The 72,089-nt window shown below is 37.5% G+C and overlaps 3 protein-coding genes and 1 long non-coding RNA gene across 8 annotated transcripts; 3 read left to right on the top strand and 1 right to left on the bottom strand.

Annotated features, from left to right (window-relative positions):
• The first annotated feature begins 8,637 nt into the window (after positions 1–8,637).
• On the top strand, positions 8,638–10,467 carry LOC130471769 (uncharacterized). The gene is made up of 2 exons (XM_056842063.1): positions 8,638–8,766; positions 10,051–10,467. Exons 1-2 carry the CDS (start codon positions 8,638–8,640, stop codon positions 10,465–10,467), a joined length of 546 nt encoding a protein of 181 aa, XP_056698041.1.
• Positions 10,468–25,254: 14,787 nt separating this feature from the next.
• On the top strand, positions 25,255–28,609 carry LOC110797600 (uncharacterized). Of its 3 annotated transcripts, XR_002535878.2 has the most exons (7): positions 25,255–25,593; positions 26,251–26,299; positions 26,731–26,976; positions 27,329–27,501; positions 27,594–27,707; positions 27,968–28,180; positions 28,359–28,609. It is a non-coding gene; the product is annotated as an uncharacterized lncRNA (long non-coding RNA). The 3 variants fall into 3 exon arrangements; XR_002535877.2 differs by lacking the exon at positions 26,251–26,299 and having other exon boundaries at positions 25,267–25,593; XR_002535880.2 differs by lacking the exons at positions 26,251–26,299; positions 27,329–27,501 and having other exon boundaries at positions 25,270–25,593.
• An 11,090-nt stretch (positions 28,610–39,699) lies between these two features.
• On the bottom strand, positions 39,700–46,180 carry LOC110797599 (pentatricopeptide repeat-containing protein At3g53700, chloroplastic-like). Of its 3 annotated transcripts, XR_008932564.1 has the most exons (6): positions 46,047–46,177; positions 43,353–44,290; positions 42,688–42,758; positions 41,130–41,327; positions 40,524–40,906; positions 39,700–40,109 (listed from the first exon to the last, which is right to left on the bottom strand). XR_008932564.1 is itself a non-coding variant. In XM_056843185.1 (5 exons), exon 1 carries the CDS (start codon positions 46,076–46,078, stop codon positions 44,618–44,620), a length of 1,461 nt encoding a protein of 486 aa, XP_056699163.1. In that variant the 5' UTR covers positions 46,079–46,180; the 3' UTR covers positions 39,700–40,109; positions 40,524–40,906; positions 41,130–41,596; positions 42,688–42,758; positions 43,353–44,617. The 3 variants fall into 3 exon arrangements, 2 of the variants coding, with proteins under 2 accessions (XP_056699163.1, XP_021858403.1); XM_056843185.1 differs by having other exon boundaries at positions 41,130–41,596; positions 43,353–46,180; XM_022002711.2 differs by having other exon boundaries at positions 43,353–46,180.
• A 5,486-nt stretch (positions 46,181–51,666) lies between these two features.
• On the top strand, positions 51,667–63,760 carry LOC130471768 (uncharacterized). The gene is made up of 4 exons (XM_056842062.1): positions 51,667–52,136; positions 52,587–53,133; positions 53,233–53,838; positions 63,233–63,760. Exons 1-4 carry the CDS (start codon positions 51,667–51,669, stop codon positions 63,758–63,760), a joined length of 2,151 nt encoding a protein of 716 aa, XP_056698040.1.
• The last annotated feature ends 8,329 nt before the right edge of the window (positions 63,761–72,089 follow it).

Here is a 72,089-nt window from a genome sequence, read left to right as displayed (position 1 = left end):
AAGTATCTATGAAAATGATTATGACATTGCCATGTCCACATAGTTCAAGAAACAGAACTACTAGTCATCTTGCATTCTAGTCGTCTAACGTTTTCTACTCGTCCAATTTTATAGAAAACTCCGACTAGGGACCATTTTCAACCTTTGACATTCAAGTTCACTTGATAGACATTTCTTAGTCACAGGACTGGTCCTGACAGTCTATCTTGAATATATCGTCAAATTGAAGGGACTCATCATTTAATAAACCACAAATTAAATGGAAAAATGAATTCTTTTCATTTGTTGTGAATGATTAACCAATAATGTTTTACAAAGATTTAAACTCTAAAACTTTAAAACATTAAACAGGGATATCAAAGCCATTCTCCAATATGCTTGATTCCCATAGCTGCAGTGTGCGAGTTGTGCTTCGCCTGCGGCAGAGGTTTAGTTAATGGATCTGATATGTTGTCATCAGTTCCAATCTTGTTTATCTCGAGTTCTTTTCTTTCAACGAACTCTCGTAGAAGGTGAAATCTACGAAGTACATGCTTGACTCTCTGGTGGTGTCTAGGCTCCTTTGCCTGTGCAATAGCTCCGTTATTATCACAATACAGGGCTATTGGTCCTTTAATGGAGGGGACTACACCAAGTTAACCTATGAACTTCTTTAGCCATATAGCTTCCTTTGCTGCTTCATGTGCAGCAATGTACTCCGCTTCAGTTGTAGAATCCGCAATGGTGCTTTGCTTAGCACTTTTCCAGCTTACTGCACCTCTATTGAGGCAGAAGACAAACCCAGACTGTGATCTGAAATCATCTTTGTCGGTTTGGAAACTTGCGTCCGTATAGCCTTTAACAATTAATTCATCATCTCCACCATAGACCAGGAAGTCATCTTTGTGCCTTTTCAGGTACTTCAGAATATTCTTGGCAGCAGTCCAATGCGCCTCTCCTGGGTCTGACTAGTATCTTCTCGTAGCACTGAGTGCGTACGCAACATCCGGGCGTGTACATATCATAGCATACATTATTGAACCAATCAATGATGCATATGGAATCCCATTCATTCGTCTACATTCATCAAGTGTTTTTTTTGGGCACTGAGTCTTGCTTAGAGTTATTCCATGAGACATGGGTAGGTAGCCTCGCTTGGAGTCCGCCATCTTGAACCTATCAAGCACCTTATTGATATAAGTGCTTTGACTAAGTCCAATCATCCTTTTAGATCTATCTCTGTAAATCTTGATGCCCAATATGTACTGTGCTTCTCCTAGATCTTTCATCCAAAAACATTTCCCAAGCCAAATCTTGACAGAGTTCAACATAGGAATGTCATTTCCGATAAGTAATATGTCGTCGACATATAATACTAGGAAAGCAATTTTGCTCCCACTAACCTTCTTGTATACACAAGATTCGTCTGCGTTCTTGATGAAATCAAAGTCACTGACTGCTTCATCAAAACGTATATTCCAGCTCCTGGATGCCTGCTTCAATCCGTAGATTGACTTCTTTAGCTTGCATACCTTTTTAGCATTCTTTGGATCCTCAAAACCTTCAGGCTGTGTCATAAACACAGTTTCTGTTAAAACACCGTTTAAGAAAGCAGTTTTGACATCCATCTGCCATATTTCGTAATCGTAATATGCAGCGATTGCTAACATTATCCGAATAGACTTTAGCATTGCAACTGGTGAAAAGGTTTCATCGTAATCCACACCGTGGACTTGCCTGTAACCTTTTGCTACCAATCTAGCTTTGAAAACTTCAAGTTTCCCATCCTTGTCCTTTTTCAGTTTGAAAACCCATTTGCTTCCAATGGCTTGGTAGCCATCTGGCAAATCGACCAAATCCCATACTTGGTTTTCAGACATGGAGTCTAATTCAGATTGCATGGCTTCTTGCCATTGCTTGGAGCTAGGGCTCGTCATAGCTTGTTTGTAAGTCGCAGGTTCATCACTTTCAAGTACTAGAACGTCATAGCTCTCGTTCGTCAAAATACCTAAGTACCTTTCCGGTTGAGATCTATATCTTTGCGATCTACGCGGGGTAACATTTCTAGATTGACCATGATTCTCACCAGATTCTTCTAAAGATCTCTGAGTTTCATCCTGAATGTCATCTTGAGCATTCTCTAGAGTTTGTTGTTCGACTCGAATTTCTTCGAGGTCTACTTTTCTCCCACTTGTCATTTTGGAAATGTGATCTTTCTCCAAAAAGACACCATCTCGAGCAACAAACACCTTGTTCTCAGATGTATTGTAGAAGTAATACCCCTTTGTTTCCTTTGGATAGCCCACAAGGATACATTTGTCAGATTTTGGATGAAGTTTGTCTGAAATTAATCGTTTAACGTATACTTCACATCCCCAAATCTTAAGAAAAGACACATTTGGAGGCTTTCCAAACCATAATTCATATGGAGTCTTTTCGACAGCTTTAGACGGAGCTCTATTTATAGTGAGTGCAGCTGTATTTAGTGCATGTCCCCAAAATTCTAATGGAAGTTTGGCCTGACCCATCATTGACCTGACCATGTCTAGCAAGGTTCTGTTCCTCCGTTCCGACACACCGTTCCATTGTGGTGTTCCAGGAGGAGTCAATTCTGATAGAATTCCACATTCTTTCAGATGGTCATCAAATTCATAGCTCAGATATTCACCGCCTCTATCAGACCGCAGTGCCTTAATCTTCTTGCCTAATTGATTCTCTACTTCACTCTGAAATTCCTTGAATTTGTCAAAGGATTCAGACTTATGCTTCATTAGGTAGACATAACCATATCTACTGAAGTCATCAGTGAAAGTGATAAAGTAGCTGAAACCACCTCTAGCATTTGTACTCATTGGTCCACATACATCTGTATGGATTAAACCCAATAGTTCATTTGCTCTTTCTCCAACTTTAGAGAAAGGTTGCTTTGTCATTTTGCCAAGTAAACATGATTCGCATTTACCATAATCCTCTAAGTCAAATGGTTATAGAATTCTTTCCTTTTGAAGTCTTTCTAAGCGTTTCAAGTTTATATGGCCTAATCGACAATGCCACAGATAGGTGAGATCTGAATCATCCTTTTTGGCCTTTTTGGTATTTATGTTATATACTTGTTTGTCGTGATCTAATAAATAAAGTCCATTGACTAATCTAGCAGATCCATAAAACATCTCTTTAAAATAAAACGAACAACTATTGTCTTTTATTAAAAAGGAAAATCCCTTAGCATCTAAGCAAGAAACTGAAATGATGTTTTTAGTAAGACTTGGAACATGGAAATACTCTTCCAGTTCCAAAACTAGCCCGGAGGGCAACGACAAATAATAAGTTCCTACAGCTAATGCAGCAATCCGTGCTCCATTTCCCACTCGTAGGTCGACTTCTCCCTTGCTTAACTTTCTACTTCTTCTTAGTCCCTGTGGATTGGAACATAAGTGTGAGCCACAACCTGTATCTAATACCCAAGAAGTTGAATTAGCAAGTATACAGTCTATAACGAAAATACCTGAAGATGGAACGACTGTTCCGTTCTTCTGATCTTCCTTTAGCTTTGGACATTCTCTTTTGTAATGGCCTATTCCATCACAATAAAGACAGCTTGATGTGGACTTGTCCTGCTTTGATTTAGCATCGCCCTTGGACTTTCCACTTTTCTTGAACGGTCTCCTTCTAGCCTTGAGTAAATCTTTGGCTTCACAGTCCAGTATTATTTCAGCCTTTCTGACAAGGTGAACAAATTCTGCAACTGTTTCTTCTCTTGGTTCACTTAGGTATAGTTGCTTGAAGCGACCAAACCCACTGTGTAGTGAATTGAGCAAGATAGAGACTGCCATCCTTTCGCTTATTGGTGTTCCTAGTAGACTTAGGCGATCAAAGTATGAACGCATAAGATCCACATGGAACCTCAGTGGGACGCGTACCCTATGTTTAGTGCGAAGGAGCTGAACATGTGTTTCTTGGACTTCCATCCTATAACACCTGTTGGGAGAACTAACCTTTAGACCAGACATTGATTCAATCAACTCATGGACGTTCAGGTCCCTGTCCTCCGTGCTTCCACGACAGATATCCCTCAGATTCTTGATGAGCGTAAAAGGTTCATAGGCTACAAACCTTCTAGCCCAATCATCAGGGATATTGTTCAGCATGAGACTCATAACCTTTTTGAGATCCGCATCCCAGGCGTAAAATCTCTCAGGGGTCATGTCTCTGGCATAGTAGCTTGGCATGGGATGTGATAGTACATACTCAAGTCCATTGAGTTTGACTATTTCAACTAGCTTAGCTTCCCATTCAAGAAAATTTGCCAGGTTCAGCTTGACCATAAGCTCAGAACCCATGATGATGTTTTGATTGTTGTTTGCCATATTTAAAACTACAATTGAAAAGAATAAACAAATAAATAACCATTCACAGTTTCTCTTAATAAACTTAAATTCTAGCATACATGCATAATTCAATGTTCATTAAGCATTTTATTCAAGTTACGTGTTCCGGCAGGTGTGAATAAAATGATTCCAAGATCCTAAAATCATTGAAAAACTAAGCACAGTTTGTCGACTTAATCCTAAAACATCTTAGGTAAGCAAAAGCCTTTTGCTAATAGTCTAGAAACTATTCTTGGTTGATAGGTACGTCTAAGAACTTATTAGGTAAACCTATCGATTTTGCCACGACATAAAAGGACTCCTTACTTATATCGTTGAGTTTCACCAAAACTAACATGTACTCACAATTATTTGTGTACCTTGCCCCTTTAGGACCAATAAGTAACACCTCGCTGAGCGAAAACTATTACTAGATTGATGTAAAGGATATCCAAGCAAGTGTATATTTTGGCATGGCACCTTTTAACTCAATTTTTTAAGTTTGGAACTTAAGGCTCTTACTATGTTGGTTAGATTTTAAGTGAACTAAAATCCTTAATCATGCAACATAATCAAGCTTTTGATCTCATGCATTTTAAGACATATTTAAAAGCAATAAATAACTTAAAACATGCATAAGATAAATGTGATCTAGTATGGCCCGACTTCATCTTGAAGCTTTAACTTCAAAGTCCGTCTTGAAAATCTCCGTGGGAGGCACCATTTTCTTCAAATAGGATAAGCTATAATTAAAACTAATTAAAAATATTTGATGGTACGCAGACCATATTTGAATTGAAAAACAACTTTGGTACTTTAGACCAATTACATTCAAATTAATGGGACGCAGACCATATTTTCTATCCTATTTGGGCCATACTAGTCACTTCATAACCTGCAAAACAGTACATATACAATATATACCATTCACCCATTCATTATCATGAATGGCCCACATAGCTGGTTAGTAAAACACATTATGCATCACGTAAACATTTGCAGCAATTAATCAAGGGCACCAATAATCTACAAATTATTCAGTCCTTATTAATTCTAATCAAGTTGTTTTAACCTTAAGGATTTGCAAACCTAATCAAGAGTTTATGACTAAAAAGGGCTCCAACTTAAACCAATAAATTCATATGCTTTACTAATTTTAAACATAAAAATGTATTTCTAGTCTAACCGGAAACATACAAATTTAATTAAAATTTAAAGCTCATATAAATTTATAATTAAATCCATAAATTTAATTTAATTTCAGTCGTATTTAAATTAATTCATGATTTTAATTTTAGTAAAATAATTAGAATAAATAAAATTTATTATAATTACATTATTCAAAATTAAAGTCCAAGAAATTAATTTAAATTATTAATTTTAAAATTAATTAAAATTACGTAAACTGAAAATTTAAAATTAAAATTTCAAAACGATCTAATCGCAACGCAACAACCCCACGCAACGCATGCCCATGGGCCACACGCACACAGCCATCACAGGCCATGTGCGCGCAGCCCATGCGCTGTGTCGCAATGCTGCTGCTCACCATCGCAAGGCATCACGCGAGCTGGTGCTCGCTGCGCGCGCCAGCGCTCGACGCAACAAGCATGCTGCCGCAGCCCATCGCTGGGCGCAGCGCTCGTCGCACGTCGCAACAAGCAAGCTGCTTGCCATCGCTGGGCGCAGCGCTCGTCGCACGTCGCAACAAGCACGCTGCACGCCATTGCTGGGCGCAGCGCTCGTCGCACGTCGCAACAAGCACGCTGCACGCCATCGCTGGGCGCAGCGCTTGTCGCACGCTTAATAGTGCTCGCTGCGCTCGAGCGATCGATGATGGGCGTAGCACTCGTGGCACGCGAGCTTGCGCTCGCTGCACGCGAGGCTCCGCACACTTGCGCGAGGCAGTGCGCGCTGTGGCGCAGCTCGCTTGCTGCCCACACGCGACTGCTCGTGCCTTGGTCTCGCCCTCGCCCATTCGCCCATTGCACACAGCCCACGACACAAGGCAGGGCTGCTGCCTTGTGCTCGTGCACCATGGCCTTGCTCATTGCATTCGTACCGCATGGGCGACGAGCTCCCTTGCTCGTCGTCACATGCCCGCACTATACAACACCCCTTAAGGGTAACACGTAGCGTCCATTGCTTTGTGCGTGCAAGTTATATGAGCGAATCGCATAAAAATTTAAAATTTTTATTCAAAATTAATGACAAATTAATAAATAATATTAATTTTATAATTTTAGGGCGAAAAATCGAAAATTTATTATTTAATTGATTTCCGATTAACATGGATTCAAGTCTAGGTCATAAAAATTTAAAATTTAACATAAATTTACAATTTTTATGGTGGTTTTTAATCATAGGTATCTAATTAAATTATAACTAATTATGAAAATCAAATTAATTCTAAATTATTCCAATTTTCAACAAATGAATCATAATTACAAATTAGATTGCATAATTAACAAGGCTAGGCATTCAAACTTGTTAAACATATACAGTAGGTCAATCAAAAATTCAAGATTTATCAACAAGAATCGCAAATATTTAATTTAACATCTTAAATTTACGAAATTTTGCATTCGAAAAACTAAAACCTCCGAAAAGTCATAGTTAGGCTTCGAATTTGAGAATTCTGGGTTCGGCCAAAAAAAATATTTTTGTCAAAATTTTAGAATGCCTTTTACATGCGGAATTGACACAAAAATCACTCGATTTGGATGAGTAACGAAGAAACTGCCGAAAAACTGCGTACGTATAATTAAATAAACGCAATTTGCAATTAATTAACAATTACGAAAATTAATCACCCCTTTTAATTCTTGCAAATTTGTAATATTTAACCATGTTCATGCAATTTAGATTATGAAAATAATAAGAGGCTCGTGATACCCTTGTTAGGTTATGATACATATGACAATTCATAAATCATGCGGAAAAACCATAAAGCCAGGAAAGCATATTATTTACACATAATCATTTAGCATAGTTTAGATGCATACACTTTGTTGCGTGCCTTCCCTAGCTGCGCCCGAACCGAACAAGAACAAGTCTTTAGGACTCCAAGTGTCGTCCCTCCGTAGATAGTCCACAGCACGTCCGGATCCGCCTTAAGCTTGACCAACTAGGATCGCCCTTAAGGTACTTAGAATTTTCGGTTAGTATAGGCAATTGTGTGACTGAATTTTTGCTCTCAAAAATCACTTTGAATACTTGAATACTCTCTTTAAAATAATGACCCTAGGCCTTTATTTATAGAGGTATGGAAAGGGAATCGTAATCCTATTAGGATACGAATTAATTAAACTAGAATCCTAATAGAATTAATTCATCCTTTTAGTTTTAGGAATTTAATCATTAGTTGAAACCTGATTGCTTTAGGATTCGTATAGCACACAAACACACACGCACGCACAGCAGCCCACGAGGGGCGCCATGCGCCCGCGCGCAGCCCGCGAGCTCGCAGCCCACTGCCACAAGCCCACACGCTGCCGCAGCCTTGGCGCGCGCTGGGCCTGCCTTGCGGTGGGCCTGGCGCAGCCTTGGCTGGTGCGTTTGTGGCGCGCTGGCTTGCTGGGCGATGGCCCGGCTTCGTGCTGGGCCTTCGTCTGGCAGGCCTCGTCCGATGCTAATTCGTACGATACGCTTCCGATTAATTTCCCGATTCCGGAATTCATTTCCGATACGAACAATATTTAATATTTCCGATTCCGGAATTAATTTCCGTTTCGAACAAATATTTAATATTTCCGTTTCCGGAATTATTTTCCGATTCCGATAATATTTCCGATTCTGACAATATTTCCGTTTCCGGCAATATTTCCGATTCCGGCAATATTTCCATTTCCAATAATATTTTCCGATACGTACCATGTTTCCGTTTCCGGCAACATCTACGACTTATATAGTATTTATATTTCCGATACGATCCATATTTCCGTTTCCGGCAATATCATCGTTTCCGGAGCATTCATTTCTTGCCTGTGACGATCTCAACTCCCACTGAAACCAAGATCCGTCGATTCCGAATATCCATAGATGGAGTATTTAATGCCATTAAATACTTGATCCGTTTACGTACTATTTGTGTGACCCTACGGGTTCAGTCAAGAGTAAGCTGTGGATTAATATCATTAATTCCACTTGAACTGAAGCGGCCTCTAGCTAGGCATTCAGCTCACTTGATCTCACTGAATTTTTAACTTGTTAATTAATACTGAACCGCATTTATTAGACTTAACATAGAATGCATACTTGGACCAAGGGCATTATTTCCTTCAACGACCCCATGTCAGCAGCATTAGTGCAACTACTCCAAGAATATAAGGAGATATTTGCCTACACGGTAGAAGAGATGCCCGGTATAGACCCGGCGGTGGCCGTGCATAAGTTGAATGTGGACAGTACTGTGAAGCCAGTACGACAAAAGAAAAGGAATCATGGAGAAGCAAGAAATTTGGCCGCCGCTGCCGAGGTTAAGAAACTAATGGATGCAGGCTTCATACGCCCATGCCAGTACCCAGACTGGGTAGCCAACGTAGTCTTGGTACCCAAGCCCAATGGGTCGTGGAGAATGTGTGTTGATTACACTGATCTCAATAAAGCATGCCCTAAAGACAGCTTCCCACTGCCGAAGATAGACCGACTCGTCGACTCCACCGCTGGACATGCCATGATGAGCTTCATGGACGCCTACTCCGGATTCCACCAAATTCCATTATGGCCCGAAGATCAGGAGAAGACGTCTTTCGTCACGGAACAAGGATTGTACTGTTACAAAGTAATGCCGTTCGGTTTAAAAAATGCCCCTGCTACCTTTCAACGGTTGGTAAACAGAGTTTTTGTAAAGCAGCTGGGGAGGAATATAGAAGCCTATATTGACGACATGATTGTAAAAAGCAAGCAGAAGAAGGATCACCTTGACGACTTGAGAGAAACCTTTGAAACCATCAGGACATACCAGATGAGACTCAATCCCAAGAAGTTCATATTTGGGGTATCTTCTAGCAAGTTCCTTGGCTTCCTGATTGACGAAAGGGGCATTGAAGCAAATCCGGACAAAGTGCAAGCGGTCATTGATATGACGTCGCCAAAGACGGTTAAAGGCGTGCAACGCCTCACTGGGTGTCTCGCCGCCTTGGGACGATTCTTATCTAGAGCGGGAGACAAGTGTCACTACTTTTTCAGTACCATCAAAAAGGGCACCCAGTTTGAGTGGACGACGCAAGCTGAGGCTGCCTTCCTCCGCCTAAAAGAACATCTGCACACCTTGCCACGGCTGGTCAGCCCTCTCTTGGGGGAAGTTTTGTATCTGTACCTTGCCATCTCAGAATACGCGCTAAGCGCCGTCTTGCTTACAGAGAGGGAGGGAACGCAACTACCTGTGTACTTTGTCAGTCACATGTTGCAGAATGCTGAACTCAAATATCCAACGGTCGAAAAATTTGGTTTTGCTCTGTTCTTGGCTAGTAAGAAACTTCGTCCATATTTCCTGGCCCATCGATTGGTAGTATACACGGATCAACCGCTTAAGCGACCTTTCACCAACCTTGAAGCGTCAGGAAGAATGCTCAATTGGGCAATTGAGCTTCACGCGTTTGATATCTCGTATGAACCAAGGAAGGCAATAAAGGGACATGCATTTGCTGACTTCATCGCGGAACTGACCAAGCCACCCTATTTGAAGAATGAAAAAACTCAGTGGATAGTGCATGTGGACGGCTCTGCCACTCAGAACGGGTCAGGAGCCGGCATTATCTGTGAGTCACCAGAAGGAGATATCTATGAATATGCAATGCGATTTAACTTTCAGGCGTCAAACAACGAAGCTGAATACGAAGCCCTGATATGTGGAATTCAGATGAGCAGAGCCGGAGGGGCAGCAGACGTCCTGGTTTTGTCTGACTCGCAATTAATTGTCAGTCAGGTCAAAGGAGAGTATGAGGTTAAGGACGAGGCCATGATAAGATATTTGGAAAAAGTCCGCCAAGAAGCCCAACAGCTGTCTAACTTTGAAGTAAAACACATCCCCGGTCTGAAAATAACAAGGCAGACGCTTTATCTAAACTGGCAAGCTCAGCATCCTGCGACACGCCACGTCATGTATTCTGGGAGGTAAAACAGTCCAAAAGCATTGACGCCTCGAGAATAGACATCTTGGATCGAACAGCCACCTGGATGGATGACATTGTCAACTTCAAAATGAATGGAGTACTCCCTGATGACCCCAAGCAGGCAGAAAGATTACAAAAGAAATGTACATGGTTTGAGATATGGAATGGAACACTATACAAAAAAGCCTTCTCACGGCCACTTCTCCGCTGCGTAACCCCCGAGAAGGGGCAAGAGGTACTGGAAGATCTTCATCAGGGATTATGCAGCTCCCACATAGGAGGGAGGGCCCTGGCCGAAAAAACTTTAAGAACTGGATACTATTGGCCCACTCTCAAAGAAGACGCCCTCAATATGGTCAAGCGTTGTGATAAATGCCAACGATTTGCTCACCTAATTCGACGACCAGCACAGAAACTGACGCCAATCACCAGCCCTATACCTTTTGCCAAATGGGGGATGGTCTTATTAGGCCCCTATACGACGGCACCAGGAGGACTGCGTTATGTAATAGTAGCCGTCGATTACTTCACTAAATGGGTAGAAGCTGAGGCTTTAAAGAACACTAAAGCACAGGATGTGAGAGCATTCATCTGGAAAAACATAATCACAAGATTTGGCGTGCCTCAGTCTATCGTCTTCGACAATGGGCCACAATTCAAGACGCCCAAATTAGAAGATTGGTTGGCCGACCATGGTATCACAGCATGTTTTGCATCAGTAGGACGCCCCCAAGCTAACGGACAAGTAGAGGCATTCAACAAGATTATCTCTGAAGGGATGAAGAAGAAGCTTGATGAGGGAAAGGGTTTATGGGCCGACGAGTTACCCAATGTTTTATGGTCTATACGGACCACGGCAAAAAATTCCACAGGAGAAACACCATTCTTGTTAGCCTATGGGGCTGAAGCCGTCCTACCCATTGAAATGTGCGAACCCACCCTGCGCGTCATGTTGTTTAATGAAGATGCCAATTGGGAAATGATGAAGGCGGCTTTGGATTTCTTACCAGAAACCAGAGGGAATGCGGCTCTACGACAGCAGCTATACAAACTTCGAATGACAAGGGAATACAACAAAAGGGTTTCTAGAAGAATACTTAAAGTTGGAGATTTTTTGCTTAGGAAAATGGAAGCCGTCGGACGCGCCAATGAACAAGGGAAACTCACCCCTACTTGGGAAGGTCCGTATGAGATTTAGGAGGAGGTTCGAGACGGAACATACCGGATCCAAGACATGCAGGGACGTCCGATTTTTCGTACTTGGAATGCGGATAACCTCAAGAAGTACTTTTTCTAGATTGACACTTGTCTAGATTATATGCATTGTAAAGACGTCTAGAGCCTAGACGCACCGTGTAGCATGTTTTGAACATTAAATGAAAAATTCACTGCAAGCCGGTCTTGCTGGGAAATCCTTGTCAAAAGAATGTCATCAAAACTCTCGGAGAAATGCAAACTAATGCTCTCCCAAAAGACTAGTCGTTTAAAGGCCTAAGAAGTGGCCCAGACTAGCACCCTCACTAGGCTGATCACCTAGAACATAGGGGTTACACATTCCTAACACAGCTATATAAAGTAGCAAAAGACCTTGGTAAAAAGACCAAGGCAGACATCTGACGTCTCAAATTGGGGGCGTCGGACGTAATAAAAAAATGTGTGACGAAAGCTAAAAAGCAATAAGACGTTCACAAGGGCATCATGTCATTCCCAAAAAGTTAGTCATAATTACAAGAATTATGCACAAAAGCCACCAAGCATGGTGTCAAAAAAACACATTAATAAAAACAAAGACGCGTAGGAACTCATTCCTCATCCTCGCTGGGCACGAACTCAGGAGGGGTGCGTCCTTCCTTTTGAGCCTTCTCCACCTCAATCTGATAGGTGAGAAACTTCTCAAACCAGCTGAAGGGACGTTCGCTTGCAAATTCAGCATTCCATGCAAGCTCCATACCCCTTCGGATCGATTTCTCACCCAGCATGGCCGACTGGTCGAGGACGCTCTGTGACGAAGCGACTTCCTTGCTAGCCGCCTCTAGTTGAACCTCCAAATCTTTAAATTGAGTCTTCAGACGAGAAAACTCAGCCTCTTTCTCCTTTATCTTCATGGAAAGATCCTCCATTTCAGAAAAGTTCTGATCAATATGCAGGAGACGAGTTGTGTTCTCAGCATTTTGAGAGGCCAGGGCGGTAGTCACAGCGTCAATCTGTTCCCGCCTGTCGAAGCGAAGCTTCTCCAGTGCAGCGAAATGCTGGTCACCACACTGACTGGCCAGAAGACGGTGACGAGCTTCTTCATGCACCAAAGCAGTGCGCCACTTTTTCAGCGAGTCCAGCAGAATGAACATCTGCGCAAAAATAGTAAGTCAAACAAAAAGAAACGAGTGTGTAAAAATAAAGGTATAACGAAACTTACGTCCAGCGCCGAGGACTGCATGGCGGCAAGCATATTCTCGGCCGCCTCAGGAAGAGTTTCAGCATATTGGGGAGGAATGGCACTGCGCATCAGCGTCATTATCTTCCTACGGTCATGAGAATTGAACCCGCCTGAAGAAGGGATCTGAGCCAATTCAGCATCAATGTCTTTCTGAGGATCGGGAATTTCTATGGGAAAAACAACGGCCTTAGAATCCCTAGGGGAAACTATAGAACTGCTAAACGAGGAACGGCAGGTGGTTACGATGTTGGAGTAAAACTTACCCCCAGAATTCCTAGCTCTCTCCGCCGCCCTCAGAGGGATGTTGCGGCGGACGACTTCAGGAATCCCCGCAAGAGGATCAGCTGTCCCTCCAGTTTTCTCCAAGCTAGGAGAAGCAGATGCAGCCTTGGGGACGGCAAACTCCTTAGAAGCCTTCGACGTCACTGACTTGAAGACGGGTTTCCCTGTGCCGCCAGCCCTGCGTTTGGAAGTAGGAGCCGCGTCCGTGGTCGCCTTCCTCGTCTTCTAAAAAAATGATGAATAAAAACAAGTTGTAAACAACAAAGGAAATCACGTCTGAAGATTTAATCAATACCTTCTCCTCCTCAGCAGGAGGGGGAGCCATTTGCTCAGAAATGGCTTGCTCGGCTGCCTGCTGACGCTTCCAAGCTCTGAAGGTACTGGCGTCGAGTACCTTCGCCAACCAAGACGGCCTGTCCACTTGGCCTTTGGAGGCATCGTCCAGCTTACCCATGGCCTCGTCTGAAAAAAACGAAATAAAGACATTAGTGCGGTTTTGATTAAACAGAAGAATTGGAAGTATAGATACATTACCTCTTGGCATATACGGACACAGGCCTACACCCGAGAGGAAAATGGGATTGCTCAGTTGATTCAGATGAGGCAACCACCCCTCGGGTATGTAGGCTGTCTTGTCCTTGATGACGAGCGGCTTGACTAGGAACAGCGACGAGATCCGCTCCCAGAGCTCGGCGGAGACGGGAGGTAAAGAAGAACCTTTCCCAACGAAGTTGGGCTTGACGTTCCAGCATCTCATCCTCTCACACATCTCCAGATTGGTGGTTTTGATAACCACCCACTTCTTCCTCCAGTGATGCCATTTAGACGCCTTCCCCCATCACCGTCAGATAGGCCCCTTTGTATGTAAGAATCAGCCAGCCCGCGGCGGCTCTCGAAACTTGGGACATAGAGGCGATTCTTAGGAACGCCGGAACAGAAGGGGTGATGCCGGCAAGCTCGCAGCGAGCAATATAGCCAAACACACCCGCCCAGGAGTTTGGAGACATTTGGCACAGGCCAATATTAAAGCCGTCCAGCAACTCCACCGCAAAGGGGTGAGGGGGGAATCTCATACCCAGCTTCAAAAACGATCCGTAAACGGCGAACTCTCCTTTCACCAGTCCAAAGCTGGTGCAGTCCATGCCTGCCGGCATGCGGAATTTATACTCCGAACCTAGATTCAGAGACGCCCCATAGGCCTTCCCCTCTAGGGTGAGGAAATTCAGCCACGTCTGAAGTGGGAAGATGGCGCTGGGATGAAGGTGACCTTCCTCCCCACCTGACGTACTAGCCGGTGCGGCATCGGTGCTTTCTGGGACGTCCTCTATAGGAGAAGAGGATTCTCCTTCGAACTGCTCCTTGTCTTCTATTCGCGCCATTAAATCCTGCAACAAGCCAAGACTTGCCTCAAAACAGGGACAAACTTGAAAACAGAAGACGTCAAATTTCCAAAGAAAACCTTTACCTGATAAATCAAAAGAGAGTTTGTGAAAGAACTTGGATGAAGAACTGCAAGAACACGACCTTGAAGATCGTGGCGGTGCTACGGTGGATGTCGGTGGATATAAGACGCCGGAAATCGCTTTCTCTTATTTGCTCTCAAGTGATCACTGGAAATGAGGGGGGAAATCACTCAAATTGGCCACTTATTTATAGAGGGGTAAGAAATGATTACCCCCGCCACGCGTCACCACCTTGTTGGACACTCCAAGAGCAGTGAAAACTAACGTCTGTTTTCACTCCTCATGAGGGGCAAATGATGTGGGCTTGAACAAATCTCCCACAAAGCCCAAAGAGGCAGCCTACGACCCATACTGATCAGATGGGCCCAGTCCTGGAAAGAAGGCCCAAAGTCCTGCTACTCCACCAGAATAAAGACAGAGCACCATTTGGCAAAGCCCATTCTCTTTAAAAGCCGGTCCAAATATGGGAGGTCCATCATTGCAGGCCAAAGGACACGTGTCCTTAATCCCCAAGGGGCACGTGTCCCATAGTTAGGGTTAAGGGTGCAGTCCCCAAGGAACCCTAGCACTATAAATAGCTCAGATCCCAAGGTAAAAGGGCAATCAATCCTTGCTCAACAACAGCAAACCTATCTTTGCTCTGCCTTCTCTCTACAAATTACTTATATCTCTAGCTTATACTTACTTAAGCATCGGAGGGAATATTCCTACGGGAATATTCTTGTTTTACAGGTTGCCAGAAGTTCGTGCCAGGTCATACTTGATACCTCCGAGGAGCGCGTGCCACGTCAGCACCGTAAAAGTTCCCACAACACCTATCGATTTTGCCACGACATAAAAGGACTCCTTACTTATATCGTTGAGTTTCACCAAAACTAACATGTACTCACAATTATTTGTGTACCTTACCCCTTTAGTATCGATAAGTAACACCTCTCTATGGCGGAAAACTATTACTAAGATCGATGAAAAAAGGATATCCAAGTAAGTGTTATTTTGGCATGGCACCTTTTAACTCAATTTTTAAGTTTGGAACTTAAGGCTCTTACTATGTTGGTTAGATATTAAGTGAACTAAAATCCTTAATCATGCAACATAATCAAGCTTTGATCTCATGCATATTTAAGACATATTTAAAAGCAATAAATAACTTAAAACATGCATAAGATAAATGTGATCTAGTATGGCCCGACTTCATCTTATAGCTTCAACTTCAAAGTCCGTCTTGAAAATCTCCGTGGGAGGCGCCATTTTCTTCAAATAGGATAAGCTATAATTAAACTAATTACAACTATTTGATGGTACGCAGACCATATTTGAATTGAAAAACAATTTTGGTACTTTAGACCAATTAAATTCAAATTAATGGTACGCAGACCATATTTTCTATCCTATTTGGGCCATACTAGTCACTTCATAACCTGCAAAACAGTACATATACAATATATACCATTCACGCATTCATTATCATGAATAGCCCACATAGCTGGTTAGTAAAACACGTTATGCATCACATAAATATTTGCAGCAATTAATTAAGGGCACCAATAATCTACCAATTATTCAGTCCTTATTAATTCTAATCAAGTTGTTTAACCTTAAAGGATTTGTAGACCTAATCAAGAGTTTATGACTAAAATTGCTCCCACTTAAACCAATAAATTCATATGCTTTACTAATTTTAAACATAAAAATGTATTTCTAGTCTAACCGGAAACATACAAATTTAATTAAAATTTAAAGCTCATATAAATTTATAATTGAATCCACTTATTTAATTTATTTTCAGTCGAATTTAAATTAATTCAAGGTTTTTAATTTTAGTAAAATAATTAGAATAAATTAAAATTTATAATAATTATAATATTCAAAATTAAAATCCAAGAAAACAATTTAAATTATTAATTTTAAAATTAATTAAAATTATATGAACTGAAAATCTCAAATTAAAATTTAAAACTCGATAATCGTAACATGACGAGCACTTGGGCTTGCGCCCAAGCCCCGTCGAGTGCACGCCCTATCGCTGGCCCATGGCTCATCGCAGCAGTAGCCACGCGCAAACGCAGCAAGCCAAGCCACGCTTGCGCGCAGCCTGCTTGCCCGCATGCATCGCAGCAGCCACGATGGGAGTGCTCGCTCCCTCGCGCGCAAGCAAGCCCTCGAGGACACGCGTGTTGGTGCGCGGTGCAGCGATCGTTGGGCGACCAGCTCTCGCCCTCGCACGCGCGCGCGCCTCTCCTCGTTCCATGCCTTCGCCCATCGCCACAGCACACAATACACACGCACAGGCTCCCTTGCCTTGTGCGCGCGCCATGCGCTATGTTGCTCGCTGCATTCGTACCGCACGGGCGACGAGCTCCCTTGCTCGTCGTCGTGTGCCCGCACTATACAACACCCCTTAAGGGTAACACGTAGCTTCCATTGCTTTGTGCGCGCAACATTAAAGAGTGTTTTCATAAAAATTTAAAATTTTTAATTCAAAATTAATGACAAATTAATAAAACATATTAATTTCATAATTTTAGGGCGAAAAATCGAAAATTTATTAATCAATTAATTTCCGATTAACATGGATTCAAATCTAGGTCATAAAAATTAAAAATTTAACATAAATTAACAATTTTTATGGTAGATTTTAATCATGGATACCTAATTAAATTATTAATTAATTATGAAAATCAAATTAATTCTAATTTATTCGAATTTCAACAAATTAATCATAATTACAAATTAGGTTGTATAATTAACAAGGCTAGGCATTCAAACTTGTTAAACATATACTGTAGGTCAATCAAAAATTCAAGATTTATCAACAAGAATCGCAAATATTTAATTTAACATCTTAAATTTACAAACTTTTGCGTTCGAAAAACTAAAACCTCCGAAAAGTCATAGTTAGGCTTCGAATTTGGGAATTCTGGGTTCGGCCGAAAAATAATAGTTTTGTCAAAAATTTAGAATGCCTTTTACATGCGGAATTGACACAAAAATCACTCGATTTGGATGAGTAACGAAGAAACTGCCGAAAAACTGCGTACATATAATTAAATAAACGCAATTTGCAATTAATTAACAATTACAAAAATTAATCACCCCTTTTAATTCTTTGCAAATTTGTAAAATTTAACCATGTTTATGCAATTTAGATTATGAAAATAATAAAAGGCTCTTGATACCACTGTTAGGTTATGATTCATATGACAAAACATAAATCATGCGGAAAAACCATAAAGCCAGGAAAGCATATTATTTACACATAATCATTTAGCATAGTTTAGATGCATACACTTTGTTGCGTGCCCTCCCTAGCTGCGCCCGAACCGAACAAGAACAAGTCTCTAGGACTCCAAGTGTCGTCCCTCCGTAGATAGTCCACAGCACGTCCGGATCCGCCTTAAGCTTGACCAACTAGAATCGCCCTTAAGGTTGCTTAGGAATTTCGGCTATTTAGGTGCAAGTGTATAACTGATTTTTCTTCAAAATCATACCTTAAGAATACTTCAATTGTGTCTATAAATTATGACCCTAGGCACCTATTAATAGAGGTATGGAAAAGGAACTGGAATCCTACTAGGATACGAATTAATTAAACTAGAATCCTTGTAGAACTCTTATTTAATTAATTTATCCTTTTAGGATTAGGAATTTAATCATATATCGAATCCTGATAGCTTTAGGATTCGTATAGCACGTACACGAGCATCGCACGAGCACCGCACACTCGCGCAGGCCTTGCGGCCCACGCTGAGCGCACAGCGCTCGGCCCATGCTGCTGCCTGTGTCCGCGCGCCCGCCCAAGGCCTTGGCTGGGCCTGGCCTTGCGCTGGGCCTGGTCGAGGCTTGGCGTGTGTTGGTGATGCGTGTGGCTTGCTGGGCGATGGCCTGGCTTCGTGTTGGGCCTTCGTCTAGCGAGCCTCGTCCGATGCTAATTCGTACGATACGCTTTCGATTAAATTTCCGATTCCGGAAATCATTTCCGATACGAACAATATTTAATATTTCCGATTCCGGAATTAATTTCCGTTTCGAACAAATATTTAATATTTCCATTTCCGGAATTATTTTCCGATTCCGATAATATTTCCGATTCGGACAATATTTCCGTTTCCGGCAATATTTCCGATTCCGGCAATATTTCCATTTCCATTAATATTTTCCGATACGTACCATGTTTCCATTTCTGGCAACATTTACGACTTGGATAATATTTATATTTCCGATACGATCCACATTTCCGTTTCCGGTAATATCATCGTTTCCGGAGTATTCATTTCTTGCTTGTGACGATCTCAGCTCCCACTGAAACCAAGATCCATCGATTCCAAATATCCATAGATGGTGTATTTAATGCCATTAAATACTTGATCCGTTTACGTACTATTTGTGTGACCCTACGGGTTCAGTCAAGAGTAAGCTGTGGATTAATATAATTAATTCCACTTGAACTGAAGCGGCCTCTAGCTAGGCATTCAGCTCACTTGATCTTACTGAATTATTAGCTAGCTTGTTAATTAATACTGAACCGCATTTATTAGACTTAATATTATATGCATACTTGGACCAAGGGCACTATTTCCTTCACTACTCACAAGTGTAACAGGAACTTCCCTTGATTGTGACCCTTGTTTACCAACATTTGACGCCCTATCCCAACGAACGAAAACGTATTCACGGGCTAATAGAACTGCACTATTAAGCTCTAAAGCTAAGGTCATCAAAGACACGACTGGCATTCTTGAGTCATATTCGGGTGGGCGTTTAAGACACTTAGCTAAGCTTGTGCTGGAGGGCAACTCTCTTGTAGGACTTATCCCTATAAATACATTGGCGCTAACTTGTGTGTTCTCAACAACCTATGTAGGATTTGAACCTACATCCATGTGCAATTACACATTGCTCTACCATTTCAGCTAATAGGTTAATTTTAACAAAAGTTTCAAGAAAAAAATGCATGTAGTACTATCTATTGAAATTAAAAAAATGCAACAACAACTTGCATTATAGAGTAATAAAAGAACATATGCACAATTAGTTAGAACATATGCAATGATAATTAGAACATATACAATGAGGAAAAATTAAGTACCTGCAACGAAAATTAGATCAGTATATTTATGCAGTTTGGTCGAATGCAAGAGAATATATGAAAAAATAGGTCATTCAGTGACTGTTGCGATGTTAGACTTGCAATCTTCTATAAATTTGCTCCTAATAGTTTGATATATTATGTACTTGGAATCTTCTCCTAGTGGTTTGATCAATTCCTGTACTTGGAATAGAAGATTATATAGACAGACCCTACTACGAAGTACTCCGTATTTATTAATTATAAACTTTTGCAAGAAAGACAATGACCATAACAAAAACTAACTGAATTTTCTTTCGAAACTTGTTAAATTTTACAATTTAGGAAATTATATTACCCTTTTAAGCCCTAAGGAATTGAATTGTTTGTTTCTGATAAGGAAAACTAATTATATTCTAACAGTATAATTTAACCCTTTGAAAATGACTAAACTACTCTCTCTCACCCAATTACCTACAGAATACAGAGAAATAATTCAGAACATAAAAAACAATGTAACGAGTAAAAAGAAACAACTTTACAGAAAATTAAAACCAACTATTCAAAACAAAAATACTATTAATCAGAACATTGAAAATTATTATTCAGAACATGTAATGCAATAATTTAGAACATCAAGAACAATTTGTCAGAAAAGGGGAAACAACTATACATAACACTAGAAGCAATTGTATAGAACAAAATAACTGCAGCAGAACCTTTTAGGTTATGATACATATGACAAAACATAAATCATGCGGAAAACCTTAATGCCAGGAAACATTTTATTTACACATAATCATTTAGCATAATTTAGGTGCATACACTTTGTAGCGTGCCCTCCCTAGCTGCGCCCGAATCGAACAAGAACAGTTGCAAGTGTTTGGCTGATTTTTGCTTCAAAATCTTACCTTTGAATACTTCAATGTTGTATATAAATTTGTGACCCTAGGCACCTATTTATAGAGTTATGGAAAAGGACTTATAATCCTATTAGAATACTAATTTAGTTTAATTAGAATCCTTCTAAGACTCTATTAAATAAACTTTATCTATTAGGATTAGGATTTAATCATATGGCAAATTCTAATAGCTTTAGGATTCGTATTGCACACAACCGTACACGAGCATGAGCACGAGCACAGCCCGCGCAAGCCTCGCGGCCCACGCGAGCTGCACTTGCTCGCAGCCCATTGTCGCAGCCCGCGATTGCTCCGCGCGCGCCACAGGCCTTGGCTGGGCCTGGCCTTGCGCTGGGCCTGGTCGAGGCTTGGCGTGTAGGTTTGTTGCGCTTGGCTTGCTGGGCGACGGCCTGGCTTCGTGCTGGGCCTTCGTCTAGTGAGCCTCGTCCGATGCTAATTCGTACGATACGCTTCCGATTAAATTCCCGCTTCCGGAATTCATTTCCTATACGAACAATATTTAATATTTCCGATTCCGGAATTAATTTCCGTTTCGAACAAATATTTAATATTTCCGTTTCCGGAATTATTTTCCGATTTCGATAATATTTCCGATTCTGACAATATTTCCGTTTCCGGCAATATTTCCGATTCCGATAATATTTCCATTTCCGATAATATTTTCAGATACGTACCATGTTTCCGTTTCCGGCAACATCTACGACTTGGATAATATTTATATTTCCGATACGATCCATATTTCCGTTTCCGGCATTATCATCGTTTCCGGAGTATTCATTTCTTGCCTTTTGATGATCTCAGCTCCCACTGAAACCAAGATCCGTCGATTCCGAATATCCATAGATGGAGTATTTAATGCCATTAAATACTTGATCCGTTTACGTACTATTTGTGTAACCCTACGGGTTCAGTCAAGAGTAAGCTGTGGATTAATATCATTAATTCCACTTGAACTGAAGCGGCCTCTAGCTAGGCATTCAGCTCACTTGATCTCACTAAATTATTAACTTGTTTATTAATACTAAACCGCATTTATTAGACTTAACATTAAATGCATACTTGGACCAAGGGCATTATAGCCTATGATTCATCTGAGCACGGCCATGCATTTTACAGTTTCTAGCTCTCCGCGTGGCCTTGTACAACTTTTAAGCATTTCATCCCAATTTATGGGAGGACAATCCCAATCTTGTGATCTTGAGATTAGACTTCGTTTGATAGGTGATTACCTGAGCGTTGCCTTTATAGCCTCCTTTTACGGTGCGACGGTTGGTCAACGTCAAAGTAAGCAGTTCTCAAACAAGTAATCTCAAATCACTCAGGTATTGAGGATTAGTGTCTAATAATTTTAATGAATTTTACTTATGACAAATTTTCATCTCTTACAGTAAAGTTTCATAGGTCTGTCCGATACTAGTCTTCCCAAAGTAAGTATCTATGCAAATGATTACGACATTGCCATGTCCACATAGTTCAAGAAATAGAACTACTAGTCATCTTGCATTCTAGTCGTCTAACGTTTTCTATGCGTCCATCTTTATAGAAAACTCCGACCAGGGACCATTTTCAACTTTTGACTTTCAATTTCACTTGATAGACATTTCTTAGTCACAAGACTGGTCCTGACAGTCTATCTTGAATATATCGTCAAATTGAAGGGACTCATCATTTAATACTAAACCAATATTAAATGGAATATGAAAATACATTTCATATATGATAAATGTTCAACCCCAATGTTTTACAACCATGGGCCTCTAACCCATCTTTAAAACAGTTCATGGATTTCAAAGCTATGCTTGATTTCCAGTGCTACAATGTGAGTGTTGCTTCTCACTTGTTGCATAGGTTTAGTTATCATGCTTTGCCAATCTGAATATCCCTTTTATCGAATGTTTTTCGAGATAGGATGATAAGATCTTTTGAGTTTGTTTATCATGTTATCTAGTCTTTCGCATTTTGTAATGAAGAACTATTAAGTCAACAGACATGTGAACTACCCAAGTTCAATATAGAACTCTTTAACATAAACAACCATGTTTTATTGCTTCTTAGGCAATAAGTACTTTTACTTCAACTGTATAGGTTGCTAGTGATGCTTTGTTTGGATTTACCTATCCAAGCAGTTCATAGATATGTGGTAGACTTTCCAACTATAGTTTAGAACATAGAAATTATTATTTTTAATTTCCCACACAACAACCCATTGTCTCCAATCCATGTTGCCATTTCAAAACACGATGCTCTTTGCCAGTGTTTATGCGTGTAGCATCAATATTTAGCATATCTTTATTTCCTTGAATCAAGAACTATTCTTATATATGTACCTTTTCAAGTACCATAAGTTTTCCTTGATCTCAATCCAGTTGATTTTTATTTAGATCAATAGAGATTGGTATATGTTTGTCATGCCTAAAGTCATACGATACATTTTTGGCGATCCTCATATTATATCATACATGATAAATTCTTTTGCAGAATAATTCCCAATTGAATTCTATTCATGTAACTTTAGCTCATTCAATTTCAGTAGATACTGAATCCAGCTAAATTCTTTGACATATAATATAGGTTAAGAATCTCATTTAGACTCTTTAATGTTTAACTTAGTAAATGCTTATACATAGTTCAAACATCCTTTACTTAGATTTATTCATATGGGTCGAATATCTCCAATGGAGTCTTTCGTGTTTGATTTAGTAAATGTCATTACTTAATCCAAAACAACATTATAAGATCTTTGTAAATAGATCTTAATACCCAGTATGTACTAAGTTTCGCCTTGGTCCTTCATTGATGAATAATTTCAAACCTAAGTTTTTAGCATTTGAATAATATTTCACAATAGAGAGATATGTGTGTGATACACATAGGACCAATTAAGTTTTTATGTACTCCCACAAAACTTCTTATATATCTATAAGAATCATGTACATTTTATGAAACTAAAATACTTATTAGCTTCACTAAAATACAGTTTTAATTCCCAATTTGCTTGCTTAAATCTGTACTTAGATTTCATAAGCTAGCTTTCCTTTTTAAGTATTTATTTGGATCCACAAATCCTATGACATACCATGTACATAGTTTCTTCCAACATTTGATTGAGGAATTCGTTTTTGTCATCCAATTGCCATATGTACCAATATGCAATCATTGCTTGAATTATAGACTTAAGCATTACGATTTTGCATGAGGTTTCAACGCAATCCACGCCGTGAATTTGCTTGTAACCTTTAGCAACTAATCTAGCTTTGTGTGTGAACACAATTCCATGTTTGATGGTTTTTATCCTTAAAACCAATTTGCAACCAATAGGTGTTAACCCATTCTTGCAAATCAACAAAATTTCAATTTTGTCATCAAAACATTGGTTATGTTTTATGGCCTTTAACCATTTAAAACAATGAGTCTATATATGGCCTCTAACCATTTTAGGGAATCTGGGTTTCGTCATAGCTTTCTTACAGGTCACAAACTCATTAATCTACATGATAATAGTTTGACTGCAAGTTGTAGGTTTCTTCATTATCTAATAGAAGAATCTCATAGTTTCGTTGACCTTAATTCTATGTTTCTTCACTATCTAATAGAAGAATCTCATAGTTTCTGTGACTTGAACTCTATGCCTACTAGGGTATAGAATATCAAACGATAGAATATCAACAAACACTTGAAAGTTCTTTGAATATTCTGTTCTCCTTGAAGCACTTGTAAAGTCTTCTAAGAGATGTCTATTCTTTAAAGCCACTTCTAAAGTCCTTAAAGAATACGTGTTCAGATTTTCTGAAGAACTTCGAAAAGCCTCCGGAATGTCCGTTTATGTTTGTTGTTCGCCTCGAAGACTTTCGAGGTCTATTTTCTCCCACTTGTCATTTTGGAAACGAATCTCCAAAAGGACATCATTTCGAGCAAACAAACATTATGTTCTCAAAAATTCGTGGTAGAAACAATACCCTTGTGTCTCATTTGAATAAATCACAATGAAACATATATCTATATTTGGGTCTTAGTTTGTTGAATAACAAACACTAAGCTCCCACTAAGTTTGGCAACTCTTTAGATATATATTATTGAAAAGATATCCGAAATTACTTTTCAATAGCTTTGACGAATTTGGTTTAGTTTGGTGGTAGTTGAGCATTTTGTTTTAGAAATTTTAGGAAAAGTCTTTATGATTCATCATTGATCGAATCATATACTAATTGACTTCGATCATTCCAACTTAGATATGCCATATCTTATGGAGCTAGATCGTGAAATTACAACACACAATCATTTGATGATCATATTTGGTCTTAAAGTAATCACACTACTACATTTCTAATCAAATGCGACGGATTAAGAAGGTGTAATGCGACACTTCACGTAGAACCGTCGCAATAGATGAGGCTAATGCGACGGTTTCCTCTATAATACACCTTGAAGTTGGACTAATGCGACGGTTGTGATAAACCGTCGCATTAGATTGTCTAATGCAACGCCTTTTGAGGCTAATGTATCGCCTGCGAAAATAAATATTACCACACATTAAATTGTCATAATATTACTCTTTTCCCTCCCATTGTTTTCCAAAATTTTAAACCCCCCTTGTATTTTTCCCTCAAAATTTTAAACCCCCGCCGTTGTAAAATATCACCCAAAATTTTCATACCCAAAATTTTCATACAACTTGAATTGTTACCAAAAAAAAAGAAAGAAAAGAAATGGCAAACAGAAATTAAAAAACACAGAGACTAATTATTCTAAAGGGAGGAGGGAGACTCGAGAAATTCATGAATTTGGTCGACGCTCCTTCTTCGCAATTCAGGATTCGCAATCGCAGTCACATTTCTAGGGTTTACAGTATCTGCAATTCGCAAGTGAAGGGTTTAGAAGGACTGCAACATCACCACGAAAAAGGAAGAGGTCATCCCATTCAAACTGTATTCCCGTACATCAGATTCAAAAACTCCCGCAAGGTTTGTTATTTCGATTAAATTTATGTCCTGAATTGCGTTTAGGGTTTTCTATTTTGATTAAATTTCTGTCCTGAATTGCGTTTAGGGTTTTCTATTTTGATTAAATTTTTGTCCTGAATTGCGTTTAGGGTTTGCTATTTAGGATTTTGATGATTTGCAATCATGGGTTTTAATCTGTCATCTCTTTGCAATTTCAATGGGTTCACTTTATTCAAGGATGAATTGATTTTCGCATCCTTTGTGCTTCAACGTTGTCAGATTATGTTTTTTGTTTTTCTTGAGCAATTTAATTTTACTTGATTATGTTTTTCGTTTGCAAAGTTTTCTTTTACTTGATTCGTAATTTGGTTCTGTTTTTTGTTTTTTCCTGAGCAGTGTGTTGGTGTTAAAGTTGAGAGTTAACTTATGTTCAGGTTATTCTTATTGTAGAGTTTCAATTTTAGAAGTTTATTCTCGTTCTTCAAGCTGTATTTCCTATCCTTGAATGGGGAAGAGGTTATAATCTCAAGAAGTTTAGAGGTCTCAAGAAGTTTAGAGGAGACCTCATTTCTGGTCCTCACTATTGCTAGTCTCTGTATCCCTCATGTATGCAATGAAATTCCATTGTTTCCGGTCCAAAAATCATCTGTGACTCTCTTTGTTTTGTTGGTGTAGCAGGATATAGCGTATTCTAAACTTGCAAACTTAGACCCGCAATATGGATTGTGTAAGCTCTACTGGCACAACTCTAGTTTTTGTTTAGCAGTCAGGGTGCAAATATACGATATTAATTAATTAAATTTAGTTCGTGCTTTGTCTATATACAACTGAATTACTTATATAGTATCTCTTTGAGCCAAGGCGGTTGTAGCCTTCAACACTTGCTCAGTTGGGGTCTTGGGGAGAATCAAAGGAATTGCCGTTGTCTATAGTTTGTGTTTGCTGTTTTGACTAATGAGGTTAAATTTTAAAAAAAAAACACAAATCTTATAAAAAATACTCCTAATATGATAATTAGGCAATCATTCAGATTATTCTTCTTGATATTGATTGATTCGAGCTTCGGAGTTCTTGAAAGTTATAAATAATAGATGAATTTCCAAGTGAAATTTCTTACCTCTAATCAACTGTCATTTCTTCTGCCTTATTTGCTATCAGATTAGAGGAAGAGAGGGACTCAGCTTGATCAAATCTAGAGAGAATGATTCTGAATTAACTAAGAGAGTGTTTCTTAGGGTTAATTGGATCTGGAGAGCGGGATTCCCAATTAACTAGAGTTGGTTTTTTAGGGTTCGAAGTTCGTAATACGGAAATCTCAACTCACCGGCAAAGAGTTTTTTTTAGAGTTCATCGAATTTCTTGCAAGTTACCGGATATATGGATTGTTGGATCTCTTGATACAAGGTACGACAACAGATTCATTATTTATGTATTGATTATTATGGTTCTGTATCAATTGAGCTTCATGATGTTTTTAGTTAAATGCAAATTAAATTATAGTGTTTTTAGCCTTTGTGCGTGTTGGGAGGATTACCATCATCTTTTGCTGCTGCTGCTTCTCATGTTTATCAAATTATGCCTTGTTCATGAGTTATAAAATTAGTTTAATTGTAGTTGCGGTTTCTAATTTTTGTGTAGTTGACAAAGATGGTCCATGACGAATTTCTATGGCATGAATTATGAATAAAGAGGGTCTGAAAATTTGATACTTTGTATTTACTAGCTGAAACTGATAAAAAAAAGGGTTTTGATGTAGAGGGGAGACAAGGTATTGCTTCATATTAAGCTATTCAAGCTTCAAGTTGAGCACTGTACTCGCCAACCCTACAATCTAACCTCTAAGAAACATGTATAGTTCAATTAACTTCTGATGAAGGCATCTGTAAATTGTTGGTGGAGTCACGCGGCTATGTCTGCGAGGAGCACACAGTTAATCTGCATACTCTTCTTCTTCTTCAAATTAAACCGTTTTCTATAATCTTAGTTGATTAACTAAAATGCTGTTGTTGGAGAGATTTCAGGTGACAACCAAAGATGGTTATATTCTCAGCTTGCAACGAATTCCAACAGGCTTGACAAACTATACACTTGAAGACCGCAAGCCACCAGTGCTTTTGCAACATGGGGTTTTAATGGTTAGTATTATACATTGTTTCTCTGAAATTTATAGTAAGGTAACGTATACTATTTTCCGAAATCCGTAAAATTGTCACATCTCCAATATACGTCACCACATCATCACTACTTGTAATTGATCAGGTTTCTTCATTGATCTCATTGCTGCTTCACCTCTTCCTCAAGTACAACTAATTCTTAGTTTTTTTTACCAAACATTTAACATTTTAATGTCTACTAGTTGATATGGAAAGAAAATTGTTATGTTTTTTCCCTGCAGATTGTGATATGGTTTACAATTCCAGCAATTAAGCTCTCTAAATCAAGAAGCACCTATAATGCACTCCAATTGATTTTTTTCTTCTAATATATTCCACGGTTTTATCTGATATTCCCGCTGAGTGCTGAGATTATAAAGTCTGCTGGTGTTGTCACGAAAACAGCTTGGGCAGGAGCTGCTTATAATCTCATGTTCTACATGTTGGCTAGTCATGTAAGGAACTATACATGTTTTCTACAGACAAGTAACAAAGAAATGGTTTTTTAAGAAACATGTTTCTGAATTCATCATTTGATTTTGGTTTCTTGTCATGAAATTTATTATATTATTTATTGTGTTTTAGCTAGTGCACCATCTCTAACTTATGCCCATTTGTGATTTAAACTTGCAGGAGTATGGTGAGCTAAATGGAGAATAAAATGTAGATCTAACAAATGAGACGGTGGAGGCTCTTGTTTGTTTTTGAGTTATTTTGTAATTTAGAGTAATGTTGAATTTGTTTATATGGATTTTTATTTTATGCATTTTTTTCATTAAAAACACTAAATTAATTAGTGAACGACTATTTTGTAATGCATGTGTCCTATGGGCACTAATATTGTAATATTACTCTTTAAGTCAATAAAAATATTTTATTATTGACATCCTTTCTTAATTTAGAAAACTAATTTTAATTATTATTATTATTATTATTTATTATTTTGAATAAATTACCGTTGCATTAGGCTAAAACGTCGTGTTGCATTATTTCTTTAAGCCAACATAGAAATCCGTCGCATTAGCTAAAATAATCGTCGCATTAGCTAAAATATTCGTCGCATTAGCTAAAATATCCGTCGCATTAGCTAAAATAACTATCGCATTAGCTAAAGATCTAATGCGACACCACATCTAAGGACCATCGCATTAGATGCTTATCTAATGCGACGGTATTAATTTTCGTTGCATTAGGTCACTGGTCATCGCATTAGGCCTAATGCAACGCCACCGGATGCAAGGGTCATTTGTCGTCGCATTAGGTCTAATGCGACGGATTTTGATGCCTAATGCAACGATTTTAGGCGTTGCATCTGATAAGAAATGTAGTAGTGTCATCGTCATGATCTAACCTAGATCTTTATGATTTCTTGCCATGTGGATTTCATTCTTCTGAATCTTTGAACTAGCCAAACAGATTCAAACTTATATCACATTTGAGTAAATAAACCTATATTCACTCAAGTCCATGTGAAATAATAAAGTTTAAAATCTTTCTTCAGCTTTGAATTCTATTGTCTAGGCGTTCTAACAATAGTTCATATCCTTTGTTACTTTAAACAAGTAAGACTAGCTCGTCTTAAATGATCTAGAAATCAATCAACTTTCAAAAGTCCATCAAAATAGAGCTTTTGAATGTTAACTTGTTGATATGGTCTAAGCAACAATGCCAAAGATTAGTGGAACTCGAATCAAGAGATTGATTTGAACCTAGTAAAGTTTTTATTGTTAAAGAGTTTTTTGTTTTAATCAAGCATATTGACTCAACCCGTAAATGACCATTTCATTCAAATAAACAAACAAACATTGTTTTTGTTTTTCTTGAATGTGAGTCTTCTGTGTTTGAAGCAGAAATTTAGGTATGCTGATTATGGAACAAAATAGCCATTGAGTTCCAGCCTTGAAAGAACTTAAAACAAACTAGATGACCCTACAACTAATGTAGCAATGCCATGCTTCATTTCCCACTTGTAGGTCATTAGTGTAGCCTAGCTTCCATTGTTTGAGTTATTATCGAAGTAAGAACCTCAAGCGGTATATGATACCAAGGAAGTTTGATTGCTAGGTTACTTCTCTTTAAACATAAACTTTTAGGTAGAAACGGAATCGTAAATTCCTTTCTTTTGTTCCTTGTTTTCCTATTTCTTGTACCCTTTCTAATAGCCTTAAGAATTAAATTCTCTAGTGTTGACTTTTATACTTTGTTTAGACATGTCCAATGTCACTCCAACAAAGTTCTTACCATTTTAATTTATGTTGAATATTTTGCTTCAACTAGATGATCTTACCAGAAGCTTCTAAAGTTCTCTAAGCATCGATCTATTCGAATGTCTAGGGTCTAGACTCATTCTAGAATTAAATGGAAAAAGATTTTAGGTTGTTAACCATTGGTTAAGCTGAGCGTTTAAACTCAATGCTTTATGATCTCAAAACTACATTGTAATTTGAATTCACAAGCACCAATCGGTTTGCCATTCGACTTTGATATTCGAAAACAACCATAAAAGTCGCTAAAAGAAACGTATATTTTAAATTGCTCATTTTCTCTCATGTCCGTGAATCGTTCTTGGATTCACTACCAATCGAGGAAATTTACTGTTACCTTTCTAAAAGGATTTACTGCAGTGCAAGATATTTAATTACAAACAATAATTAAAACATACATTGAAGCATGCAAAATCTAAACATTTATCATGAGTAATAACTTGAAAATTAAAGCAATCATGCAATTTAAACAAGTCATTGGCATTTTATTCAAATTTATTGTTCCGGCAGGTGTGAATAAAATGATTCCAAGACCCTAAAATTATTGAAGAATTAAGCACATTATGTATTTTGACTCAATTCTAAAATATTTTAGGTAAGCAAAAGCCTTTTGCTAATAGTCTAGAAACTACTCTTGGTTGATAGGTACGTCTAAGAACTTATTAGGTAAACCTATCGATTTGCCACAACATAAAAGGACTCCTTACTTATATCGTTGAGTTTCACCAAAACTAACATGTACTCACAATTATTTGTGTACCTTACCCCTTTAGGATCAATAAGTAACACCTCGCTGAGCGTAAAACTATTACTAGTTTGATGTAAAGGTTATCCAAGTAAGTGTTATTTTGGCATGGCACCTTTTAACTCAATTTTTTAAGTTTGGAACTTAAGGCTCTTACTATGTTGGTTAGATTTTAAGTGAACTAAAATCCTTAATCATGCAACATAATCAAGCCACAATCTCATGCATATTTAAGACATATTTAAAAGCAATAAATAACTTAAAGCATGCATAAGATAAATGTGATCTAGTATGGCCCGACTTCATCTTGAAGCTTCAACTTCAAAGTCCGTCTTGAAAATGGGTTGGAAACTCCGTCTTGAATTTCACCGTGGGAGGCGCCATTTTCTTCAAATAGGATCAGCTATAATTAAACTAATTACAACTATTTGATGGTACGCAGACCATATTTGAATTGAAAAAACAAACTTTGGTGCATTAGACCAATTACATTCAAATTAATGGTACGCAGACCATATTTTCTATCCTATTTGGGCCATACTAGTCACTTCATAACCTGCAAAACAGTACATATACAATATATACCATTCACCCATTCATTATCATGAATGGCCCACATAACTGGTTAGTAAAACATGTTATGCATCACATAAATATTTGCAGCAATTAATCAAGGGCACCAATAATCTACCAATTATTCAGTCCTTATTAATTCTAATCAAGTTGTTTAACCTTAAAGGATTTGTAGACCTAATCAAGAGTTTATTGACTAAAATGCTCCCACTTAAACCAATAACTTTACATGCTTTACTAATTTTAAACATAAAAATGTATTTCTAGTCTAACCGGAAAAAAACAAGTTTAATTAAAATTTAAAGCTCATGTAAAATTATAATCGAATCCATCTAGTTTAATTTACTTTTCAGTTGATTTAAACGAATTTAAATTAATTCAAGGTTTAATTTTAGTAAAATAATTAGTATAAATTAAATTTTATAATAATTATAATATTCAAAATTAAAATCCGAGAAAATAATTTAAATTATTAATTTTAAAATTAATTAAAATTATTTCCGGACTGAAAATTCAAATTAAAATTCAAAACGACTCAATCATAACATGACGAGCACTTGGGCTTGCGCCCAAGCCCCATCAAGTTCACGACCGATCGCATGGCCATGGCACAATGCAGCAGCAGCCACGCGCAAACGCAGCAAGCCAAGCCACGCTTGCGCGCAGCCTGCTCACCCGCATGCATCGCAGCAGCTCTCGTGGCGAAGCAGCGCTCGTTGGTGCGCGGAGCAGTGCTCGCTGGGCGACCCAGCTTGCGCTCTCCCGCGCGCGCGCCTCCACCTTGTGCCACGCCCCTTCGCCCACCGCCCATCAACACAGCACACACACGCCCAGGCTCCTTGCCTCGCGCGCGCGCCATGACTTGGTTGCTCGCTACATTCGTACCGCACGGGCGACGAGCTCCCCTGCTCGTCGTCGCCTGCCCGCATTATACAACACCCCTTAAGGGTAAAACGTAGCGTCCATTGCTTTGTGCATGCAAGATTTATGGGCGTTCTTTATAAAAACTTAAAATTTTTAATTCAAAATTAATGACAAATTAAAAAATCATATTAATTTCATAATTTTAGGGCGAAAAATCGAAAATTTATTAATCAATTAATTTCCGATTAACATGGATTCAAATCTAGGTCATAAAAATTTAAAATTTAACATAAATTAACAATTTTTATGGTGGATTTTAATCATGGCTACCTAATTAAATTATTAATTAATTATGAAAAACAAATCAATTTTAAATTATTCGAATTTCAACAAATTAATCATAATTACAAATTAGGTTGTATAATTAACAAGTCTAGGCATTCAAATTTGTTAAACATATACTGTAGGTCAATCAAAAACTCAAGATTTATCAACAAGAATCGCAAATATTCAATTTAACATCTTAAATTTACAAACTTTTGCGTTCGAAAAACTTAAACCTCCGAAAAGTCATAGTTAGGCTTCGAATTTGGGAATTTTAGAATGCCTTTTACATGCGGAATTGACACAAAAATCACTAGATTTGGATGAGTAACGAAGAAACTGCCGAAAAACTGCCGAAAAACTACGTACATATAATTAAATAAACGCAATTTGCAATTAATTAACAATTACGAAAATTAATCACCCCGTTTAATTCTTTGCAAATTTATAAAATTTAACCATGTTATGCAATTTAGATTATGAAAATAATAAGAGGCTCGTGATACCACTTTCAGGTTATGATACATATGACAAAACATAAATCATGCGGAAAACCTTAATGCCAGGAAACATATTATTTACACATAATCATTTAGCATAATTTAGGTGCATACACTTTGTAGCGTGCCCTCCCTAGTTGCGTCCGAACCGAACAAGAACAGTTGCAAGTGTTTGGCTGATTTTTGCTTCAAAATCTTACCTTTGAATAATTCAATGTTGTATATAAATTTGTGACCCTAGGCACCTATTTATAGAGTTATGGAAAAGGACTTGTAATCCTATTAGAATACTAATTTAGTTTAATTAGAATTCTGCTAGGACTCTATTAAATAAACTTTATCTATTAGGATTAGGATTTAATCATATGACAAATTCTAATAGCTTTAAGATTCGTATTGCACACAACCGTACACGAGCATGAGCACGAACACAGCCCGCGCAAGCCTCGCGGCCCACGCGAGCTGCACTTGCTCGCAGCCCATTGTCGCAGCCCACGATTGCTCCGCGCGCGCCACAGGCCTTGGCTGGGCCTGGCCTTGCGCTGGGCCTGGTCGAGGCTTGGCGTGTGGTTTGTTGCGCTTAGCTTGCTGGGCGACAGCCTGGCTTCGTGCTGGGCCTTCGTCTAGCGAGCCTCGTCCGATGCTAATTCGTACGATACGCTTCCGATTAAATTCCCGATTTCGGAATTCATTTCCGATACAAACAATATTTAATATTTCCGATTTCGGAATTAATTTCCGTTTCGAAAAAATATTTAATATTTCCGTTTCCGGAATTATTTTCCGATTTCGATAATATTTCAGATTCTGACAATATTTTCCGTTTCCGGCAATATTTCCGATTCCGGTAATATTTCCATTTCCGATAATATTTTCCGATACGTACCATGTTTCCGTTTCCGGCAACATCTACGACTTGGATAATATTTATATTTCCGATACGATCCATATTTCCGTTTCCGGCAATATCATCGTTTCCGGAGTATTCATTTCTTGCCTTTTGATGATCTCAGCTCCCACTGAAACCAAGATCCGTCGATTCCGAATATCCATAGATGGAGTATTTAATGCCATTAAATAATTGATCCGTTTACGTACTATTTGTGTGACCCTACGGGTTCAGTCAAGAGTAAGTTGTGGATTAATATCATTAATTCCACTTGAACTGAAGCGGCCTCTAGCTAGGCATTCAGCTCACTTGATCTCACTGAATTATTAACTTTTTTATTAATGGAAATTTGGTGAAACACTACCTTTAAGTTTGGTGGTTTTGTGAATTGCTACCTTTTAAAAAGGAAATTATATTTTACTACCTTATAAGTTTGGTTTGTTTGACTAACACTACCATTTGCCGTTTTTTGTTAATGTTTTACGTCTTTGGACTCCACTACAACGGTTATTTTAATATGGCAAATGCACAAAATGACAAATAAACAGAGATATTAAAAAGAATAGAAGAAATACACGACGGAAAACATTAACGAAAAACGTCAAATGGTAGTGTTAGTCAAACAAACCAAACTTATAAGGTAGTTAAATTAAAAAAAGTTTTTATAAGGTAGCAATTCACAAAACCACCAAATTTAAAGGTAGTGTTTTACAAAATTTCCTTTATTAATATTGAACCGCATTTATTAGACTTAACGCTAAATGCATACTTGGACCAAGGGCATTATTTCCTTCAGAACCAACCCCAACCCGGACTGGAGTTATCGGAGTTGACCAACAGAATAATTGGATCATAAGTGCATCAATTAGAGCTCCCAACACTATGACTAAAGGACTGGTATTTCAGGTCATCTAATGCCACTAATTTTCTATGTCCACTTTCATATTCATGCCACTAATAACCACTAATTATGGTGATAATCTTGCACTGGAAATGATAATAAACACACCTAACTTTAGCATTGATTTAAGAATAATAAGCAGACCTCAACATGTACTGACATGTATATAAATATCACAAAGAAGAATTTTCCAACCTACTTCCATCCATGACCAAAGAGGTAAAGAAGTAGACTAGACGCGCGATAGTAGTACTAGCTGTAACTAACATGTCCAAGCTAGCTATCGAGGAAGGTTGGAATTGGTGCAACTAAGAATTATCACATATGGCTTAAGTTTTAGAACATATACATCACTAGTTTAGAACATAAGGATTGATGATTCAGAAACATAGTTCGTCGACAAAATTTCCTAGAAGTTGCACTAGATTCCATATTTGTGGATAATTTTGCTGAAGTACATGTTGCAATTCCATATTTCTAGCAAAAGATAAATATCTCCACCTTACATTATCAACTAGTAATAATCAACATAACTTTGGTTTCAACCAAGCAAAATTAAGAACGCAAAAAACAGAAAATAACCTTTCGTGGCAGTAGATTTCCTCATCTCAAAACCATCAGCCTTTGAATACACTTTATAAAACAAAAGACCCTCTTGGATATTCATAAATTTCAGCCATAGAACAAGTTTTGACTCATCGGAACAACATGTAATCCATTCTCTCGTTCCTCCACGAGTTAATATAGGAATGACTTCAAGAGTAAGAACCACATTTGAATTAAAACAACTTGCAAGTTGTTAATTATTAACAACAGAATCTACAAAAGAATAAGAAAAAACAGTTCAGAACATGTATAATACTAACATAGAACATATGAGTAAAAGTTCAGAACATGAAAAACAATTATTTAGAACATCATAAACCATTATTCAGAACATCAGAAACCATTATCTGAAACATCAGAAACCATTATCCAGAACAAAGAGAACAATTATTCAGAACATTTAAAACAATTGTTCGAACACAAGACCAGTTATTCAGAAACATTAAACATCAAACATATTAATAAGAAAACTGACCGGATTCGGCGAATGATGATACCGGAGTATGATGAAATTCTAATTCCATAGCTCAAACGGATGGAATAATGATCAATCTAAAATTGAAAAAATCAGAAAACACAACAATGTTCAACATATGGAGTCGAATCAAATTATAACACGATCGAACGTCGAACACTTCAATTTGCACAAATATGAATTTCAAACAATAGAATTTCACAAAACATGATAGAATTCGAATATAAACACAAATTAAGAACGAAATTGAATCTAAACACAAATAATCGCTCCAAAATATAATTAAATTCAACAAAATCTGCCAAAAATCACATGAATAATTACATAATCATGAAAATAAAGTTTGATATCTTACCTTTAATGGCAGAAATCAGGAAGTTCGATGAATATATTCGAGATTGTGGATAGAAATCGCAGCAATTAAATCGAGATTCAAGAGAAATTCGAGCTTGATAGAAGCTTTCTAATGGTTGCACATTGAAGAGAGAGAAAATAGCGGGGAAAACAAAGGTTTGGCAATTTTAGGGAGAGAAGCAGTTAGGCGTGAAAGGAAGAAGATGGTTGGGTTATTGTTCAACAAATTTACGAAAATGCCATTAGTAATCCCTTGATTTTCAGCTGTTAGATTATATATATATATATATATATATATATATATATATATATATATATATATATATATATATATATATATATATAATCAGATTACTTGTGAGTTTTTAAAACAATTTTCTTTTTTAAAGTACCTAAGCAACACTATTTTAAATAAGTCTTTACGATGAGGTTACAATGTGAACAATAGTAGTTCATTGTTTGTGTATCTGGAACATTAAGAGTCTAAAAATCGGATAACTGAAAATTTATATAAATCTGATTTTTAGTACTTTCGATGTTAATTTATATAATCAAGAAACTTATTGTATTATTATACAATGTTTAGGTACCAAGTTCGTAGAAGGGGGATTCTAGGTAGCTCGTTACTCTTAAGTTGTTTTCGTATTTCATAAGGTACGTACTAGTCCTAGAGTGTACTAGTAGTGGTATGAGTAGGACTTTGAATGGTTTGTATTTCAATGAATGTGTTGTGATGCATACACTTGAGAGTATGTCGTTGTCGTTTATTTATTTTAAGAAGCAAGCATGATCTTTAATATTATTTCATGTGTCTTTACAAGTTTACTATTGTCAAGTATACTAAGTTCAAACATAGTATGTTAGGAGGTTCCTCAAAATCTCCGAGCCAAGGGCTAAAGGCTTAATAATGAGTGTCCTAATTGTTTGATCACTCGTCTTAAAGGAGTTAAAAGAGAAGCTATATTATATATTTTTGTTTAATGTCTAAACAAATTAAACAACAAGCAAATTACTAAAGCACATAAAGTGAAAGGAATGGCTTGTAAGCTCTCAGAGATAATTTCTCGAGTAGCAGTGTGGGTAAAGGAACAATCATTCGTATTGGTATCCTGCACTCTTTATTATGCGCTAGAGCGGTTTTACCTACAGAAATCGAGTTAACTAAGTAGTTAAACTTCCTAGAGAAGGTATGTCAAGGACTCTTCTCGGGGGTATGCACACTGATTCATGGTTTGTTTGTACTAGAGGACGCTCTAGTAAGTTTATAGTTACATATTCGAAGGTACGTCTAGGACTCTTTTACACTCTTATAGGATCGTTAGGTGTGATCAAGGACGGCGTACGATCAATCTTTTATATTACAATGCCAATTCTAATTCACAAAAATCAAGTTTGAGTCGGTGAGTTTAAATTTGTGTCATGAGGTGCATTTCTTTATTAGGGTTGGTCTCGGGCGTTTAATATTAAATAATAATTGCTTTAGTACGTACTCAACATTAGCTGACTTGATCTTTGTTGTTGTTGGCCATGTTGTCTCTTCATATGATGGCCCTGTTGTGATCCATAATTTCACTTGGGATTATGGGGAGCAGGTAATCTACAGGTTTACAAGTAGCATGCATGGGAGTAGGTTAATTGAAGTACCTTTTTCAATTTAACTTTGCATTGGTTTTGGTTTTAATTTGTTGCAACTATTGAAGTTAATTTATTCTTATGTTGGAGTTTGGATTTAACAAGGGGCCTTTGGAGGTCTCCAAATTGTAGTTTGATTATCTGTTTTAAGACTTTCGCTGTTTGTTTTCAAAGTTAGATTATTTAAGTTAAACCGGTTTTTGATTAATCATTTCATCTGCCTTATACGTTCCATCGTGGCAGTAACACCCATAGGGTTGGGTTGGGTTGGGTTGAGGTAGTTGGTGGTGATTAAACGTTGTTTTCTAATGCAAGAGTTTATTTGTGTCTCATCTATTTTGTTAGTAAACTACTCCCTCCGTATTTTAAAAAGAGATACACTTTCATTTTTTGACATGTTTTGGTCACTACTTTCAATTATATAAATATTTCTCTCTTTCTTGTGGTCCCCACACTTACTCATATCATCTTTTTACTATAATAAATAATCCACTCACTACCCCTTACTCTCCTAAAACTGTATGCCTGTCAAAATATATCTCTTTTTAAAATATGAATGGAGTATGATGTTGTGTCTCACCGTATTCGTTTCCGGAGATCTAAAGTATTGTTCGGTACCTCTAAATCTCTAATCTCGTCATTAATGCTTCTTTCGCTATTTTTATGAAATGATGACTATATTATTCATAATATGTCTGTAAAATACTACTTACCTTTTCTACCGGCATAATTAACATTTTTTAATAACATAACACTTTTATCATAAACATCTAATTATATTGGCAATTTTGATGTAGTGGCTCACCGAATACGTTTCTGGAGATGAAAAGTGTTGTTTGATACTTCCAATCTCGTCATTAAGGTTTCAGTTGTTATTTTTCTGATGTGCGCGATTATAATCTTTCTAATTTATCTGTAGAAATGCTAATTAATTTTTTTATTGACACAATTAATTCTCTAATAATATAACTTTGTGACCATAAACATCTCAATATATTAGTAATTTGTGATATCCCGTATCACCGTATTTGTTTTCGGGGATCCAAGGTGTTGTACGATACTCCTAATGTCGTCATTAAGGCTTCCTTTGTTATTTTTCCTGATGCATGAATCTATAATCTTCATAACTCCTCTGTAGGAATGTTGCTTAACATTTCAACACACATTATTAACTTCTCTAATAACATAACAATTTGATCATCAAATCTAATCACTATATTAATAATTGTGTTGTGTCTCACGGTTTTTGTTTATGGGGATCTAAAGTGCTACCCGGTACTCCCAATCTCGTAACAGTATTTTTGGAGTGAATGAGGTACAAAAACAATACAAATTAATTATAAATCGCAAACAGACACTTAGCCTTAATCGCTAGGCGCTAATACATTATTGGTTGACTATAGTTATTCTTACCTTAGTGTATATATGTCAGGCTATTGGCTATTGGCTATTGATATACACTTATCTATAGTCGTATCACTTATAATAAGTTTTTTTCTGAGTATTTTAACAACCATTTATCCACTTTTTTGAATTACAACATTTTGATTTCACGTTTGTCAATGCATAATTTAAACAATTAATATTTTTAATTATCGAAATAATGTCCATTTGACTTTTGGCAGCGACATTACACTTAATCCATATTCATTACTCTGTAATAACTTTTTTTTTTTTTTTTTGAAGGAAAGGGGTAGAATTTTATTAATTAGTAATATTCCAAAAGTCTGAAAAAATAAATCAGAAACCCAACACTAGTGCACATTTGATAACCCTAACATAATCTGAAAAATCACAATCAAAACTCTAATTAGAAATTCCAGGATAGAAATTTACCGAGAGGGCTGTGGAAAAATCTTACTCGCATTTTCTTTTCATAAAAGGTGACTGATTACATAATATCAGTTTTAGATTTTTAGCAATACCCACTATAAACATTGATATCCATCAAACAATTTCCCTTGTGTATTACTTTTAGCAGCACATTTCAGAGGAAAATCCTAAGAATCATCGACAAGAACAAATTCTTACCCTGTAGGGGCCAAATTTGGGATATGCGCGTACACCTAGGAGTTTTAGTAAAATCTGTGAAGGACTCTTCTTCTGCCTTCTTGTTTTCAGAAGTTTTGGACGATATAGAATCCTTTGATCTGGCAGCTACTCTTGTTCCCTCAGTAGAACGCTGGCCAACTGATTCACCAAGATAGAGCATGTCGTTGGCAATCGGGTGACCAGCATACTGGAGATGAACTCGTATCTGCCAAACATAAGTGAAAATTGAATTAACAAAATCAATAACCAGAAAGTACAGCAACAAGGCAAGATTTCTTGGACCGAGAATTGAAATTCATCACAGCAACTTTACCACCTCATCTTATTAATTACTTGATAACCCTAACATTTCCCACTATATAAGCAAATGCAAAGCTTCAGAAGAGCAACTCAAGGTACCTTTGAACCTTCTAAATGTCCTAATGTCAGATAAGATCATGTAGGATGTATCTTAGTAACAAGTTGAATTCGATTTCCAACCAGCGGCGTAACAAGTTGTCAGATAACCACAACATTTATTTAATCCATGACAAGAATTAAATATGCTAACTAACATTAGGTCCCTCATACAAGACTTTTGCAGAGAAGAGAGCAAAAATAAAGTCCACGGCACAATTACCTCAATATCATTGACCCAAACACTGTGAGCTTCTAGTAGATTACTTAGAAGGAAGTCTATTTTCTCCAAATATGTTACTGTTCCATGATCAACTTTTCTTGTTTGCCAAATGAGCAAAATATCTAGTTTCCCATGAAGAACTGTGCTCATTAAACAGAGGAATGCTTAATCCTCTCTGTTTATTTTGTACAGCATGTCGACTGTTATCACCCATAAATCTGTTTCATGTAAAACTGAACATGACTCTGCGGTTCTGTTGCCATCAAAGCTTGCTGCCTCTTTAATAACCTAAAGGCAAAATTTTCAACTCTGGGTTTGTGAACTGCAAAAGGCATGGTGACTTCTCTCACCAATCGAATCTTTACTGCCGTTCAAATAAGAATCTGTTTGCACAAAGAACTTAAACTTATCAGCCTACACAGTAAAGCTATTAATAAATGCAATAAATTATGAAATATTTTCTAAACCCCATTAATGAGCCTTACTGTTTTAGTACAGAGTACTGATCTACTGGAAGCACAAGACCACCAAGAACTTGAGCACGAGACACTATTTTTAAAGTAAAAGAGCTGTGATATGGAATATGACATATGGGTAAGCACGTACCTCCAAGAACTCTATGATGCAGGAATATGCGCTGATGCGTATCACTTGATCTGCACTACAAAGATTCAGCAGTCATATCAATAACAACTTGTGTTCCGATATTTAGTTTCTCCTTGTCGACTATGTTATGACATCCAACCACGTATCTTTCTCCACTATTAGCTCTTATTATACCTGGCACAGATAAACACAACCCACCTGTGGAGAGAAACAATGATCGGGTCTTTTTTGATTACTAGATGATCAAATAAAAAAGAAAAGTGATAAAACAAGTGTACAACACTTGGGTATATCAGCCTAAAATAAGCAAGAGTAGGTTAATTCAGCAAGGAACAACCAATCAACCAATCAACCAATCAACCAAGCAAGGGCAGGTCAAGTCGTCACTGGGTAATCTTCGATTTCTCCAAGCAGCGCAAAGGGAACTCCATCGGCAGAAATGTCTTGTAGCCCAATTATTCTGAAACCTAAGACCTTAACCTAAATCAGAAATTAATTTATAAAACATAAGATCTAAACTGGTAAATGAAAACCTGGATATGGTTCAGGTCCTAGTGGTCAGATTATGCTATTTTATGAAAAAATGATTGGGTCACTATCCGTGTCCATACCCATGTCAAAATGATCTGACAGGGGTATGCTGAGTGAGATTTAGAGTCTGGATAATTAGCTGGTTAGTGTCTGTTGTCTGCTAACTGAGTTTGACTTCAGTGAGAAACAAGCCTGACCCTTGGTACTTGTTAAACAGCGTGACATCTGGTACTCCAGCAAAAACATCAAAAAAGAAGTTTAATCTTGGTGCCCTCTTGCAAATCACAAGTTGAACATGTGTTGTTTAGTTATTGTACCATTTATTTTTCCTAAAAGTGGCCAACTTGAAAAATATCTCATTTGACCTAGCTGCTAGCAATATGGAATGACTTATGGGACAAATGATGCAAAGTATGTACTTCATATTAGGCTGTTTCATATCAATACATGCTGAAGTTTTGATTTAGTTTCTGATATCTCCATTTATTGCTGCAACAACTTACTAGTGCAAGTGCACAAGCTCATACAACCCAAAGTTTGGTTTAGTTTCATATCCATGCATGCTGAATTTTTGGTTTAGTTTCATATCCATGCATGCTGAATTTTTGGTTTAGTTTCTGATATCTCCATTTATTAGGCCAACTTACTTATATCTTAAATTAAATAAGAAATTGAAACTAAATAACAATAATCATGTACTAGTAATATATACGCTCACACCTGATGTTATCTATTCGCTTTTATGCTAGTGCAAGTGCACAAGCTCGTACAAGCCATACCCTCAAAAGCAGTTTTTTACAAGCCTGCAACAATACATGGGATGCCATGTTCTAGGCCAAACTTAATAACTTCACAGGCTTGTAAATAGTTATGACTTAAAGAAACTTTCTTGCAATCACATTCAATCAGACATAATTTGAAAGTAATACGAGCTAGCTAGAAGCAAATACTAATTTTCAAACATGTGATAAGCAGAAGTGCAACATGATATAAAGTCCAATTACTCTATTAAACAGTAAGTTCTTACCTTTTTCTGATATGCATCTAGGTTGTAAAGTAGAGACACAAAGTGTGCAACCAGCCAACCAAGCATTGAACCTGAATATAAGCACCAGAATGCAAATTATATAAACAGTTACAACCACATTCATTCATTATCATTACCCCATTGCCTCAAAGAGGCTCCTGCAAGAAGCGGGGTAAGGGGTGTACGCAACCACAATACACCGGAAATTCATATCTAAATAAAGCTATGTATAATTCAAATGATGAAAACAGGTTCCACACAATTCACAAAGAATATGTAATCAACAGAGATACGCTGCTGGAATTTATGGTCAATGGAAGAATATTTAATGGAGAAATTTTCTGCTAGATAAAAGATACAATTGCGCGAAATTCTAAAATTGATGAACAAAGGGTTGAATTTCAGTACTAGCACTTCAGTTATAGTTTTATATTCGAAAACGGATTAATGAAATTAATTCAATCTCTCTCAATCAATAAATCGTTAAATCAATTGATGATCATCAACAATTCACAAAGAATTTCATCATTTATAAATCAAAATTCACAAAAATTAATAATCCACATTGAAAGGAATAAATTGCAGAAATCGGCAATCAATTTTTTTCAGAATTCAACTACATTGAGAGAAGAAAATTAACGAGAGAGGGAGGGAGAGTGAAATACCTGGTTTGTACTTCTAAAAGGACTCCGGCCATGGCCTCCCGCTGAACACTGATTTGCGAGGGTTTTGGGTACAGGATGAGATCAGGAGAGGAGAGGAGAGAGAAAAGTTACCGCAGAAAATATATTTTCAGAAAAATATTTTATAATTTTCTCAATTTTTAGAGAACAATTTTCGTAACAATAGAAAACTGTTCAAGAAATTTCAGAAAACAATTCTTGCTATTACACACGTGGTATTACTTGCTATTACCACTGGTCAGCAAACAACTGGAGCCCTCAATTTTGGTGGTCAGTTTAACTATGACCACTGAAGTATGATCAGTTTGAGAGTTTTCGAGTGTCGTTGAACTTAAGTTCAGTGGGGTTAGGTTGGGCTCAAACTCGAATAGTATTATCACACAAACTTAATCAGTAATCACTACTTCAATAAAGTTTTACTTGAAAAGAGGACAAGATAAAGGAGATTTAATTATGAAAGCTAGAATCTAACCCCAAAGAAAAGGAACAATGAAAGCTAGAAAAAGGATTATCATATATTCCTACTTCAAGGAAGTTATTCTGTATCTTGAACAAAGTTTACATAAATCCAATCAACGAAGTTCATCATGCAGCAAGGGATACAGTCACTAGAGTAACTCCAACCTAGTTCACTTGAACTAGAAATTACTAAAGATTTTTCACAAGATTTTTAGTTCTTCAACAGATTGCGCACTGTCGCCAATCAACTTTGCTCCGTTGTTGGAAGGACGTATATGTCTCACTAGAAAAAAAATAATGAAGAGTATTCATGGAACCAAATTCAACTATGCACGGAAAAGAAGGGTAGGAGTACATGTCTTACCTGTTGACCAGAAAAGAAATGTACATGGAAGACCATGTTCAGACTAGAATAACTGCAGTAATTCATGGGACGGCAGAGGCCCCAGGGCCGCATATTCCTATGAATGAAGCAAAATGTGAAGCCTGCTTTGAGACTTTACTATGTCTATCAAAAGGGTGAGTGCAATTACATTGCTGTACAGTTTTTTTTACAGGTAAGATTACAAAGCCATGCCCTTTTAGGGATTTTGAGGACCAACATTTGTACTTGTCAAAAATTGTGGCGGTTAAGCAACATAGACCACAATAGTGAAGTTTCTGTGAAACCATCTTCAAATCGAACCCTTCAATGAAATTTCCAAAAGATTTTGCAATAATCAACACTCTATTGGTCCAACAAAGAGAGTAATAATATGTTGAAAAGACAAAGGAAGAAAAGGAAGGTATCACCCAGAACTTCGACTGCCATACAGAGCATTTAAATTATCAGCAAAATTGGCCTTCCCAATCTTGCGGAGACACTTTGTGGCTCTTAGAAAAATAGAATGTTTAGGCTTAAGCCCTTTTTCAAGCATTTCTAAAAGAACATTATGAGCAACGAAAAGATTCCCATCATTTATGTGAAGGCTTGCCAATACATTGTACATTCCTTGAGCCGTACATTTATCAAATGCAGAAGCATCAACTACATACCTATATGCCTCCTTAAACCGTTGGGAACTGAAATAACCTCTGATGAAAGCATAATGAGTCGAAAGACGAGGTTTAACATTGCTAGAAACCATTAGGTCATAAAACATAACAGCCTGGTCTGACCTTCCATATCTACAGGCGAAATATATCAGTATTTCGAAAGTAATCAAATTCGGGGAACAGGCTTTACTAATCATCTCTCGGAAAACAGAGAATGCTTCATCAATACTTCCTTGCTTGCACAAACTACTAATGAAGTAGTTATAGGTTTTACAATCAGGGTCACACCTTACGCCCCTCATCTCCTCGAAAAGATTTCTTGCATTTTCAAACTCGCCTCTAATGCATAAATATTTCATCAAAACATTGTAATAAGACACCTTCCTCTCCGAAATCTCAATTACATATTTAGCTAAATCTAAAGCATTGAAAGAGCAAAGCATCTCAACCAAGGAATGAATTCCAGAATTACGACACGACCCACCAACTTCATTTAAAATCTCTATAACTTCAGCAATAGATATCATATCTGCCTCTATATTGGTACTCAAAATGGGCAAAAACCCGAACGCCTTTTCGCTAAGGCAAATCTGCTTATCCCTAAAACCTTTAAGCAGTTTAAGCATACCAGCACTATCTCCCAACAACCCACAATTAGCAACAACCAAACTACATACATTGGCATTTTTACAATAATTTGAATGTGCAACTTTCAACCAAGCAAAGAATCGCAATGCAGGGACCTTCAAAATATTCAAGGAACATAAAATCTCTAGAATTAACTTCTCCTGATTCAAACCAATTGAATTCAACCTAAATTCCATATCATTGGAATCACCTTTAATAACATCAATTATGAAACCAATTGATGCTTCGTTCTTAGCCAAATTTCTAACGGTTTTGGCTGAGGAATCAATACAACAACTAGAGAACAATTTAGAGCTGAAATTATACCTCAAAAATTGTCTGCTACATTCAGCAGAACCCAACAAATTCTTAAATGTTTGAGAATTTGAATTCGACCCATTTGAGATAATCGATGAAAAATAATAATTTGAAGATTTGGGCTTGTAAGATTGATTAATTAAGGTGTACCCAGTTGAGCAAATTGTACAATTCGTAGCATATGAAATAGGAGAAAGAGAAATGCAATGGCTGTAGGAAAGGTTTAAGCCGCCATACCTCAACTTCTGGCAGATTTTGAGGATTCCCATCTCGGTAGATATTCAACTGAGTTTATTTCATAGGGTTGTTTTGTTGGTTGCAAATTGTAATTTGGAAAATGTTTTTCCCCGACTTTTGCAATGAGAAAAGCCAAGGGGTATTGCGGAGTCGGTGCAGGATAATAGCCGCTATTGGCGGAAAATTTAATAGCGGGGGCGTTGTCGTCATTTCGCACGGGTAGTAAGGGTATGATGGTAACTTTCATAGAAAATGAAATGGGATTGACTTGGCCATTAATTGACCCCGTTATCCCATTTTGGATTTGGAATTTGAAATTTCGAAATTTTGGAATATGTACTTCCAACTCTGTATATTCTTCTCTCTCCTATTTCATTATTTTGGATATCTACTTCTCTCTCCTCCTTCGTTATCCTCTTTCTCTCTCATCATTCTTCGTTCATCGTCCTGCAATTCATCAACAAGGTATGTAATTTGCTTAATGATGTCTATTTCTATGCTGATTTCTGGTATAATATAATGATTTTTATGTTAATTTTGGTATAAAAGTTGATTATCAGTCTAATGAGTTCCAATTTCATTACTTTGCAAACCTACTACTTCGCTCTCCTTCTTGCAATTCATCTAAAAGGTATGTAATTTAATGAATGAATGATGTTGATTTAATGAATTGTATTTTACACTTGTTCCTGGTCGGTTTTGATATGAAGAAAACCCTAAAAGTCGATTTCTGATACGAACCCTAAATTAATCCTAAATTAAGGATTAAATTTGGGGAAGTTACTTCTTTCATGGAATCGTTAAGGTAATTATGGATTAAAGGTGGAAAGTAATTTCCCAATTGAATTATGGATTAATGAAGTAACTTTGCATGTTTCTGAATCTACAGACCTCTAAAAAGGTTTTGTTTTGAGATGAGGTCTAGTATGAAGAAGCCATTTATTCCCCAAGCGGAGGTGGGAAGCAGGAAAAAATGGGGGGTGAGGTTCACAATTGATTTGACCCCTAAAATAAGTGATTAGAATTTTGATAAATGCTTACAGTGTGTAATGTTGTTTGTGTTGTGGTTGTGTTGATTTCAGAGTTCCGTGAGGTCTGTACTAGGCGCTACTGATGGAGGGGGAGAAGCCTAAATTGAAAGTTGATATGAGGAAGAAGAAACAGAAGGCTGGGGTAAGCGGCAGTTCGGAGGAGGATTCACACATCTGGTCATTTGATGAAGACAATGACAGTTCATCATTTGAACAAGATCTCAAACTATTGCTCAAAAGGGTGAGAGGGAAGAGTAAAAGGCAAAGAACGGGAGCTAGGAAATGAGCATGTTCGCAAGAGGCAGAAGGTGGAGAGTGAGAGAAGGTTAAAGCTCGTGGTGTTGTCGTGAAGACGCACTTTTTGAATACTAGGAAGGTAATGGTCTTTATATGTATGTAAGATTGGTCATTGACAAGCATATGTTGATCTGATACGGTTGGGTTTATTTTGTAGCAGCAACCAAATGTGATATGTCGAGTTGAAGCATTTTCCACCTTGTTAGCGACATTCGATGAATCTAAGAGAGAGTAGTATGGGGTTTGGGGGACTGTTGAATTCAAAATTGACCTATATACCGCGATAGTTTTGCTACTGGTTGATGACTAGAGTAATTGACGGTGTCCTGTATTGTGGCGATGGTACCGGGTATCCTCTGGGTCCAAACCAGATCAGCAGTGTCCTTGGGCTTCCAATGGGTCCCAAGCCATTGTCGACAAGGCTGAAAGATAATGCAATGGAATTGGAGTTGAAGCGGATTGGTCATTTGTACGAGGAAAAAGAGACCATTTCGGTGGCCGCATCAGAGGCATCTATGTTAGATTATGATGATAGGGGGAACTTTTATGAGCTAGTAACTGATAAAGAAAAGAGGGAGTTCAGGATCGCGTTCTTAATAGTTGCGTTAGCATAAATACTGTGCACAACAATGAATGCACATCAATTGTCAGGACCTTTGCTACCGTACCTTGCTTGACTGTGGCGGATGAAGCAATTGAATATAATTGGTGTTCTTTCGTACTAGACTGGATGCTTGATGGGGCAAGAAAATTCCAAAATAAGTTTGACAGAAACGGATTTGTTGCTTGTTCATTTTGTATCTTATATAGATCAGAATCATAAATGCAAGGACGAACTTGCTACTTGAAGATGCCCAGTCAGACCTCAATGAAATCAAGAGCACATTTGATCAGTTGCTCCCAAAGGGAAAGAAGCGAAGAAGACTTACATAGTGTTGTTCTAGTTTGTTGGTAAATTAAAACAATTTGTGTTGATGCATGTAAAACAATTGAATATCGTGCCAATTTAATTTTTAGTTTGGGTAGATGTGTCTTGTATTTTGTAACAGTTGTGACTTATATTTTGACTTGTATGACTTGTATTTCCTAACAATTTTTATGACAAGCACGGATTATGGCTAAAGTTACATAGTAAGTAATATTCCTTACCTACATGGTTCAAATTTATTAAAGGTCTTTCAGTAAAATTGAAATGAAGATGATATTAATAATTGCAGTACAAGTGAAACGAAATAGAAACGAAATTAATAATCATCACAAATTAGAATGAAATGGATATTAAATAATATAAATGTCGTAAACCCTAGTAACCCTAAATAATACTTAAACGTTGATAATAGTAGATGTTTAATTAAACATTTAAAAATGTAAAACATACTAGTAATAAAGATAAGCGTCCTCATGTTCTTCTACACCTCCTTCATCATTACTAGTGGACATTCCCTTTGTGGAGTTTGATACACCGTCATCGTCCCCTACATTGTCGTCGTCCCCATCGTCTTCTACACCTTCATCGTCACTTTCATCACTAGTAGTTGACATTCCTTCCGTGGAGTCTGATTCGTATTTATGTTGATAACAGCGCCTCACATCTTCAATCGCGTACACGTACCCCACGGGGTAGTCATCTACACGAAATGGGCTGTCTCGTACCAGATGTAGATTATCCTTTTCACTGTACCCGTTTTCAGTAAGCATCAATTTCATGAACCACCTGTACTCACCTACATGATCGACCAAGTGATATGGGTCAAACGATATAAGTGGGGAGAGCCATTTAACAGTGATTTCTACATCCTTTGTGACTGAGAAATTTTGTCCAAGCAATAATAGTCCCCATGGCCGCTTTCCGTCACTACACCCATCTTGTTTGAGTAGGTTGTCAACCATGGCAACCCACTCCTCTAACGACATGAACAACTCAAACAGACGGCGCATATACCTATGGTATAAAGGGTACGTTGAACAATCTTTTAAGGTTTTTTTTTAATGTAACAACGTTGACGGACAGGGCTATTTTGCATAGATCCAACAAGTAAAACATAAAACAATATGCCTCTTTGCGGAAACGTTGGACTTTACCTAGTTTTCATGGAGTTAGAAATGGGTAATCTGGGTGGAAAATATACCTTGAACCGTAGCAAAATCACGACGCGCAATTGTTGCTAGTTGGTGGGAGAACATCATTCTTTGGCTTCGCTCGTACAAGAACATGTCATGAATTATTCCGTTTATGTCATGTTGCCCATCATTCTTGAGTGCCCTCACTTTCTTCATTAGTCCCTTCTGTGTTTCGATCTTCATTCAGAAACTCGTGTATAACTTTGTTACTTTGGTATTGCTAGTGAGGGATGTCATTGTTATGATAACAATGAGTATGTGAATATGATTAAGAACAAGAAGAGTATGTGAATATGATTAATAAGAATAGTACGTGTTAATAAGATTAATAAGAAGCAAGAAGAAGATAACGTGTGATATTATTTGAATATTCCCCAACTTATAAAGATAACTCAAGTAGTTAACTCAAGTATTTGATAAGAACTTATAAAGATAACTCAAGTAGTTCACTCCATTTATTTATAATGGGATATAGTACATAAATTAAGTAAAGTGATAGTCTATAACTATAGATAATTCATGACAGCAAACCCTATAACTAGAGATAAATAGGATTTTTGCAGTAATAAGAGATGGTCTTGTTGTGTATTTAAGTCTTGTTGTGTATTTAAGTTTAGTTTATTGACAAAGTAGTACTTGGCGTGATATGTTATATATTGATATATTTTAGGTGAACTTCTAGGATCATTTTCATAAGGAATTAGAGCATTTAGATGTAAATCTGCATGATTTTAATATAGTTGAGTTCTAATGATGCTTCACGGGTTGTTTTCTTGTTTTTAATTGATTTTCAGGAACGTAACAATCGCACACTTGTGAACATTTTGACGGTTTGATGTTTACTTGATCATATGTGGAACAAAGATGTGCGTAGAGTTGATCATTGCCTTATTCAATTCAAGGATTAATGTCAAAATCAGCCTCATTCACAACTTGGTTGTGGCGCAAGACCTGCTGCCACGGGTTGGTTGTGGCGCGACTCTTAATGAAGAATAAACAAGTACAAATCAGCCTCCTCCACGGGCAGGTTGTGGCCGAATCATTAGGTCGCGGGTTACCTGTGGCTGGCTCCGTTTCCAGCTTTTTGAGATATTTTAGAAGCATTAGATGTCTAGATTTCTCCTAATTGTGAAAGGATATAAATACCAATTTGTGAGGGTTTAGGATCTCTCTTTCTTTTCTCCTCTTTGGCAGACTTTACTTTGGTTTTCTACGTGTTCTTGGCCCTTGGATATTAATTCAAGATTTCATTCCTTTCAATAATTAAATTCAATTCCCTTAATTTCTTTAATTATTCGTGTGTTCTTTTATAATCTATTTTGTTTATTCAATCACCATGTGTGAGTAGTTCTTTATTCTAGGGTTAGGTTGAACCCTAACATGGATTGATGCACAAGTAATTTCCCTATCCCTAATCTTGATTAATTTATGATTACATTTATCCTAGGGTTGGTTTTTATTATCGTTCTTCGACTAGAGATAGTGTTTAATGAATGTAATTAGGTTCGCAACGAAAGTTGGTTCTTGATTGATCTTAGAACCCTAATTTAAGGTAAAGGATGTCATCACGAGAGTAGTTGATTGAATTTGCTAGAACGTTAGGATGTCGTTCTTAAAGTCTTTAAATTGCATGACTCCACGAAAGTAGGTATAATTGCATTGTTAGAGAAGCCATTGATTGATCGAAAGAAATCCTTGGTATTTATTAGGGAGCATCTGTTCTATGAATTATCTATTACTTTAGTCAAGGGAAAGGGATTATTTTAGTGTATTAATCTATGTTGGTGGGAATGCCTAAACCTAGATGTTTGTTATTCCTGAATTTATTCCTACATTCTTATCCGCACTAGCTAGAATTAGTTTAATTATCCATTCTAAATCGTTGATGGTTACTTGCTTAGTATTAATTCAAGTCAGTTTAGCTAGTTTTTAATACATTAGTCTCTTGGGATTCGGCCCTTACTTACCCGACTACATAGTTAGGAGGTCTAGTTAGGTTATTTTTGATAGGCACGCGACAGCCTTGTCAAATTTTGGCGCCGTTGCCGGGGACTAACGGTATTAAATTAGTTAATTTTGATTTATTTTTACTAAGTACATTAGATTTGGTTATTTGCTTCGGCTATTATTCTTGTTCTATTTGATATTTTGTTTCCAGTTTCTCTTGTTGCATGCACACTCGACGTACAAGATCACAGAATTTGATTCATATTGACCTTGAAATCGAGGCTACTGCACGTGAGCAAGGGACTAAGAGGAGACATAACAAGAAGAAGGAAGCAATGGGTGGTGAAGCACCTGCCAAATCTCTTTGGGAATATGGTATACCGGACACAACCAACGGCATACTTTCTAGTATTGTCAGACCAGTCGTCACCGCATCACATTTTGAACTGAAGCCTGAATTTATCCAGTTCATCTCAAATGATTCATTTTCGGGATCACCTAATGATTGTCCTGTAAGTCATATTGATAGCTTTTTGAAGAAGTGCGATACAATGAAAATCAACAATGTAAGTGACGATGCTATTAGACTTCACCTTTTCCCTTTCTCTCTACGGGATAAGGCAAAGGAGTGGTTGAGAGATGAAGGTGCAAGCTCACTTGATACATGGGATAAGCTAGTCATGGCATTCATCAAGTGATTTTATTCCTGTCTTAAAACATTGAATTTCTTGTCTCAATTAAGAGGGGTCATCGAAAGAACAGGTTCAAAATCACGATCAATTCCTTTTTCAAATCCTGCTGCAGCTGCACGAGCCCTTCCCGCATGCCACAAATGCCCTACGAATAGGAAGAATCCTAGAACAAAATGAGAATGGAATTGAATTCAAATCTGAAATCAAGCACGGATTGGGGTTTTGCTCTAAAAAATCTGATAATCTAGAAGAATCGAAATTTGATTGTCACGTCGTAAGATAATATAAAAATTGGGATTTTTTTTTTGAATGGATTTGTTGATTTTTATTTATTTATCGTATTTTATCAGACTAATTCCGACTTTGGGCCAAGAGAAAACTGCTAGGCTAAGAAATGAGTTAACGACCTTTCGTCAAGCTGATGATTAGTCATTGTATGAGTCATGGAGAAGATTTAAACGTTTGCAAAGGCAATGTCCTCATCACGGGATTCCAAAGTGGCTCTTGATCCAGGCTTTCTATAATGGGTTGACGCATGAATATCGAATCTACATTGATGCTGCATCAGGTGGCTCTATCACGGAAAAGAATCAAACTGAAGCTAAGGCATTGATTGAGAAGATGGCAGCCAATGATAATTATCATCCCAGTAGTCGGAACAGTGTTAGAAAGGGAGGTAAGTATGATTTAGATGCTCTAACTATGTTGACTAGTACTGTGCAGGCTTTATCACATAAGATCGATCAATTTGGAGCTGGCTCTTCATCAGTGGTTGCCTCGTGTCAAATTTGTGGGGTGCAAGGACATACGCCAATTCACTGTCAGTTTAACACTTCAAGAAACACTTACCACTCTGGTGGAAATAATAACTTTCACCCATTCAACTCCAATTTCGCCCAACAATCTGGTTTTCAACAGGGGTCACCCATTAGTCCACTACAACCTCAAACTTCTAAGCTTAATCTTTATTCTATTTTGGAGACTCTTGCTACTTCTCAAGTTCAACAAAAAGAATTAATGACCAAACAGTTCGAGTTATAAGCCAAGCAGAATGAGCACTTTGAAATATCCATCTAACAACTCATTGCTCAAAATAAGGTGATAGAAACCCAACTTGTTCAACTTTCTCAACAAGTGAGTCATTTATCAAAACCTCGAGATCCACCAAAAGTCCATAATGAGCAGTGTAGTGCGATATTTCTTAAAGATGATGGAGAGGTTGTTGAAAGATCTATTGAGAAACATGGGGAAGTGCTTAGAATGATCAAGGAGAAGGGTGTGAGAGAAAATGTTCCCATTTATGTTGCTCCACCCTCGTACGAGGAACCTGTGCCCTTTCCTCAAAGGTTGACTAAGGGTTTGCTGGATAAGCATTGTGGGAGATATTCTGAGACTCTTAAAAAGGTATATGAAACTATCCCTTTTTCTAACCTTTTGATTCAAATGCCTAAATTTGCTAAGTTTTTGAAAGAAATATTAGCTAATTATAGGAAATATGAAAAAACAGAAAATGTGACAATTAATGAGCAGTGTTCTACCTTGATGCATGAGAACTTACCACCTAAACTGAAAGACCCTGGAACTTTTACTATACCCTGCATGATCAATGAAACATATTTTGATAGGGCCTTATGTGATTTAGGTGCTAGTGTCAATTTAATGCCCTATTCTCTATATGAGAAATTAAGTTTGAAGGAGCTTAATGTAGGGGAATACAGTTAAACATAATAACATGTGCGGAACAATCTCCAAAGCCAGGAAACATGTATAAAGCACAGAAACTTACATTCGAAGCGTGTTTTCCATAATAATCTGTCAACGAACATGAACAAAGAACTTCACTTGTCGTTCCTCTACTTGGTTCACCGACACGATCAGATCCGTCTTGATTATCGTAGCTTAGACAATTGATCAAGATACTTTGCCTTTTGGGATGAACACACTATGGAGGCACAGAGAGAATTAGGGTTCTCTGTTTTCTCCTAGGGTTGTGTGTATTGTGTTATGATTGTACTAAGTTGGAAAATAGGTTGTAAGGTTATTTACATAACCTTACTAACCGACCAAGCCAAGAGGCAAGGCCGGCTAGCAAGCCCGCAAGCCAAACACACGGACACGCACAGCCAGTGGGCCGTGGGCCGCGCTGCTGCTGTGTCGTGGTCTCGGCCCGCATGCACGCGCATTGCTCCGCGCCACAAGGGCCTCGCTGCTGCTGCGTTTGCTTTGCTTGCTCGCCTAGTCGTGTGCGCGCCCATGGGCCTTGAGTGCTTCGTGCACTCGGCTCGTGGGCCGCTCCTCGTATTCGCGATTAAATATATTTCCGATATATTATTTATCGTTTCGTATACGACGAATCACCGTCGTACGATACGATTTATTCGTCTTGCCTAGCTTACGAATATTCGCGATACGATATACGATTCCGATGCAAGGTCGTATCGTATAATACGTTTCCAACTTAAATCCCGAAAATCTATTAAATGAATATCCGATTCATTTAATCCGGTGATCTGTTACGTGTCAATGGTGTGACCTTGTAGGTTCAGTCAAGAGTAAGTTGTGAGTTCAATATCCATTAGAACTCACTGATCGGAAGCATTGCTCCAGCTAGCTGTTCCGATCACTTGATCTCACTGAATTAATTGTTCGCAATTAATCTGAACCTTGGTATTAGACTTATTGCACCTTGGGTGAAGGACATATTTCCTTCAATCTCCCATTGTCATTCAGACAAGTGTGCATCCACATTCCTTTGTCACTTAGTGTTACTTACTGAACATAAGGTAAGATCCAAGCCATCCTTATTAGGTCCAGAAGTGTTTCTCGGATTACAGAGTTCAACTATCAAACTTTTGCAGAAGGTTAAGCCTAACCATTATGAGCACGGCCATGCATTTTACAGTATCTAACTCTCCGAGAGGCCTTGTTACACAACAACACCATATCCTATCAAAGATAGGAGGACAATCCATTCTTGCAATCTATAACCCACTCACTTTGATTCATAGTACGCCCAATAACTGCTTTTATAGCCTCATTTTACGGTGCGACGTTTAGCTAGTATCAAAGCGAACTAATTCTCAAACGAGCAGACATAATCGCTCATGTTCTGAGGAACGGTTTCTAATCACCATTAATGAGAACTACCCATGACATGACTTTAATCTCTTAAAGTGTTCTCATGGTCAATCCGATACAAGATCCAATAAGTATCTATGCAAAAGATTCTGACATCCAGTCATTCTAGTTCAAGAAACAGAACTAAGTAATCTACTTGCAATCTAATCTTCATTAGTCATTGGTCGTCCACCTTTCAATGACCTGGATTAGGGATCCTTTGTGACTTCAATATTCAAGTTCACTTATGGGTGTTTCTTTGTCAAAGAATCCATCTTGACATCCCATTTGAATGATTTGAATCACATGGACTTATCATTTAATTCTAAACCACAATTAAATGAATATGAAATAAATAAATTTCATAAATATGAAATGGTTAAACCAATTGTTTTAAACATAGATCTAACAGATGTTCTAAAAAAATACTTAGAAAATCAAAGCCATCCTCCAACGTGCTTGATTCTCATGGTTGCTACATGTGCGTTGTGTTTCACTTGTGGCAATGGTTTAGTCAATGGATCCGCGACGTTGTCGTAAGTTTCAACCTTGCAAATCTCGATTTCCTTTCTTTCAACGATCTCTGGAAGTATATGAAATCGCCGCAGTACGTGCTTGGACTTCTGGTGGCTCCTAGGCTCCTTTGCCTGGGCAATGGCTCCGCTATTATCGCAATACAAAGCCACTGGTCCTTTAATGGAGGGGACAACACCAAGTTCTTCGATGAACTTCCGAATCCAAACAGCTTCCTTTGCTGCTTCTGAGGCAGCAATGTACTCGGCTTCAGTTGTAGAATCCGCAATAGTGCTTTGCTTAGCACTTTTCCAGCTTACTGCTCCGCCGTTGAGGCAGAACACAAACCCAGACTGTGATCTGAAATCATCTCTGTCGGTTTGAAAGCTTGCGTCCGTATATCCCTTAACAATCAACTCATCTGTACCACCATAAACCAGAAACTGATCCTTAGTCCTTTTCAGGTACTTTAGGATGTTCTTGGCAGCAGTCCAATGCGCCTCACCTGGTTCTGACTGGTACCTGCTCGTTGCACTGAGTGCGAACGAAACATCCGGCCTTGTACAAATCATAGCATACATGATGGATCCAATAGCCGAAGCGTATGGAATTCCACTCATCTTTCTACGCTCATCAGATGTTTTGGGACACTGATTCTTGCTTAGATATATGCCATGTGACATGGGTAGATGGCCTCTCTTGGATTCCATCATATTGAACCTAGCTAGCACTTTGTCAATGTAAGTGCTTTGGCTTAGTCCAATCATCCTCTTAGATCTATCCCTATAGATCTTGATGCCCAATATGTACTGTGCCTCTCCTAAGTCCTTCATTGAGAAACACTTCCCGAGCCATGTCTTTACAGACTCCAACATAGGAATGTCGTTTCCAATAAGTAGTATGTCGTCAACATACAAGACTAGGAATGCAATTTTACTCCCACTGACCTTCTTGTATACACAAGATTCATCCTGATTCTTGATGAAGCCAAACTTATTGACTGCTTCATCAAATCGTTTATTCCAACTCCTTGATGCCTGCTTTAGTCCGTAGATGGCCTTCTTAAGCTTGCATACCTTTCCTTGGTTCTTTTGATCGACAAAACCCTCCGGCTGTGTCATGAACACAGTATCTTCAAGAACACCGTTCAAGAAGGCAGTTTTGACATCCATTTGCCATATTTCATAGTCATGAAAAGCGGCAATCGCAAGGATTATCCGAATAGACTTAAGCATCGCGACTGGAGAAAAGGTTTCATCGTAGTCAACGCCGTGAACTTGCCTGTAACCTTTTGCTACCAATCTAGCCTTGTATATGTATACAATTCCATCTTTGTCTTTCTTCAATTTGAAGACCCATTTGCATCCAATAGGTGTGAACCCATCCGACAAATCAACCAAATCCCAGACTTGATTTTCAGACATGGAGTCTATTTCAGATTGCATGGCCTCTAACCATTTAGTGGAGCTTGGGCTCGTCATAGCTTGCTTGTAAGTCATAGGTTCATCACTATCCAATATGAGAACGTCTAAGTTTTCAGTCAAGAGGACGCCTGTCCATCTGCCCGGCTGAAAAATAGTTCTATTTGACCTACGAGGGGCAACAACGTTTTGAGGAACTACTCCCACTGGCTCTTCTAAAGACCTTGGAGGTTCATCAACCTGAACTGCTTCTAAAGAGTTCTGAGTTCGTTGTTCGTCTCGAATCTCTTCAAGTATTATTCTCCCACTTGTCAATTTGGAAATATGATTTCTTTCCAAAAAGACACTGTCACGAGTAACGAATACCTTGTTGTCTGACTTGTTGTAGAAATAATACCCCATAGTTTCTTTTGGATACCCAACGAAGAAACATTTGTCAGATTTAGGTTTTAGCTTGTCCGAAATTAATCGCTTGACATATGCTTCGCAACCCCAAATCTTCAGAAAAGACAACTTTGGAAGTTTCCCAGTCCATAATTCGTATGGAGTCTTTTCAACAGCTTTTGACGGAGCACGATTCAGTATGAGTGCTGCAGTTTGCAACGCATGTCCCCAGAACTGTAAAGGAAGTTCGGCCTGACCCATCATTGACCTGACCATATCGAGTAAGGTCCTGTTTCTCCGTTCCGACACTCCATTCCATTGAGGTGTCCCCGGAGCAGTTAATTCAGAAAGAATACCACATTCTTTTAGATAGTCATCAAACTCGTGGCTAAGATATTCACCTCCTCGATCCGATCTTAGAGCTTTGATTTTCTTGCCATGTTGATTCTCTGCTTCATTTTGAAATTCTCTGAATTTCTCAAACGATTCAGACTTGTGCTTCATTAAGTAAATATAGCCATAACTACTGAAGTCGTCCGTAAACATTATGAAATAGCTGAACTCACCTCTAGCTTTCGTACTCATAGGCCCACATACGTCCGTATGTATTAGCCCTAGTAGTTCGCTTGCTCTTTCTCCCACCTTTGAGAAAGGTTGCTTTGTCATTTTGCCAAGTAAACAAGATTCGCATTGATCAATCTTCTCTAAGTCGAATGATTCTAGAATTCCTTTCCGTTGAAGTAATTCCATGCGCTTTGTGTTTATATGGCCTAATCGACAATGCCACATAAATGTGAGATTCGAATCACAAGTTTTAGCCTTTTTGGTATTTATGTTATAAATTTGTTTTCTCGTATCTAGCACATATAGACCGTTTTCTTGTTGTGCTGAACCATAAAACATTCCATTCAAAGCAAAAGAATAACTATTGTCTTTAAATTGAAAACTAAAACCTTTAGCATCCAAACTTAAAACGGAAATAATGTTTCTGGTGATACTAGGAACATAGTAACAGTTTTCTAGTTCCAAAACAAACCCACTAGGCAAAGAAATAAAATAAGATCCTACGGCTAATGCAGCAATCCGTGCTCCATTTCCCACGCGTAGATCCATCTCGCCTTTATCAAGCCTTCTACTTCTCCTTAGTCCCTGTGAATGGGAACATAAGTGTGAGCCACAACCAGTATCTAATAACCAAGAAGTAGAATTAGCTAGATTATAATGTATAACATACATACCTAAAGGAGAAGCAACGTTTCCGTCCTTCTTCTCTTCCTTTAGTTTGGGGCAATCTCGCTTGTAATGACCAATTTCATTACAATTGAAGCATTGCGATGTAGAAGGAGAAGCATTCCTCTTCATCTGGCTCTTGGAAGGCGCCAGATGCCCTCCGGGAGTGGACGAAGATGCAGCCTTGCTTTTCTTCCCCTTGCCTACTTTCTTGAATTTAGTGCACCTCACATTCAAAGGGTCTTGATTGAACTTAAGGATTATCTCGCATTTCACGAGTAATTCCACAAGTTCACAGAATGTGATCTCTTTCTGATGAAAGAGATAGTGCATCTTAAAACCCTCATAATCCTTATGAAGAGAATTCAGCACTAGTGCAATAGCTACCGACTCTTTGATGGAACCACCAAGTCACTCAATTGTGAAAAACAATCCAGACATCATATCCACATGAGACCGAATTGATGTGTTTTTGTCCATCTTGACATAGTAAATGCGCCTTTGTGCCTCTAGAAGTTCGATTTCTAGGCACGACTTGCGTGGGGTTACGAGCTTGAGATCGCTCATCGAATTAGCCAATTCGTCAACCCCATTGCCACCAGTTTGGCACAAGGGTCGAAAACCCGCACACTTATCCTCGAGGCTACTTAGGAGAGCTTGAGGTTCAAAAGTAATGAACCTCCCTCTCCAAATCTCAGGGATAGACTTAAGGATGAACTTCGTGACAAGGTACTTGTGAAGTGCCCAACTTCTGTACCTTTCAGGAGTCATGCCTCGTGCATCATAGCTAGGGAAAGGTTGTTCAATGACATAGTGTATGCCATTAACTTTCAAAACTTCGACAAGTTTCTCTTTCCATTCAAGAAAATTAGTCAAGTCTAACTCGACATCCAGAATTTCAGCTGATATGATTGTTGTTATGTTTGCGACCATTTTGATTACTAAAATCGAAAAGAATTTGCAATAAATAACCATTCATACAATTCAATAACTTTGAAATAAAAGCAAAACATGCAATCATTAAAGCTATTAAAACATTTCATTCATGCAAAAAGCAAAAACATGGTCCAAAATGAATGAAACGATTCCAAGACCCCGAAAGTCCTAAATCCTTAAGCAGCTTTAGCTTGTCTTAAGTAGTTTAAGATTTTAGGTAAGAAAAACCTATTGCTAGTAATCTCCAAATTACTCTTGGTTAATAAATTAATGCCATAATTTATCCCATTGCCACAACTTAATGCCATTGTTGTTTGAGTTGTAACCACAATCAACGTGCTCCTTTAGGACGCCTTACCACCTTAGTCAACTAAAATAGCTCCTCGCTTTAGCGTAAACCTACTATATTAGATCCCTAGATTTTTGTAAGTGTTGATTTGGAAGGCAATTTTTAAACTCAATATTACTTGGACCTAGTTGTTTCTATGTTGGTTCGATCATTTAGTGAACTTAAAACTAATCGATTCATAGGAAACAACCTGTTCATGCAAAGCATACATACATTCATACATTCACACATAATATATATATAGAAGTGCATAAATAAATGGTGATCTAGTATGGCCCAAAACATTTTGTCTTGAAGCATCCAATCTCCATCACCTCCTTGCTAGCTTGGCATCGTCTTGAATCTTCGTTCAAATGCTAACTTAAAGTTCTAAACTTAGAAATACTTGAAAATAATAAATTACATCAAAATTTCCATGGTAAGCAGACCATATTTAAAACTTTACATTCAAAGATAGATCGGTACGCAAACCGTATTTAACTATCCTAAATTGGCCATACTAGTCACTTGGAGTACCTGCATCACATAAAATATATATTCTATGCATTCATCCACTCGTATGCTAAAACGAATGGCCCATATTAATATGCAGGTATTTACGTGAATTAATTAAAATTCACGTTCACATAAACGCGTCCTAAAAGATTAATCAATTTCCAAATTATTAATCCTTAGACTTTATTCTAATTAAAATTGAATTTAATTAAAATAATGCAACCTGCGAAAATAATTAAAAATAATTAATTCATTTTAATTGCATTTAGTGGCTCCCGCTCAAACCAATAATTATTCCGGATAATTAATTATGAAATATTAAATTAAAACTCGCGGCCCGGCCCAAGTAAATAAAATATTAAAATTAAATATCCCGTTAGCCCAAATTAATGCAAATATACGAAGCCCAACGAAATAAACAATTTTCAACGAAAAAAGTCCGATTACGTAGTCGGGCTAGGCTTGCGCCCAGCCCTTGCCTTGCGTGAGGCCCAAGAGCGCACGAGCAAGGCTCGCACACCCCCAGCCCCGCGCGCGCATCGCGTCCCCGCAGCTATGCTGCCCCTGCGTGCGTGTTGTGCGTCGTGTGTGTGCTGGACGTTGCATGGCTCACGCCTTGCTTCGTCGCAGCCCCGCAAGCAATGCCGTCTGCCCCTTCCCTCGCCCAGCGCGCACGAGGCACGCAGCGTACCTGCTGCTGCCCGTGTCGCATGCGGCTCGGCCTAAGCACAATAGCCACGCATGGCTCGACGAGCCATACGTCCACCATGCTCATGTTCGTGCCTTTGGTTCTTGATACGGACCAACTTAATTAAAATAAAATTTGATTTCACGAACTTGCATTAATTTTATTTTTCAAAAAGTTACGATTTTTATTTTCGAAAAACAACGATTTTTACCGATTTAATAAACTTTAACGACAATCCAATTTCGTAAAATTATTAAATCAAGGGCTAACAATATTCAAACTTTTATGAACCAACGAATCAACATTAAAGTTTGAACTTTTAATTAATAAAATCCGAAGCTTTAAATCGTTCTTTAACAATTAAATTTCAGATTTTTAATAATTTGGTTTAAGTGCGATCAAAATTAACGAAAACCTTCAAAATTTTAATCCAATAATTTTTAAAATTAGCCACTGACCCATGAAATTATACCCCTTTCCCAATTAACCGAATTATTAAACCAAAATTAATTAAAATTCAATTAGGGTTTCAAATTTTACGAATTGGGGAAAGGAAAAATTAGGGTATATACTTATCGGAAAAATCTGAAATTTTTAACATAGATCAAGAATGTAACCAGGAACATTGTGTCAAAATTTCAAGCAATTCCTAGTATTTTAGGTCGACCTTTTAATTGAATTACTGTCCGACACTTTTAATTTTTAATGAAAAATTAAAAAAAACGCCCAAAAAACGATACTTCGAGGCCTGTTTTTGCAATTCCGTTCACATGATTTGATCTTACAAAATTATTTTCAATCAAATTAGGGTTTTAAAACTTGAAAAAACGAACATTTTTTATTTCGGACCTGATTATTACGCAATTCATCCAATAATTCGTAAAAATTCCAAATTTTTCGACAGATGCAAAAACAATAATAATCATGCTAATTCATGCTTTGAATACATAAGGCTCTGATACCACTGTAGGGAAATATAGTTAAACATAATAACATGTGCGGAACAATCCCCAAAGCCAGAAAACATGTATAAAGCACAGATTAAGAAAACTTACATTCGAAGCGTGTTTTCCACAATAATCTGTCAACGAACACGAACAAAGAACTCCACTTGTCGTTCCTCTACTTGGTTCACCGACACGATCAGATCCGTCTTGATTATCGTAGCTTAGACAATTGATCAAGATACTTTGCCTTTTGGGATGAACACACTCTGGAGGCACAGAGAGAATTAGGGTTCTCTGTTTTCTCCTAGGGTTGTGTGTATTGTGTTATGATTGTACTAAGTTGGAAAATAGGTTGTAAGGTTATTTACATAACCTTACTAACCGACCAAGCCAAGAGGCAAGGCCGGCTAGCAAGCCCGCAAGCCAAACACACGGACACGCACAGCCAGTGGGCCGTGGGCTGCGTTGCTGCTGTGTCGTGGTCTCGGCCCGCATGCACGCGCACAGCTCCACGCTACAAGGGCCTCGCTGCTGCTGCGTTTGCTTTGCTTACTCGCCTAGTCGTGTGCGCGCCCATGGGCCTCGAGTGCTTCGTGCACTCGGCTCGTGGGCCGCTCCTCGTATTCGCGATTAAATATATTTCCGATATATTATTTATCGTTTCGTATACGATGAATAAACGTCGTACGATACTATTTATTCGTCTCGCCTAGCTTACGAATATTCGCGATACGATATACGATTCCGATGCAAGGTCGTATCGTATAATACGTTTCCAACTTAAATCCCGAAAAGCTATTAAATGAATTTCCGATTCATTTAATCCGGTGATCTGTTACGTGTCATTGGTGTGACCTTGTAGGTTCAGTCAAGAGTAAGTTTTGAGTTCAATATCCATTAGAACTCACTAATCGGAAGCATTGCTCCAGCTAGCTGTTCCGATCACTTGATCTCACTGAATTAATTGTTCGCAATTAATCTGAACCTTGGTATTAGACTTAATGCACCTTGGGTGAAGGACATATTTCCTTCACTTAAACCTTCTCATATATCTCTTCAACTGGCTGATAGAACTGTTAGATTCCCTAAGGGTGTAGTGGAAGATGTGTTAGTAAAAGTTGGTGAATTTGCTTTTCCTGTTGACTTTGTTGTAATGGACATGAAAGAAGACTTTGAAATTCCTTTGATCTTTGGTCGTCCATTTTTAGGTACAAGTCAAGCTTTAATAGATGTCTCGAGAGGACAAATGATCATTAAAGCTCAAGATAAGCAGGTCATATTCAAGATCTTTGATGATCCAAATTTCACTTTTGGTGGGGGTACTTGTATGAGAATTGATGCTACTAATCCCTTGGTTGATAAGTGTGTACAGAACAAAAATCATTTGAGCAAAGAAGACATATCCACATCATCCAATGGGTATGACTACAAGAAAATAGGTGTTGGTGTTGATTTTGTGCACTCCAATCTGAAAGAGTTATTGGGAGGTAGATCTAATTTCAAGTTTCAACGTGGAACTTTCTCTTCCCCGAATGATCCTGGTTGAAAAAAGGGGTCGAGCTTCAAACCTTAAACAAGCGCTTCTTGGGAGGCAACCCAATTTTTCTAATCCTCTTTATTTAATTCTTTTAATTTAGTTTTATTTTCCTTTGAGTACCTATTCCCTTTACTTGACTTGCTTTACTTTTGCAATATGCATATTGCAACATCTTAGTGTGGGGGAGGGTATAAGTGTATGCATACTAGTTTTTCTTAGGGTATCGATTTCTTTTTCCTTTTTTTCAATTTTTTTTGTTAGAGTCTAGGTATAGTGATCATTCCAAACCAATTGATGAAGCAAGTAAATTCAAAAAGAAAAAAAATATTTTTCTATGTTTTTGTCGTGAGTTGATTGACATAGGAGTGAGTAATTCGGTAAGATGAGTAAATCCTTTCTTGGCAATGGTTTGTGGTAAGAATTATCTTCCGGGCCCCGACTCGACTGATGCATGTACCTTGAGTAGCTTGTGAGGTATTTGAGCCATATAGACTGACACATTTGAATCAGTCTCCATTTTTCATGTGTGATTAGATATTTTCCTCTTTTGTGGTACGATTCTTGGACTTGCCTTGGTACTATTCGAGACTTTGTGATACATGTGCGGGGGGATGACTGAAGATTCCTTTAGTTAGTTAGAGCTTCAGATTTTAGGAATAGGTTTGCTCATGCAATTTTTTTTTATTTTACATTCTCCCCTAGGATGAACCATGTTGAGCTTTAATCCCATTTTTTGACGTCGTACATTACATGCCTTAGAGCCTTTTCGTAGGTTTTGTTTGGATTTTTGCGGAGTAATGCTACCATTGTGTATGATTTATATGGAGGTATGGAGATTGTGATATGAGAGAAAAGTTATGTAATTTGTTGCTCGAATAAAGTTCTTTTTTTTATTGAAAAAAAAAATTAGAAAAAAGAAAGAGTGAAAAAAAAGGGTTCGAGAAATAAATCATTTCAATTTCTCGAAGCAAAAAAAAAAAAAAAAAAAGAAAAGAAAGAAAAGAAAAAAAAATTATCGTGAATAAATAAAGGGTCGTTTTGGTTGTTTAGAAGGAAGAATGGAGGAGACTGAACCTAAAATTTGGAAATTGTAGTGTTGATCGGTGTAGAATTTATTTTCTTTATTAGAAATGAGCACCACATTCCCAAATGACATCATCTTATCCTACTTTTACCAAGCCTACCCTTTTTCAAGGAACTCAAGATCCCCGTGTATGTATCACTCCATAAGTGGAGAAAGACGAGAGGCAAGTCTATAGAGGAAAACTACAAATAGTCGACACGCGTGAACGATAAATAGGTTGAGTGATGATGCTACTACCTTTTATACACATGAGAGGCACTATTTGTTTTCTTTTGCACAACTAAAGTGAGAAGCTACATGAATATGACTGAGTTAGGGGAAGGAAGCGGTAAGACTGGTTGGCTTTTGAAGGGTATTATCAATTTACTGTTTCACTCCATGTTCGTTGGTTTGTGGCATTACAAATAGTTCCTATAATAAATGATTTAAAGTGTTATTGATTATTACTTGATTGAATCTATTGGTTTGGATATCCGATCGCTTGTTTGCTTGAGGGCAAGCAAACATCTAGTGTGGGAGGGAGTTAGTGATCATTTAACATCATTTAGTGCATTTTAGGTTGCAATTCCATATATATAGTTTAACTATTTTTCTTTTCTTTGCATTTTAACTAGTTTTCTCTTTCTTTGTATCTTTTTCTTTTTATTTTGGCTTTGTGGGTATGCCATCTGAAAACCCTCACGAGACCGTACTCGTCCACTAGGGTAGCCTAGGGGTTTAAAGGGCTTGTTGCACATGCTAAGTGCAATCGTGATTCCTACGACAATGAGTTAGGTTTATTTGCTTTATTGGGATAGTTTTCTCATTAGTTTCTTTTTAGCTTACTCGAGGACGAGTAAAGGTTAAGTGTGGGAGAGTTTGATATGTTATATATTGATATATTTTAGGTGAACTTCTAGGATCATTTTCATAAGGAATTAGAGCATTTAGATGTAAATCAGCATGATTTTAATATAGTTGAGTTCCAATGATGCTTCACAGGTTGTTTTCTTATTTTTAATTGATTTTCAGGAACAATCGGACACTTGTGAACATTTTGACGGTTTGATGTTACTTGATCATATGTGGAACAAAGATGTGCGTAGTGTTGATCATTGCCTTATTCAATTCAAGGATTAATGTCAAAATCAGCCTCATTCACAACTTGGTTGTGGCGCAAGACCTGCTGCCACGGGTTGGTTGTGGCGCGACTCTTAATGAAGAATAAACAAGTACAAATCAGCCTCCTCCACGGGCAGGTTGTGGCCGAATCATTGGGCCGCGGGTTACCTGTGGCAGGCTCCATTTCCAGCTTTTTGAGATGTTTTAGAAGCATTAGATGTCTAGATTTCTCCTAATTATGAAAGGATATAAATACCAATTTGTGAGGGTTTAGGATCTCTCTTTCTTTTCTCCTCTTTGGCAGACTTTACTTTGGTTTTCTACGTGTTCTTGGCCCTTGGAGATTAATTCAAGATTTCATTCCTTTCAATAATTAAATTCAAGTATTATTTTCTTCCCTTAATTTCTTTAATTATTCGTGTGTTCTTTTATAATCTATTTTGTTTATTCAATCACCATGTGTGAGTAGTTCTTTATTCTAGGGTTAGGTTGAACCCTAACATGGATTGATGCACAAGTAATTTCCCTATCCCTAATCTTGATTAATTTATGATTACATTTATTCTAGGGTTGGTTTTTATTATCGTTCTTCGACTAGAGATAGTGTTTAATGAATGTAATTAGGTTCGCAACGAAAGTTGGTTCTTGATTGATCTTAGAACCCTAATTTAAGGTAAAGGATGTCATCACGAGAGTAGTTGATTGAATTTGCTAGAAAGTTAGGATGTCGTTCTTAATGTCTTTAAATTGCATGATTCCACGAAAGTAGGTATAATTGCATTGTTAGAGAAGCCATTGATTGATCGAAAGAAATCCTTGGTATTTATTAGGGAGCATTTGTTCCATGAATTATCTATTACTTTAGTCAAGGGAAAGGGATTATTTTAGTGTATTAATCTATGTTGGTGGGAATGCCTAAACCTAGATGTTTGTTATTCCTGAATTTATTCCTACATTCTTATCCGCACTAGCTAGAATTAGTCTAATTATCCATTCTAAATCGTTAATTGGTTACTTGCTTAGTATTAATTCAAGTCAGTTTAGCTAGTTTTTAATACATTAGTCTCTTGGGATTCGACCCTTACTTACCCGACTACATAGTTAGGAGGTCTAGTTAGGTTATTTTTTATAGGCACGCGACAACCTTGTCATGGCGCATCATAGAGAGGGGCACGGCGAGTTTGGGAAAGAGAGTACAGTTAGTCACTCGTATTCGTAATAGCAAGGTGCATGTCTCGTCTCGTCAAATAAATGTGAACTTACTCTTCTTTACAACTCATTAATCTACACTCTTTAGTGACAAACCAAGAGATAAAACTTGTTTTAGACGGCTTTAGCTCTTGTTTTAGACCTGTTTATGACGGTTGTATGCGCGGGTACCTCGCTGTACGTCAAGTATGTGCAATTAATAAGAAACCAAATAAAGATAACAGAAGTTACGTCTTGAAAAGTAAAGATAACCAAGTAAAGATAAGATCTTGTTGTGCAGCAAGGTTGTTGACAAACCAACTATAGGTTAATTATATATAGTCTTGATTCTAATTATTTCGTAATTGTTCTTTGTGTAGTTATTAATTTAATCACGTTTACTAATTCACAAGGTTGTCGTGTAATCAACGTACGTTACTAGTTAGCTTAACTAGTTAGCTTTGGGTAGTTTTCTTGTCGTGTAATTAATACTGAGGGGTGTCTTAGCTCGTCTCGTCAAATAAATTTAAACTTAACTTAGTCATATTCGTGTAATTAATAGTAAGGGATGTCTAACTTGTCTCGTCAAATAAATTTAAAGTTAGTCACACTTATCTAGGTGCAAGTAGAGTAATTAATACTAGGTGTCTTGTCTTGTCAAATAAATGTGGAGTTAGTCACACTTCCTTACAACTCATTAATCTCTATTTACACTTGTCTCAAGATATCAAATAAGAATATAAGAAGATATATATGAAATGATCAAACGGTCTAGTTGTGATCTATTCTATGACTAGGGTTGACTAGGGTTGTGTAGTAATAGATTATACGACTTGCTTAGATCTTGTTTTAGATCTAGTTTTGTGACTTTTATGACGGTTGTAAAGTTATAGATTATATGACTTGCTTAAATCTTGTTTTAGATCTAGTTTTATGACTTTTATGACGGTTGTAAAGTTATAGGGTTGACTATGACTAGTGTGATCTATTCTATGGTTGACTAGGGTTGTGTAGTAATAGATTATATGACTTGTTTTAGATCTATGAGTAATAGATTATATGACTTGTAAAGTTAAGTCACACTTTCGTAATAAGTCGTAAGAAATGTCTAGTGTGTCTCGTCTCGTCAAATAAATGTAAGGGTAAAGCTAGTCACACTTTCTTATTCGTATTAAATGGTAAGGACTAAGAAGACTAAGTAGGTGTGAGTCGTGTAATTAATACTAAAGGGGTGTCTCAGCTCGACTCGTCAAATAAATTTAAAGTAGTCGTAATAAGTAAGTCGTAAGAACTAACTAGGTGCAAGTTGTGTAATTAATACTAAGGGGGTGTCTCATCTAGTCAAATAAATGTAAAGCTAATTCTAGTCACACTTTCTTATTCGTAATAAATAGTAAGGACTAAGTAAGTCGTGTAATCAATACTAAGGGGTGCCTCGGCTCGTAATGCTCGTATATCGCCAAATAAATTTAAAGTAAACACTTTTTCGTAATAACTAAGGGGCACCTCTCGTAATAAGTAAACTACCCTTTTACAAGTCAAGACTTTACAACCACTTCTCTCTCTAATTCCCTTTCAACCTCTATTAAACAATATGCCACGAAACATAGTCTCCCAATATGATTTAGGCCAAATTTCATCCCGACGACGGCGGTTGGTTTATCATCCTAAAACTGTGTGTTACTTCAGACGTTCAGGACCTTCGGAAGGAGACGAGTTTGACCTTAATACCACGAAGTACTACGATTCATTTGCTGAAATGGATCTAGGTTATAATTGAAGGAAATGTGTCCTTCACCCAAGGTGCATTAGTCTAATACCAAGGTTCATATTAATTATGAACAATTAATTCAGTAAGATCAAGTGATCGGAACAACTTGAAGGAAATATATCCTTCACCCAAGGTGCATTAAGTCTAATACCAAGGTTCAGATTAATTGCGAACAATTAATTCAGTGAGATCAAGTGATCGGAACAGCTAGCTGGAGCAATGCTTCCGATAAGTGAGTTCTAATGAATATTAAACTCACAGCTTACTCTTGACTGAACATACAAGGTCAGACCAATGACACGTAACAGATCACCGGATTAAATGATTCGGAAATTCATTTAATAGTTTTCGGGAATTAGTTGGAAAACGTATTATACGATACGACCTTGCATCGAAATCGTATATCGTATCGCGAATATTCATAAGCTAGGCGAAACGAATAAATTGTATCGTACGACGGTGATTCGTCGTATACGAAACGATAAATAATATCCGGAACGATATTAAGTCGCGACTACGAGGAGTAGCCCACGAGCCGAGTGCGCGAAGCACTCAAGGCCCATGGGCTCTCGGCACGCAAGCAAGGCCACAACACGGCAGCTCTGGCCCATGGCCGAGCGAGCTGCGCGTGTGTGCGCGCGGGCCAAGGCAACGACACAGCAGCAGCAGCGCGGCCCACGGCCCAGCACGCCGTGTGTGCTCGTGTACGTTTGCGCGGGCTTGCTGGCCGGTCTTGCCCTTGTGGCTTGGCTGGTTAGTAAAGTTATGTTAATAACCTTCTAACCATTTTTCCAACACACAATTCAGTCATACTCAAAAACCATAGAGACACAGAGAACCCTAATTCTCTCTGTGCCTCCAAAGTGAGTTCTTCCCAAAAGCAAACTATCTTGATCGATTGTCTAAGCTACGATAATCAAGGCAGATCTGATCGTGTCGGTGAACCAAGTAGAGGAACGACAAGTGGAGTTCTAAGTCCGTGTTCGTTGACAAATTTGGAATTTTTTGTGAATTTTTCGGATTTATTATGAATTTTTGGATGAATTGCGTATTAAGGTCTGATTTCAAAAAGATTCGCTTTTTCGATTTTTCAAACCCTAATCTGATTGAAAACGATTTTCTAAGATCAATTCATGGGAAAGAAATCGCAAAAACAGGCCTCGAAGTGTCGTTTTTTGAGCGTTTTTGTTAATTTTGAGCGTTTTTGTTAATTTTTGAAAAAAAATTAAAAGTGTCGGAAAGTAATTCAATTAAAAGGTCGACCTAAACTACTCAGAATTTCTTGAAATTTTGACACAATGTTGCTGGGTATATTCTTGATCTATGGTAATAATGTCAGATTTTTTCGATAAGTATAAACCCTAATTTTGCTTTTCCCCAATTCGTAGAATTTAGAACCCTAATTTGTTTTTTAAATAATTTAGGTCTAATAATTCGGTTAATTGGGAAAGGGAATATAATTTCATGGGTCAGTGACTAATTTTAAAAATTATTGGATTAAAATTTTGAATGGTTCCGTTAATTTTAATCGCACTTAAACCTAATTATTAAAATCTGAAATTTAATTGTTAAAGAACGATTTAAAGTTTTAGATTTTATTATTTAAAAATTTCAAAATTTTCAAGTTGATTCGTTCGTTCTTAAAAATTTGAATAATGTTAGCCTTGATTTAAATTTTACGAAATTGGATTGTCGTTAAAGTTTATTAAATCGTTAAAAATCTTTGTTTGTCGAAAATAAAATTCGTAACTTTTTTTTATGAAAAATAACATTAATGCAAAGTTCGTGAAATTAAATTTTTTTTTAATTACGTTGGTCCGTAGGCACGAACACGATGTGTGGTGGACATGTGGCTCGACGAGCCATGCGGGCTACTATGCGACTGCCGAGCCGCAGCGAATTGGGCAGCAGCAAGCAAGCTGCGTGCCTCGTGCGCGCTGGGCGAGGAAAGGGCAAGCAAGGCAGTGCCTTGGCTTGCGAGTGCTGTGACGAAGCAAGGCACAAGGCCTGCGACGTGCAGCGCTGCGATGGGCATGACGATGAGCGCGCAGGGGCAGCTAGCGCTGTGGGCACGCATGCTCGGCTGTGGGGTGTGCGAGCATTGCTCGTATGCCTCGTAGGCCACACACAAGGGGCAATGGGCTGGGCGCAAGCCTAGCCCAACCATGCACTTGGACTTTTTCGTTGAAAATTGTTTATTTCGTTGGGCTTCGCATATTTGCATTAATTTGGGCTAACGGGATATTTAATTTAATATTTTATTTGCTTGGGCCGGGCCGCGAGTTTTAATTTAATATTTCATAATTAATTATCCGGAATAATTATTGGTTTGAGTGGGAGCCGCTAAAACAAATTAAAATGAAATAATTAATTTTAATTATTTTCGTAGGTCGCATTATTTTAATTAAATACGATTTTAATTAGAATAAAGTCTAAGGATTAATAATTTGGAAATTGATTAATCTTTTAGGACGCGTTTATGTGAACGTGAATTTTAATTAATTCACGTAAATACTTGCATAATTACATGGGCCATTCGTTTTAGCACACGAATGGGTGAATGCATAGAATATATATTTTATGCAATGTAGGTACTCCAAGTGATTAGTATGGCCATTTAGGATAGTTAAATACGGTCTGCGAACCGTTCTATCTTTGAATGTAAAGTTTTAAATATGGTCTGCGTACCATGGAAATTTTGATGTAATTTTATTATTTTCAAGTATTTCTAAGTTTAGAACTTTAAGTTAGCATTTGAACGAAGATTCAAGACGATGCCAAGCTAACAAGGAGGTGTTGAAGATTGGATGCTTCAAGACAAGATGTTTTGGGCCATACTAGATCACCATTTATTTATGCATTTTAATATATATATATATATATATATATATATATATATATATATATATATATATATATATATATATATATATATATATATATATATATATATATATATATATATATATATATATATATATATATATATATATATATATATATATATATATATATATATATATATATATATATATATATATATATATATATATATATATATATATATGCTTGAATGTATGTATGTATGTTTTGCATGAATAGGTTGTTTCGTATGACTCGATTAGATTAAGTTCACTAAATAATCGAACCAACATAGAAACAACTAGGTCCAAAGTAATATTGAGTTTAAAAAT

Source organism: Spinacia oleracea, chromosome 4 (genome assembly GCF_020520425.1).
Source record: "Spinacia oleracea cultivar Varoflay chromosome 4, BTI_SOV_V1, whole genome shotgun sequence".
Taxonomy (NCBI): Eukaryota; Viridiplantae; Streptophyta; class Magnoliopsida; order Caryophyllales; family Amaranthaceae; genus Spinacia; species Spinacia oleracea.
This window is presented reverse-complemented; position numbering and strand designations above follow the sequence as displayed.

Excerpts from the sequence above, each read along its gene's own strand:
- LOC130471769 (XM_056842063.1), top strand. The coding sequence starts at position 8,638 with ATGTCAGCAGCATTAGTGCAACTACTCCAAGAATATAAGGAGATATTT. Across the intron at positions 8,767-10,050 it reads TGGACAGTACTGTGAAGCCA|TGGATAGTGCATGTGGACGG; the intron begins GTACGACAAAAG and ends GAAAAAACTCAG.
- LOC110797599 (XM_056843185.1), bottom strand. The coding sequence starts at position 46,078 with ATGGGAATCCTCAAAATCTGCCAGAAGTTGAGGTATGGCGGCTTAAAC.
- LOC130471768 (XM_056842062.1), top strand. The coding sequence starts at position 51,667 with ATGCACACTCGACGTACAAGATCACAGAATTTGATTCATATTGACCTT. Across the intron at positions 52,137-52,586 it reads CTAGTCATGGCATTCATCAA|ATTTAAACGTTTGCAAAGGC; the intron begins GTGATTTTATTC and ends GTCATGGAGAAG. Across the intron at positions 53,839-63,232 it reads TAAGTTTGAAGGAGCTTAAT|GACATATTTCCTTCACTTAA; the intron begins GTAGGGGAATAC and ends CCTTGGGTGAAG.